Source organism: Lissotriton helveticus, chromosome 4_1 (assembly GCF_964261635.1).
Source record: "Lissotriton helveticus chromosome 4_1, aLisHel1.1, whole genome shotgun sequence".
NCBI classification, from domain to species: domain Eukaryota; kingdom Metazoa; phylum Chordata; class Amphibia; order Caudata; family Salamandridae; genus Lissotriton; species Lissotriton helveticus.
The window spans coordinates 952257446-952329534 of record NC_136063.1 but is presented as its reverse complement, the minus strand read 5'-3'; positions in this window follow the sequence as shown (position 1 = coordinate 952329534).

Here is a 72089-nt window from a genome sequence, read left to right as displayed (position 1 = left end):
GTTCCATTTCCCTGGAAATTGTTTTGGGGACCTTTAGAGAACTCTCGCTTTTTATCTCCCCCCTCCTTCTTCTGGGGGGCGCCCTGTCCGGCCTTTTGGGAATCCCCTCCAGTCCCCTTTGAGGACACCCGGGTACTTGCCCAGATGTCCGCCTCCTCTGCAAGCTTCCGGGGATTGGTCAGCTTGCTGTCCACCAGGTGTTGGCGCAGCTCGGGAAAGCATTTCTCGAGGAGGTGCTCTTTCAAAAATAGATCATACAACCCCTCATAATCCTTCACCTCACTGCCCTTTACCCAGCCCTCTAATGCCTTTCTTGCATAATCAAGGAAGTCCACCCAGTTCTGGGTGCTTAACTTGTGGCTCCCCCTGAACTTCTGGCGATACCTTTCTGGGGTAAGCCCAAACTTCCTTACCAAGGCTAACTTCATGGTGGGGTAGTTGGTTTGCTCCTCTGATTCCAAGGCCAGCAAGGTGTCCCGACCAGTAGGAGGCATGTACTTATACAACCCACCCCCCCAGTGCTTCTCCTGGATCCCATGGGCTCTTAAGGAGACCTCATAGGCTGCCAGCCACTTGGCTATGTCATCCCCCTGACTATAGCTGGCAATTATATCCTTAGGCAGGTAGGGTCTGGACTCCCTGGTTGGTTCTCTGGTTTCGCTGCCACCATTTGGAATTGGAAAGGGTCCCCGTTGCAGGGCCTGGAGTTCTAACTCTTTTAGTTTGAATTCATGAGCCATTCTCCGCTCTTCCTTCTCCTGTTCTAACCTCCTCCCCTCCCTCTTTTCTTCCAACTCCATTTTTGCTATTTCCCACCTTAACAGTCCATCCTCTCTCCTGTCAGCCAACTCGGTTTCTGACAACCCTCTCGATGACACACTGCTGCCCTCCCGTGAGGTTGCCTTGGGGCTGATTGACATCTCACCCACCCCCGGGGAACATTCCGCAGTCCTATCAATGACAGTACCTCTGTGCGATTCCTCCTCTTCCACCGTTCCCTCCTCATTGCGCGCTTCCACCCAAGCCCTCAAACTGGTCTGGAGTTCCCCCTTCTTGGCACCACGCTTAAAGAACACTCCCAATTGTTGACAGAAATCTTTTAGCTGGGCCAATGAATAAGTGTCCAGTTTTTCCAGTACAAATTCCATTTTGCAAAAGGGCAACACAAGGTTGAGCACACAAAAAGAATAGAGTGGCAAGGGCAACCTGAAGCTACCTCCACCCCACCACCAGGAACAAATTTGGAAAAACAAAAGTAAAAATTAGGAGGGCCGCTAGGAGAAAACTCCAGGTGTAGGCTAGTGGATTACACTAAATTACTACAGACTAGTTGCAACCACAGTCAAGATCCCACCGCTGGACACCAACTTGTTGGAACCTAAATATGTCAGGTCACCTAGGGTAGCCTGGCCTAGGGTAAGGCAATATCAACAGAGGCACATGTGTAAAGGTTGCAAACCACCCAGCAGTAATCTAATGCAATATCACTCAAAAATGACACTACACCAATGTTTGTGTAAAAATACGAGCTTGTTTTATAAAAATATTTTATCTACTCTTCAGTCATTTTACATCTCAATATACTGTACAAATTGGTCAGAAGATTCCAGTTGACATATAACCTCAGTAGAATTCAGTTCAAAAGAAGTTGGTCTTCTACAGTGTTAGGTTTCTCACCCCAGTGGAGGCTCTCTAATTATATCACCAGAACGTCCACAACGTTGGCACTTCCTCCACTTCAGTTTAACACATTAGAAATGTCCAGGTCTTAGAACCCTGGAAGGTTACCTTCCCTTGACAGAGCAACACCCTCCTCGCAAGAGATCAGTAACCCCAAGATGACAGTTTCAAGTTTCAAATGGAATGTTTCTATAGCTCAATTATCACTTGCACATAGGTAAATAAAATGAGGTCACCGTTTCTTCTTCCCCTCCCCCTCTGTAAAAGAATCTCACACTTCAGCATTCAAGTTTATAACTTTCCGCAATTGCAGGACACTCCCCCAGTACTGTGGAGATTTTTCATAAATGCCTCCCTCTGAGCTTGTTAAACGTAGGCTTGTCTCCGGCTCTCCCGGGCCCTTCCTGACTCAACACAGAGATCCCCAGGAAATAGCGGGTAATGAGGGAGGGCTCTGTCAGGTGATTCCAATAAAGGGCTCAAGAGAACTCCTCCTCCGCTTCTCGTGTGATCCCCTCAGTCAAGCTGTTCTCCTCCCTTAAACCTCCACCTTACTTGATAATGGAGCGGAGGGTGGCGCTGACTCGGTTCCCCTCAGCTCTCCCGCCTCCGCTGCTACTCCGCTCACGAAGCACGCCCTAGACGCCTGGGCTCGCAGGGGGCGGCGTCTGGGCTGAGGCAATCGGGGTTTCCGGCTCCCGGGCAAGACGCACTACTCACTGTCAGGATGCGAGGCAGCGCAGGCGCGGGTGATTAGTGTTCCTGCTTGGCGCCGCCTCACTTGCTTGCTCGCCTGCCCTGACACCGCTTCTGGGCCTGCGCTCTCTCTCCTCACCCTGCCGCACTATTGGAACTGCACAGAGTCGAACGCTCACTTCCTCCTGTGCTCAATGCCGCACAAGCTCCGCTGTCACTCGCCTCTCTACTGCAGCTTCCTGGAGGCGCAGGGCGCCGCACCTCGCTCCAATCCGCTTCCACCAAAACGCTGGTAGGTGAAGTTTACCTGGGGAATGTAGGGAGAAGGTCCCCAGCAGGAGCTAGGACAACGGGGGAAAGAGGGGCCAAGGGCTCAAGGGGGGTCTTCTGCCACAGCCGGGCTAATTTCACAGAAGAAGAAGGCGGATGGGAGGGTTTGGTCAGGGGCCAGAGGGGGAACGTCTCCCTGAAGTGGTTGTCTATCACACGGACAAACTAACTGCTTCCAGTGCGTCCTCCTCCTCACACCACTGCCTCTCTCCTCCAACTCCCTGTACTACACAAAATGGCTCCCTGACCCTTGCCCTTTTATAGCCAAACCACACAGGGTCCAGTAGGGTCCAGAAAGTTCTGGAAGGCCTAATGTTAACCTATGGGGCAGTCTAGGATGTGGCAGTTGGGGACAGTTGGTGGCCACCATTTTGTGAAACTCAGTAAATCCCTGACAGGAAAGGCACCTAAACTGAGGTGACTGTTTATGAGGGAAAAAGAGCACCTATCCCCCCAGGCCAACACCATAAAAATCTAGTGGACACAATAATAAATAAAGGCATGAGGGGCAAAATGGGGACAAAATAAATAATAAATTGGAGGGACTACGCAAAAAGTCAGACAGGTCTAACACCCATTAACTAAGATAACCAGAGGTTCCTCTTCCACTTTCTCTACTCCAATTGTATTAATGTTTTTCTTGAAATCTAGTGGCAAATAAACAACTCTTCCCTTTAATCCTCTCTGTAAATCTGATGGAGGCAATTTCCCTGTCTTTGGCTCCATTCGTACAATAGCCTGAAAGGGATGGACACTTCGAATCAAAATAGATTCATAAGTATTTAAATCCTTCAATTCAGAAGGAATCTCAACCAATTCCAGATTATTATGAACCGCTCTAGCAGGCATCTGGTTTTGATTTAATTTGTTACAACAATAAGTACACACACGTTGATCCGATCACAAATCAAAACAATTTTCTACCATCAAGTATGTTGCGAAATCCTTCCATTCACTATTATTTTCCCTTTCACTTTTTGCATATAAATCCACTAACTTAGTCTGATTCTTATAATAAGTGCGTCGACAACACACACACGTGAAATTAGGCCTCTCACTTGATTTCACCTGAAACGTGGCAATTTCCTTCTGAAAATTATCTGTACTGGAAACCTGTACACTCTCTTCCACATTACCTTCTTCTTCTGGGTCAATTTCAACATTCTTCTCTTTACTTGCAAAGTAACAAAACTCAATTTCTTCACAAATATTCTTCACATCTACTTCAGAACCATGCAAAAGAGCAGTGCATAATTGTTTAAGCATAATTGCTGGACTCTTAGCATAATACAACATTCTAACTAATTTCCTCACTTTATTATGATGCACTGCTAGCATCCTGAAATGATGAAAAACACTCTGGCATACTCTCCTGGAAAGACAAGCCAGTGAATGACCATGCAAACCTGTCACTTCTCTCACTCTGCAAGGATCTAATTCTTGCAACAACTTCATTTTCTGTTTTAAAGTTTTCTTATTAAATGTCCGTACAAAATCACAAAGCAAATTGATGGAATCCTGTCACACACTGCAAATACTACTACACTTCCAGGTGTACACTGGTCCCTTAGGACGTCTTCCTAAAACCTCATTACCTAACACATCTTCTGCCTCTGTTGACACAAGTTTTTTTTTTTCAACCGGACAACCATCTTTCACCTCATATGCTCGACCACTGGTGTCAACTGCATGCACCAAATCATTATCCTGGAAATAACTCTCCTCATTAAAAAATGCCTCACAACTTGAACTATGCATCCATTCTCCTGAAAAAACTTCACAAAAATGACTACGATTAACTGTTCTCTTCCATCTACTATTTGTTTTGAAATCATAAATTACCTTGTTTAGTTTCCTAATTCTATTGATTATCAAAATAAATAACTTTCGCTTAATTGCGAATGCCTGATCAATAATTTTCTCAATGTTTCTCTTTCTCTTATAAAAAGCCACTTTCTGTTGACGTTTCTTAACATTTTTTAACAAATTGCCAATTATCCTGTTGCGAAACATTCGTCTACGAATGTCCCTAAACTGATTTTTCCTTCTACTACCATGCACAGAGTTATCTCCTGCTCTAGCAGTAACATTTTTGATTGGCCTTTCCTTTCCGTTTCAATTGGCTCTCTCTTTCTGGACTAAAACATGTTCTGTACTGATATTTTTTTTCTGCAAATGTTTCTTAGGAATGATTTCGTTGTCTTACCCGGAGGTTTCTTGGTGACTTGACGAGTTTTTATTGTAGAGGACTGCTGCAAGCATGTAGTAAGCTGCTGTCTTTGACGTTTTGTAGCCTTTCGGCTTCTTTGCTTCGATGGCATACTGTAGTTTTAAAATGATCTGCAGTTGAATCTGTGGTAAAATATAATAAAAAATTTTATTAACCACTATTACTAAACAGTAAATCAATAACAGTCGTCAAAAAATTAACACACTACTTGTCAATTCTACATACAATCATTTTTAGTGCTTGGGCAAATTTAGAACTCACAAATAGTAGCAAAGAAATAGAATGCTTCTACATTTGACCTTTGCTCTTTTATATGTGAATCTGAACTAATTTTATTAGCATTTTTCACTATTTTATTAAAGACACTTCACACAAGCTGTTTTTGAAGTTGTGTTTAATTTTAAATGAAACGGTTAACATGGTTACTTTTCATTTCCAGTAACTTTTAAAAATAACTTTTTATAGTTCCATAGGCTCGAGCAGGTCAGCTTCCCACCCTATGTCATACAATTCTGACAAATCGGCATCCTCATCATGTTCTTCATCATCCTCAGGATTTAAATCATCCAAGGGATCTACTTCCACTGATGTTTCAATGACAATTTCAATGATAATATCGAGATCAACAGTTTGCTCATTATCACTCATGCTTGATGTTGTCGTTATCTTTAAAAAAAGAGAACAACAATGAGATGTTGCAGAGTAAGAGACAAATCTCAGAGACTATAATAGTAAAATTGTTTAACAAGAGTAACATTTTGCAGATATTATTTAGCCATGTCCAGCGATGCTGAGGAGGTGAGGCATATGTCCAAGTTTTCAGTGACTAGGACTCATCTCTTCTTAACCTTGGATAAGCCTCACCAACTCTGTGTCCCCTGCTCATACTTAAATGTAAAGGGGCAGATTTATGTTAACTGGCGTATCCGCAGGGATGCAACAGTTAACGTGCGCTGCTGCTCTGCCACCCATGATGTGCCGTATTTACAATGTGGAGCACCATTGAACAAAAACAGCACAGATGCGTCACGCATCTGTGCCGCAAAAGCGGCACATTGCAGGAATCACGTCATAAGCACGACATGTCTACTACAATGCACAGGGGAAGCCACACATTGCATGGTGCGTCACTCCTTATGGCTGTTTCAAACAGGCGTAAGGATTTGATTCAGCAATGCCATAAAGCTGATTCAGTGAAATGTCCTAAATTTCACCGTGTTAGTTTAACAGGGCTTTCATGCAAACGAATGCCCACCCTGCAACAAAACGCCCACATGAAACCTGATGCAGGTTTCATGTGGCACAGGACTTTACACCGTGACACATCTGCCTAGATGCATCAAGTTGTAAATATGTCTCAACATAGCGCATCTTTTGCGCCGCCGCTGCGTCACAAAAATGACGCAACAGCAGCGCAAAAGAGGCACACAGCCATCATAAATCTGCCCCTAACATTTTAAATGATTGGTTCAGGATGCCGATAAGGTGTGGCGTATCCAGTGGTTTGTTTGACGTGAGGCCTACTCAGGGTTACAGATGAAATTTATGTTTGTTGAAGAGTACAGACGAGATAATACATGTGCATGCCTACCAATGAAGTGAGTCATGTCCACTGCATTCTTTAACAAAGGCCAGACCTCCTCTGTCTCCCTGGACAGGCCTAAACCTGATCTCCACAATGTGATTCATAATGTTAGGAAACAAAGGATGATGTAATTGAAAAACGTGCAATTTTTTTTGCTCATTTCACAATCACATCACTTGTGTTTCCTTTGCTTAGGAATCTCATTGTGCAGATGTAGTCTAGCATATCAAAGAGTACGCAGAAGGTGAGCACTGTATGCAACAATTTTGACACTTACAGAAGAATCAGCTTCTCCATGCCCCCTACACAGTCCTAAATGTATACAGTTTAAAGTGACGGTATCTTGTTGCAGATGAAGTGAGGCCTATCTTGCAACATGGTGCATCTTTTGCACCACTGCTGCGTCACAAAAGTGACGCAACAGCGTCGCAAAAGAGGCGCATGGCCATCATAAATTTGCCCCTAACATTTTAAATGATTGATTCAGGATGACGATAAGGTGTGGCCTATCCAGAGGTTTGTTTGAGGTGAGGCCTACTCAGGGTTGCAGATGAAATTTAGGCTTGTTGAAGAGTACAGTGGAGATAATACACGTGCAGGCCTTCCAATGAAGTGAGTCATGTCCACTGCACTCTTGAACAAAGGCCAGACCTCCTCTGTCTCCCTGGACAGACCTAAACCTCATCTGCACAATGTGATTCGTAATGTTAGAAAACACAGGTGATGTAATTGAAAAACGTGCAAATATTTATGCTCAATTCACAATCACATCACCTGTGTTTCCTCAGCTTAGGTATCTCATTGTGCAGATGTAGTCTAGCATATCCAAGAGTACGCAGAAGATGAGGACTGTATGCAACAGACCAATGTACATTACTCACAATAAAGCATTTTTTTTTCAAAAAACGATTTTCTGCTCATAATTTGAAAACACAACACAGCTCCTATGTAGAAGCACACCCTGTCAGTACCTAAATTTGCCAAGCACACATGGGTGCGTATTTACAAGGACCTTGCACCACGGGGAAATGACTTAAATTAAAATGGGGAAAATAACATCAAAGTGACTCAAAGGCCTTGTAAATATGCCCCAAGCAGCCTATGAAACTCTAGCAGTACATATCAAGAAACCTAATTGACTTCAAGAAGTGTACACGGCCATCATAAATCTGCCCCTAACATTTTAAATGATTGGTTCAGGATGCCGATAAGGTGAGGCCTATCCAGGTGTTTGTTTGACGTGAGGCCTACTCAGGGTTACAGATGAAATTTAGGCTTGTTGAAGAGTACAGAGGAGATAATACATGTGCATGCCTACCAAAGAAGTGACTAATGTCCACTGCACTCTTTAACAAAGGCCAGACCTCCTCTGTCTCCCTGGACAGGCCTAAACCTGATCTGCACAATGTGATTCGTAATGTTAGGAAACACAGGTGATGTAATTGAAAAACTTGCAATTTTTTTTGCTAATTTCACAATCACATCACTTGTGTTTCCTTTGCTTAGGTATCTCATTGTGCAGATGTCGTCTAGCATATCAAAGAGGACGCAGAAGGTGAGCACTGTATGCAACAATTTTGACACTTACAGAAGATTCAGCTTCTCCATGCCCCCTACACAGTCCTAAATGTATACAGTTTAAAGTGACGGTATCTTGTTGCAGATGAAGTGAGGCCTATCTTGCAACATGGTGCATCTTTTGCACCACTGCTGCGTCACAAAGGTGACGCAACAGCGGCGCAAAAGAGGCGCACGGCCATCTTAAATTTGCCCCTAACATTTTAAATGATTGATTCAAGATGACGATAAGGTGTGGCCTATCCAGAGGTTTGTTTGAGGTGAGGCCTACTCAGGGTTGCAGATGAAATTTAGGCTTGTTGAAGAGTACAGAGGAGATAATACATGTGCAGGCCTACCAATGAAGTGAGTCATGTCCACTGCACTCTTGAACAAAGGCCAGACCTCCTCTGTCTCCCTGCACAGACCTAAACCTCATCTGCACAATGTGATTCGTAATGTTGGAAAACAAAGGTGATGTAATTGAAAAACGTGCAAATATTTATGCTCAATTCACAATCACATCACCTGTGTTTCCTCAGCTTAGGTATCTCATTCTGCAGATGTAGTCTAGCATATCCAAGAGTACGCAGAAGATGAGGACTGTATGCAACAGAGCAATGTACATTACTCACAATAAAGCATTTCTTTTTTTTTAAAAACGATTTTCTGGTCATAATTTGAAAACACAACACAGCTCCTATGTAGAAGCACACCCTGTCAGTACTTAAATTTGCCAAGCACACATGGGGGCGTATTTACAAGGACCTTGCACCACGGGGAAATGACTTAAATTAAAATGGGGAAAATAACGTCAAAGTGACTCAAAGGCCTTGTAAATATACCCCAAGCAGCCTATGAAACTCTAGCAGTACATTTCAAGAAACCTAATTGACTTCAAGAAACGTTTTTAAACACATGAAGTAAACTATTTATTCACCCACATTCATGGGGAAGTGACTTAAAATGCCCTAACACACATGAAAGCGTATTTTTAAGGCCCTTGCACCATTTTTGCGTCACTTTTAACATGGCTATGTAACTCAAAGAAACAAAGTCTAAATTTGCCAAGCACACATGGGGCGTATTTACAAGGACTTTGCACCACGGGGAAATGTCTTAAATTAAAATGTGGAAAATAACATCAAAGTGACTCAAAGGCCTTGTAAATATGCGTCAAGCAGCCTATGAAACTCTAGCAGTACATATCAAGAAACCTAATTGATTTCAAAAAATATTTTAAAACACATCAAATAAACAAATTATTTTCCCACATTCATGAGGAAGTGACTTAAAATGCCCTAACACACATGAAAGCATATTTTTAAGGCCCTTCCACCACTTTTGCGTCACTTTTAACATGGCTATGTAACTCAAAGAAACAAAGTCTAAATTTGCCAAGCACACATGGCGGCGTATTTACAAAGACTTTGCAGCACGGGGAAATGTCTTAAATTAAAATGGGGAAAATAACATCAAAGTGACTCAAAGGCCTTGGAAATATGCCTCAAGCAGCCTATGAAACTCTAGCAATACATATCAAGAAACCTAATTGATTTCAAAAAACGTTTTTAAACACATCAAGTAAATCACTTATTTACCCACATTCATGGGGAAGTGACTTAAAATGCCCTAACACACATGAAAGCGTATTTTTAAAGCCCTTCCACCACTTTTGCGTCACTTTTAACATGGGTATGAAACTCAAAGAAAATAAATCTATTTGTAAAACACTTGACACAAAGCAACATTTTAAATACACAACTTTCTTCATAAATTTATCCCTAAAGCATAATATTCTCTATCTAAATTAAATGAATCTTTTCTCACCTTAGCAAATACTTTTTGAGTTTCAAAACAGTCTCAGACACACACCAATTTTTCTTTAGCAGAGCAAAAGTTATGCACTCCAGAGGCTGCAACCATCAATGGCACAGAAATGCTGTAATTCATAACACATATCTCTCATGTCACCCAATCAAAACTCTTCCCTCACTTTTTTCAAATCAACACCCTTCCCCCTTCTGCCCTTTCTGCCTTTTTTCCATAGCAACCACCTCCTGAAAGACCTGTCATGTTTACAAGTTCACACAACAATGTTTCAATTGAACTCTGAACTTTCAGTACACCTGCGTATCCAGTGCAATCTTTCATAAAATGATTTTTTCTTGACCATTCAAATTACATCTTTCAAAGAACTCATCCATGCACCCTAACTTTCTGTTTTCAGCAATCAAAATCCACCAATCACTGCTACTGAATCATTAGCACAGAAACTCCACACTTTTTTTCATTACATACTCCTACTATTTCAACTGCCATTTCATTCCCACACTTCATCTGACTGCAGCAGAACCTCCTCTCACCATGTTTTCTGTCTGGATTGTTGGACATAGTTACATCCACTGGGCTCAAAGGTATGCTGATAACAGAAATTTACACAACCTCAATTTACAAAATGTGGAAATCAACTGGATTGGTCACAGAGGATTAAGATGTCACCAATTGATACCATTGGTGAAAACCTTTTTGCATTTGCCAAACCCTGACCTGTTAATTGTGCACTGTGGAGGAAATGATTTGGGTACTTTGACTGGGGTAGGTCTGGAAATGCTTTTAAAGGACACCTTTGAGCAATTGATGGCACTTTTTCCTCAAACTGCCTTGGTATATTCAAATATATGCCAAAGACAGAAATGGAAGTGGTCCAACCAATTTTGTCCACAAATTGAGAAATCGAGGAAGCATGTAAATAAGTCTGTTTCAGCTTACATGAGAGACCATGGAATGGGCTCCATCTACAACAATAACTTGCATTACTACATGCAAGATATCTACAGAGGAGATGGAGTTCACTTCTCAGATGAGGGGAACAGAGTTTTCATCCTGAATTTAAGACTATGTATTGGTACCTACTTATAAGTACCTAAATCTACCACATACCCAAAAGCTCTTCTCAGAGCTACCCTAACTATGATCACTCTAAACAAATTTTAAATGTAACTTTTTTTTTACTAATTTTCACGATTTACGCTTTCCGGAGCGCTACCCGGTACACGCACCGGACGCTAACCGCGCTAAAATTTGAAAAAAAAATGGTTTTTTTCCGCACATATGGGCCTCCTCAGCCACCCTCAGAAAACCTAGGGGGTCAGGATACGTCTACCGTGCCCCCTTCTACCCATTCTGAACATTATTTGCCCTCCATCTTGTATCTCAATTCTACCGAAACACAAAATGGAGGACTCCCTTAACGCTGCCGGTTTGCGTACCGGGGCGCGCACCGGGAAGCGCTCGCTTAAAAAAGGTGGGAAAGTAATTCACAGAAAAATCACTGGAGGCACTTTCACTAAATATAGATTAGCTCATACTACATACCAATCCCTACCATTTTCACAAATTTGATTGGAATTCCATTTAGCCATTTAGCCTGTAGACCTCTCTAAATACCCTGAGGTAAATTACTTCACAAAACACATCTGAAGTGTTGGAATTGACAACCAATTAAAATGTTACTTTCATTTTCTACTTTTTTTATCTGACATTTGATTGGTTATGTACCTGAATATATATAAAGAAAGAGAGAGAAACACAGCCATTTTGACTACTACTTCCTGAAGTACATTGCAAGAGCATTTTCACTGACAACTTAAACTTGTTTTTAAAAGGTAAGATGTTATTTTGAAAACTGAAGTATATTGTGCACTTTAAGTTAATATGGAAAACTTTTTCTGATAGTTATATACTATCCCTCTGTAATAGTTATAGATTTAGATAGACTTCTCTGTTATAGTTATGGATGGATTTAGGCTTGTCTTGTATAATTATGAATTTACTAAGGTTTCATCAACTACACATTTTTATATTTCTACTACCAGTCTGATACCATACACTGCCCAAAGATAAATTCACTGTTAAATTAATCCCAACAGTGCCCTATCTCTACTGATATATATATATATTTTTATGCAAATTTCAGGCAAAATGGAAGGAGAACAAAAAGTGTCAATTGAAATTGTCCTTGAAGAGACCAATCAAGAAAACATTGAACCAAATGACATTGAATTCATGGATGAATCACAAGACCATGAACTACTACAATGTGTACAATCTGTAGATTTCCTCCTTCAAAATGAGGACATTTCAGACACTCAAATGTTGCAAGTTATGTTCACTGAAAATGACGACATTTCGGACAGTCAAATGTTAGACGTTCTATTAAATTTTGAAAAACAATCACAAAAAAAAAAACTAAAAAAAAAAAACAACAAAACGAACAATCAATAAACATACAATATTTGAAAAGTCTATCATTATTTTTTCCTCATAGTACGCTCCCCGGACCGCTTCCCGGTGCGCGTACCGGGCGCTCCCCACGCAAAAAAACCGAAAAAATATATATATTTTTTTTTGCCCCGCGGGGCCCTTTTAAAGCCTCCACATCAAACCTAGGGGGTCAGGGAGGATCTACTATGCTCCCTTATGGTCATTTCCCCCTTTGTTTTGGCCTCCTCTTGTCTCTCGATCCTACCGAGAGACAAGATGGCGGCCGCTCCGGACTGTTTGAATGTTGACAGACACCGGAGAGCCAATCAGCTTCGCTTCACGAAGTTCCGTTATGTGTCAAGTACGCGAACCGGGGCGCTAACCGGGGCGCGCTTACAGATATATATATTTTTTTGAACGTTAATTTCTCAAAATCCACTGGAGCACATATATTGAGACCTAGCAAAGGCACATCGGGCAAACAATATCTACAATTTTGCCAAGTTTCATGTAAATCCATTCAGCCGTTCAAGCTAAAAGTGAGTCCAACCGCCCTATGGAAAATTGCATGGTAAAAACGCGTTTTGGGACCCCCCTTTTTTCTCGGCCCCCCCTTGACGAAACCCGCCAAAATTTCAGGGGCTGCTCAGAAACAAAATGTTCCATTTTCCTGAAAATTTCAGCCAATTCCGTCCTCAAACGTTAAAGTTATTCGACATAGAATTTTCAAAAATCCCATAGACAAAAAAATCCTAACTATATATACCTACTGGCGACCGCCAGTAGGTAATATATATATATATATACTTATATATATTTATATACACACAAATATATAGTTAGGATTGCTTTTCCATAGAAATGGAATTTTTTGGTTTGCTAATAACTTTGGCGCTGTTTGACGAATCTTCACAAAACTATCCCCCAAAAAAGCAAATGCGCTTCAGCTCCTACCTGGAAAGTTTCGGAGTGATCTGTCATGCAGGAGCAAAGAAAAAAGAAGGGTACCTAAGGGAAATTTCCCCATGCATTTTACATAGACTTCTTTAAGCAGGGCAACAGCAAAAAACGCTGAACAGAATGATGAAATAAATATTAATACCAGCATTTGTAAAGCGCACATCTACCTACGGAGAGGTGTCCCAGCGCCGGGGGTCGTCGGGAAGGTTAAGCGAGCTGTTGCCCAGAGTCACAAGGTGCTGGGCAAACCTGCTGGGGATCAAACCGTGAGCACCCCTGTTCTGGAGTCAGTACCCTTGCCGCTGCACCACACCTCTTACACTAAATTTGGTAGAAAGCTAGATCTTGGTCTGCAGATTGTGCTTTGTCTGATTTGATGTAAATCTGTTCAGTATTTTCTGAGAAATTAAGGTTTAAAAATATTTGGATATCTTGACGGTTGACTCCATCAGAGGCTCACAAGAGTCTTGTGAGAGCACCGATTTTACAATAGAGTGTTCTCATTGGCCCAGGGACTTTTTTTTCTCTAGGGCCATCTTGCTCTTGCGATAGTCAGACTCCCGCAGGTGCGAGCGCTCTGACCGCATTCCTGCAACATGAGAAAAATTTTGCTGGTACCCATTCAAGGACTGATGGACTTACAGCTAGATGCATCAAACAAAAATCCGCTCGCAAAGGGGCAGATTCTCAGAATCTGCCCCTTTGCGTCCGGTATTTTTGCATCATCCCAAATGCAAAAATCGCAAATTGAGAAATCGCTAAATTGCGATTATTTCCATTTAAGGAATCTTAAATTGAGATTCCTTAAATGCAATGCATGAAAGTTTTAAAAATAGCGAATTCGCTAATAGGGCACGTAAATTACCATGAAAAACATCAATTGGAGGAGAGCATCTATTTAAGAACCATGAAATATTCATGAGGGTATGAGTATAAATAGTGAGAGTCGTCAAAACATCAGACTGATTTTTTATGAAATTGAGAAGAATAGTTTTTAGATCTTTTCACAGGGTGAAAGGGAAAAACACATAAATTGGGGTTTTTTAATTCACTTTTCTTACATTTTTGACTCCTAGTAACGTGCGACAGGAACTGAACCACTATGTAAGGGCAGTATAGAGGTAGATATCCTGAACACCGATTTAGCCCACTTGGGCACTATCACAATTTGCTCCCCACCCACCACCCTTTCTATATCCCCCCCAAAAAACATTGTTTTTTTACGCAAATCTCGATGCAAATTTTGCACATATCTTGCTTATTTGCCCAAATGGTAATTTATTTACTGTATATGTATTACCAGAACATGATTTGTTTACAATTATTGTATGATAAAAAATGCTGGTTTTATTCGACATTTATTTATTTATTTATTTGCGAGATTTGCACATCAGGAGATATTTTGCACTGAAAATTATAATGCTGTATGTTATAACCGCATTTTAATGTTAGGGTGCCAAAGGGTGAGAAAAAATGGAGATAATGTTGTACATTTGTATTTATTGAAAACTGTTCATATTGTATAAGAAAACATCATGTAGTTGATGTGATACAGGATTAGGCTGAAGTCTGTTGTTTATCTCTACAGGCCCAGTGGTCAGATGACACCTGTATGCACGTTAAATACACAAGGATTGGCTGACCGTGTCATGTGATCAAGGGCTTCAGGGCCCGAAACAATGGCGGATGGAGTGATGCACTTAATCAAATAAAGCAAGCAAATGTACCTGACTGGGTCCGGTTCGTTATTTTTCAGCAAGCTGACAGAAAAACGAAGTTCCTGTAATATATATATATATATATATATAGGATTCCACAATCCTGCAGAGCGAGCGACCCGCCGGCAGCACGAACACGAACACAGGTACAGACCACAACAAGGGTTTAGCAGATAGATGTAGTGCTTTATTCCATCGATGGGAACGGCAACATGACGCGTTTCGTCCGGGAAACCCGGACTTGATCACATGACAGTCCCAGAGATACATGTGGTTAAATACTGTCGGTCATTCCCTTTAGTTCCTCCCATTGCTAAGCAAGGACATAGTAAAAATACGATTTCATAAAGATCTGCTGGCTGTCATATATACTTTTAACATCCACAAATGTATATTCATAACATCATTGTATAAATAGAATTTATTATAAAGGAAAATATATAAAAATATAATAATTCCTTGATTATCTCCACATAGTGTAAGTAGAGATTAATCCTAATCAGTCCAAAGCACAAATTTGGTACAAAAGGACACAATATATATATATATATATATATATATATATATATATATATATATATATATATATATATATGCGTAAATAAATAATACATGTATATACATATGAAAAATACAATGATAAAATCAATGAAAGTGGCAAAAATACAGGGCAAGTGCCCAATGCTACAGCCAGCAAATACAACAATAGAAAAATATGAACCTATAATTATTGTCCAAGGAGGTCAGAGGGGACACGGTTCAGTAAAAGGCGAAAAAACCACATAATATAATGAAAGTGCAAAAAATAGTGCAATTATATTAGCCCATAAAATGGACTAGAGCATGATAACTTCTAAAAATTACAAATTATCAGCAGCAAGAAATTTTCTTAAAGTGAAAAGTGCAAAGTGCAATAAAGTGCAAAAAACCGGCTAATATATCATACTCAGCAGAAAAGTACATATAGATTGAGAACCTATAGTACTGTCACAAGATTAAAAAAAATTATAATGAGAAAGAAAATTAGGTTACACCTAATATGTGTTTCAGAAATGGATAAACATTGCATCAAGTTAACTAACATGATAAAAATGCCTAAAATGCCTATGCTCTTTACAAATCACCAAAACATCAAATCATCCTCAGCACAATATAAAAATAGGTAAAACCATAAATATAGGTAAAACCATTAAAACACTGTGCTTATAATGAAAAAAGCTAAAATATTCACAAAAAGTTATGAAGATCTTCCCCCTATTGAGGCCATTGGGAATTTTACTATTGAGGAGGACTATGTAATGACTTTCCAATTGTCTCAATTTCTTTTCTCTGTCTCCACCTCTTTTGGACAGAGGAACAGCGTCAATTACAAAATACTGTAAGTCATTTAAATTGTTATTATGAACTAATTTGAAATGACGCGCCACTGGGTAACTAGGGTCAGAATTAACTATGGCCCGAAGATGTTGTAAAATGCAGTTAAACACTTGCAATTTGGTGCTACCAACATATAGCAACTCACAAGTGCATTTTAAAACATAAACCGCATGATCAGTTTTGCAGGTATAAAGATTATTTATCTTGATGGCAGTCTTAGTGAGTCCTTCATGATACTCAGTAGTGTTGGTTCCAAATCTACAAGCCCTGAAAGAACTACATTTGCGAAACCCAGTTCTATTGGATAGCCAGTTGGGTTTAATACTAATCTCTGGACTAGTTTTAACCAGAGCATCCCTCATAGAGGGTGCTCTACGAAAAGTGATTCCCGGCATGTCCTCCAACAGGGGAGCTAATGTAATATCTGTTTTTAGGATAGGCCAATTAGATTTCAATATCTGTCTGATTTTCCTTTCTTGATTATTAAAAGTGGTAATTAAACGAATAGGTGTTTTCTCAGTCTTAGTGGGCACCAGCTCTAGTGTGTCGTTAGTGGTAATCCCAGAGTTGACTGTAGAATCAGTCTGATTAAACATCACTTTTGTAAGAGAACTAGTGAGGGCATCTTTATTGTATCCCCTGCATAAAAATCTTTGAAAGGAATCATCAAGACATGCTTTAAGGTCTATCTCATTGTTACATATACGCCTAATTCTTAAAAATTCCCCATAAGGGATACTTTTGATAATATGGCGAGGATGATTACTTTGGGCATGTAAAATCAAATTTCCCGCAGTGGATTTTCTATGCATCCTAGTCATGATGTTGTTATCCAAAATATAAACCTCTACATCCAAAAAGTCAACACTCACATTGCTAATATTAGCTGTAAATTCAAGATTCAATGAGTTTATGTTGATGTTTTTCACAAATTCTTTAGCGGAAGCTTTGCAACCTTGCCATATTATAAACACATCGTCTATAAAACGCCACATGTTAACAATACCAGTCTCAGAGTCTCCCAAACAATCACGGAGCCCACCAAGAACATGCCTCTCCCACCAGCCCACGTGTAAACACGCGTAACTGGGGGAGAAGCATGCTCCCATCGCCACACCCCGCAGTTGTTGGTAGACTTCATTGTTAAACAAAAAATAATTGTTTTGAGACATAAATCAATCATAGTGATAACCATTTTGCTGTGTTCAAAATACTTAATGTCCCTTTTAGACAGAAAATGTTCAATAGCCTTTAAACCATCACTATGATTGATCGAGGTATAAAGAGAGGTTATATCCATTACCAGAAACATATAATCAGACTTCCAACTAACATCTTTCAATTTAGTTAAAAATATCTCCAGTATCTCTTAAGTAAGTTGGGAGGGCCTCCATACATTCATGAAGAAAATAGTCCACATATTTCGATAGTGGTTCTAATAGCCCATTTTGGGCCGAAATAATGGAACGCCCAGGTATAGGTGAAGTACCTTTATGGACTTTTGGCAATAAGTACAAGGTTGGAGTAATAGGAAAATCCTTCTTTAAAAATTCAAACTCCTTTTTACTTATTAAACCATCTCTTTTCCATTGTGCTAAGTTCGTGTGCACAAGTAGTTTTACTTTATTCAATTCATTAAAGGAGGCTTTTCTGTAACAGGCAGGATCACTCAATTGTCTCTCTGCTTCCTTAACATACATATCCCGTGGCCATAAAACGACGTTGCCACCTTTGTCTGCTTTATTGACATTGATGTTACCATGAGAGTTGATCTTACGGATAAGGGTAGAATATTGTTTGTCTCTGTAACTTCTATGTTTATCTTTCCTAGCAACAGTTTGATTCAGGTTTTTTAGGTCATCAATCACACTATCATTAAAATGTCAATAGCATCCCTAGGCATGACGGGGACAAATGTGCTCCTTATTCCCATAGATTTCAAAACTTCCTGAGTATTGGCAATGGATTCTGTATCATCATTTGCAGGGGAGTGAACCATTTTCAGAGCCGTGGTATCTGATATGGTAAAAGTCTTACTCGCTTGAGATTCTTTCAAAATGGCAGTGGCTAACTCACTCTTTTTGTTGAGAGTATGATATTTCAAAAGTTTTAATTTTCGGATAAACTTAAAGGTATCAATTCTAATTTGTACATATTTGAACCCATTCTTCGGACAGAAAGAAAGCCCTAAAGCAAGAAGCTGGGTCTCGGCAGTGTTTAAATCCAATTCCGTTAGGTTAATCACCGTCTTTTTTAGAGGTTTTGAGTCATTATTTTCATTTTTTTTTTCTTTTTCTTCAGTTTTGTCTTTATCTTGTTCATCTTCTGCTTGTGTAATAACATCATGTAAAGTGATTTTGGAGGGGAAATTTTCATGTTCTACTTCGCTTGTGGGTTCCCCTTTCTTCTTTTCTTCTTCGTGAAACCGCCGGCGTTTCCTCCTCTCTTTACGAGATTTGTTTCGCCTCCTTTGCCTCTCACCTGCGTTGTGCCCCTCGACCTTAAGGTGTTTCGCCGGTCTTCCACCATAAACCCCAATTCCTCAGATGGGGTAAAGCTGCTGACAACTCTCTGTTGGTCGTTATTTTCATCTTCAGAGCCTACGCTGCTATAGATGGAGCTCTGGTCAGTATCTGATTGTACAAGGGCAGGTGATTGCTGGATCGACGGAGTTTGAGCGACCGATGTTGATGCAGATGTGGTCAAAGCTTGTCTCTTAGCTGACTCAAATTTCTTCGAGAAAGTAAATATTCTCCCATTCTCGTAGTCAGACTTATCCCTTGCAAATTTGAAGCTTTACGTATTTTAATGGTTTCCTCATATTTCTCCAAGCGCTTTTTTATCTCATCACGCCCCTTAGTAATGACATCCTGTTGCTCCATATTGTTAAGCACAAGGTTTAATGTTTCAATTTGGGACAATAATTCGATTCTATCGATTTCGTCGTATTTCACCAAGATACACACCATCCCCATGGATGCATCTAGATTATGGTGGGCCCACTCCTTAAGCATGAGGGGATTTGGATTTTCGAACTATGGTGCTATTAATACCGTCAAACCGCGGGGCACCCTTCCCGCCTCTTTGTACTTTTCCAAACTTTTTTTCTCCCACCACTTGGTCAGCTCCGTCCGGAGCAGTTTTTCCAATTCCTTTAATTTCGACTTTACATCATCACATTCATTAGTTTTTTCTTTAGGTTTTCCTCCAGTAGTTATAGCCGGTAAGTTTAAAAAAAGAGCATCAGCTGCTTGCTCTCGATCTCTGAAAATGTCAGCTGCCATCGCCATCTTGATGTAGGAATATTAAGTGTATAGCACTTGTCCGTAAACCACACGTGTAATAATTAACACGTAACTGGTAATCAAAAATATATATTGTCCCTCTATCTCACAAGACCCGCAAATGACCGTAGGGCAGCAATAAGCGGCAACAAGCTCACCTCCGATGCCGTCAAGAAGAATTACTTGGGTCCTCCGACGCCTCGTAGAACTCCACAAATGGCAATCCTCCTGCAAGCCGTGCCGCGTTGCAATCCCAATGTACTTCCGGTCGCGGGGGGCTGGATTCAAAGATACTCCTTCCGGGTTCAGGAAACAAATCGTAAAAACGATGTCGGCCAAAATGCTCTCCAGCCACAAGAACAGCGAGAGGGTCTGTAAAGGACGGAATCGGCCTATCCGTCCAATTAAATAGGATTCCACAATCCTGCAGTGCGAGCGACCCGCCGGCAGCACCAACACGAACACAGGTACAGACCACAACAAGGGTTTAGTAGATAGATGTAGTGCTTTATTCCATCGATGGGAACGGCAACATGACGCGTTTCGTCCGGGAATCCCGGACTTGATCACATGACAGTCCCAGAGATACATGTGGTTAAATACTGTCGGTCATTCCCTTTAGTTCCTCCCATTGCTAAGCAAGGACATAGTAAAAATACTATTTCATAAAGATCTTCTGGCTGTCATATATACTTTTAACTTCCACAAGTGTATATTCATAACATCATTGTATAAATAGAATTCATTATAAAGGAAAATATATAAAAATATAATAATTCCTTGATTATCTCCACATAGTGTAAGTAGAGATTAATCCTAATCAGTCCAAAGCACACATTTGGTACAAAAGGACACAATATATATATATATTTATGCATAAATAAAAAATACATGTATATACATATGAAAAATACAATGATAAAATCAATGAAAGTGGCAATATATATATATATATATATATATGTATGTATTCACACACACATACACATATATATACACATATATATTCACTGAAAAAACCAAAGGTTACAGGGACGTTATAGTTAAGCTATATATTTTCAACACATAAACTTTTAGAAAACACTCTCAATCACTGGATAATGTCATCAATGATGTCATTTTCGATGTCATGAGTGATGTCACTGACCATGTCATGAGTGTTGTAATATGTGAGGTCATACGCAATGCATTGCGGGGGTGTAAGTTATAGTTAGCTCAGGTAACTATACCTGCTGAATTTCTATGGTTTTGTATGAGTGGGATATGAGCTAAACTATAACGTTCCTGTAACCTTTGTTTTTTAATTCCATTTCCTAACTATAACATCCATGTAGCCTCTGTTTTTCCAGTGAATTTCTAACGTTTTTTTAAAACTTGTTTTTCATAACTGTAACATGTAACCTTTGATAGTAGGTGTATGAGCACCTGTCTGGGTCTGTGAGTGGGTGTGTGAGTGTCTGTGTGGCTTTGTAAGGACAGCTATTAGTCTGTGGGTGGGTGTATAAGTGGCTGTGTGGGTCCATGAGTAGGTGTGTGAGTGGTGCAATGGGTTTTGGGAATTTACACACACAGGGAATTTAAACTGGAATACTATGTACTCTGTTTTCATGAAGAAACAACAACAAAAGAAACCACTTGTCACAGTGACCCAACCTCAGATTGCAGTGCAAGAGATAAACAATGTATTCACTTCTATTAAGGAATTCAGATCATTTTTCAACATGAAATACAACAGGAAACATATTTGCTGCCCATTTGCAAGCCCAAGAAGTTAGGATCGTTTGCACTGTAGTCAAGTGGAGTTTCTGCTGGGGCACCTGGTATGTGTATGTTTGTAAGTGGCTGCTGTTGAGGTTTAACGTATGTGAAATGAGCATCAGGGCAAGAAGGGACCACATTTTAGCCTATTTTCAGAGTCCACACTTTTGCCAAAAATGTCTACCCAACTGCAGTTCTTTCTACTCACGAATTGGTAAGCGCTATCTCATTGGGTAAATGTCTACTGCACATCGTACAGTAGGGCTATGTAAAGGACCATATATTTAGGTATTTCTCTGTTTCTCTGATTGGTATTTGGTTTAGTGGCTTAATCACTCTATATTAATTTTTTCAATTAATTTTGTTATTATCGTATTCATCGTGAACTATCGTGCTATGCATTTTCCGTTGTCATGGATATTCACGAAGTTAGCGTGTTTTTGAAAAAGTGTAAAACACATATATACCCATATTGTGAATAATGTAAGAGGACTTTCGTTTACTTATGCAGTGTTCAAACATGTATTTCTGGAATCATTTTTAATGTAAAGCACTTTTAAATTGTATTTCCCATCTTCGCGACGAACGCCGGTATTTGTGATGACGTCGGTGTTTGCGAAGATCATGTGAATATGTAAAAAAGAGATTTGATTAGAGAAGGCAATTTTCATTAATCTTTAAAAGAAGTGAGGGGTGGAGCTTGCCTGCACTGAAGATGGCCGCCTAAGCATTGTGCTCCATCTTGCCATCACACACTCCGACAAGTATCCTGAGCAAAAGTTGCGCAACTTGCTGAAATTACACGTCCCTGTGTGTCGGACAAACTTACCCACACTTTTGCTGCCACGTCTGCCAGAATTGGTGCCCGGAATCTCGAATTATTGGCCACGGACCATGGGACGGGGATCTGCGTAGGGAGGACTGCAGTGGCTCTGAGAGTGAGGCTTCGCCCGGGGGCGCTGATCTGAGGCGGCTGGGGAATGCGCAGTCAGCGGAGCACTGCTGGAGACGCTGCTGCACATCGCAGGCTTGAACGGCTTGACATCGGGAGATTTGCAGCGGAAGGTGCGCACTGCCCGGTCGAGCTTTGAAGGCGCCACCGGCTCTATCCTGGATACCTGGTCTTGAGGAGCTGTGCGGAACTGCTCTGACTGCTGAGCCCTCGGTGGGTGGTGAAGGTGGTTGGTGCTACCCTGTCCCCTGCTGTCCCGGGGTGCCCCCTACAACCTACCAACAACACCGGCGGCCTATTGACGGTGGTTCCTGTCGAGGGATGCGGGGGGTTCGGCTCTACGAGACCCAACGCCGCCCATGACGGCGCTGCAGTGAGCTCTTGGTCCATTCTTCCTATTGGCACTCAACGAGGGCAATTGAAGAGGATCCTGCCCACCTCTGACTCGGTGCACCGCAGGGGGTGAATTCGTGGGAACGAGGTGTCTGTTGTTTCCCCCCTCCTGCTGGGACAGAACTTACTGCTACATTCTAGGGTCCCCGGAGCACCAGAAGGGCTTGATAAGGCTTATGTTGAAAGGTTACATTCCAAGAGAGAAGCCCACACTCCCATTTATAAACTACAGTGGGGTCTACATTTCAGTGAGACATACAACGAAGTGCAACTGGGGTGCACCTCTGGTTGTGGGTGCATAGCGATTTGCGCTACTCCAGGTGCTGCATGGGCTTGGGCGCTGTGGTGCCCTGCCTTGGGGTGCATAGTGACGCTGCGGCTGCTGCGCCCTGCAGGACGGTGACAACCGGACATACTTTCCTCTCAGGTCCAACGCAGGGGCACACAGCTATCTAGAATTTGTCTGGAGGTGGAGTGTGCTGCGGTTGCGCTCCCTGCACTCCCATAATGGGGAAAGATGACAAAACTCAAAAAGTCTCGGACCAGAGAAAATACCCCGGAGGGAAGCCGTAACGCGCCTGAGGAAAGCCCAGAGGAGGTGGATGGAGATATTCAGACTATGATTGCAGCCATGCAGAAAAGCTTACAGGTCAGTCTGTCTGCCATAGACGCTAAGTTGGACTCCCTGTCATACTGGATGGACAGGATGATGGAACGCATAGACAAACAAGTAGAGGGATTAGATATGACGGAGCATAGAGTAGCTGACCTTGAAGAGACACAGACAGAGCTAGAAATAACTCAGAAGCAGATGAACAAGGCGCTGCAAACGCTTCAGCATAAAGCAGAAGACCTCGAAGCCCAGTCCCGGAGATGCAACATACACATAACGGGCCTGCCAGAATCCACGCTGGTGGGAAATATGGAGCTCTTCGTGGAAAAACTCCTTCATACTTTACTGGGCGGCGACAAATTTTCGTCCATGTTCATGGTGGAGAGAGCTCATCATTTGCTAGGCCTGCGACCTGCTCCAGGCGCTCCACAGCGGCCTATCATCACAAAGCTCCTGAACTTCAGGGATCGGGATTGCGGATAGCGAGAGAGAAGAATACCTTGCAGCATGAGGGTTCTGCGCTCTCGCTTTACCCGGACTTTACAGCTCGGGTACAGGAAGCTCGCAAACAATTTTCTCCCCTCAAGAAGCAACGGTGGGAACAGAATGTCGACTACGCCATTCTTTACCCGGCGAGGTTACGTGTTAACAGGCAAGGCCACTCCAGGATCATTACCGACTCCAAGGTGTTGCAGAAAGCACTGAAAGACTGGACGAGGGAGAGGCGGAGAAGTCCCGAGCACGCTGTGGAGCGAGAAGTGACTGGTGGTAGTCTTGATGAGCAGGACTTATGTGTCTCCCCAACATTCTGCCAGATAAGACGTGGACATTTGAAGTGGGGGGCTCGCTAGTGATGGGGTTGGTGAATGGTCTGCTGCGGGATAGTGTCTTGTGCTGTGTTACTGCCTATTTGGGGACTGGGGACCTTTCAGGTTGCCTTTATTTTGCGCCTGGGTTGTGCGATTGGGGTTTGTTCAAACGATGCATTGTTTATATAGTAAGCGGGACTGGCTGAGTCATAGGATCCTCTGTCTTAAGCAACTAGAATTTAAGATGGCGCACGGCAATGTGTAGTTAATCTACCGTAACCACATCCCTACACAGGCAGGCGACATCCGCCCACATGTGTGCGCCGCATCTGGAGTCTAATTTCTTTAATTGTAATAACTGAGCTGTTTGATGTGATTGTGTTATGATAATTTGGGGTTCTGTGGGGGGGATTTCGCCAACACACAGTTGGGTATAGCTTGGCGTGGGTGGGGGAGGGGGAATTGAGACAGACACATTGCAGAGTTTTTTGCAGCACTAGGTTTGGACGACCAAAGTTTCCTTTCACTATAGCCATGTGTACCAGCATCTATTGCATACTATTTATTTCCTACATGCATGATGAGTTTTAGCTAGCAGGATCTGGGTACACAAAAAGTGTTGAGGGCCATGACCTGGAATGTTAGAGGCCTAAATGACCACAGAAATCTGAGGAAGGTCGTAGCCTACTTGACAAGACACAGTATAGACATTGCCCTGTTACAAGAATCTCACTTACGCCTAAATAGCACCATGTTTCACAGCTGTAGTTTACTTGTTTACCCCCTTTGCGCTTTACCACCTATGTGCAGGGAGTGATTACCTTGGTGAATCCTAAATAGCACCTCAAGCTACAACACCTAAAATGCACCAGCGCTTATGCTGCTGGCGCATTTTAGATTACTTATTTTGCACTTTGCACTTTACAGAATCCCCTACCTCATCCACGCTAAGTCGGACCCCTGCACAGCCGATTCAGGGCTGGTTCCAGAGAGGGGCGGACGCCATCTTGGGGGTACGGAGGGGTAGCGCTCTAGCTGCTGGCTGCCTCCTGCCCCTGCTGCTTATTTAATTCGCTCTGAAACGCGAGCGCTCAGACTAGAGTGTTTGTTATTCCCCTGAGGCGGAAGCCAGGGGCTATATAGACTAAAATTACCTTGAGAAACTGTGCTTTTTTAAATTAGCGGTGCATCACGCTTTTTTATTGTAAACTTTTTAAACTATGCGCTTATGCTGCTGGTGCATTTTAGATGACTTATTTTGCACTTTGCACTTTACAAAATCCCCTACCTCATCCACGCTAAGTCGGACCCCTGCACAGCCGATTCAGGGCTGGTGCCAGAGAGGGGCGGACGCCATCTTGGGGGAACGGAGGGGTAGCGCTCTAGCTGCTGGCTGCCTCACACATCTCCCTCCCTTTTTACCTATATGATGACTACCACTCCCCGACGGCGCAGCAGGCGCGCCGGCAGCGCGCCAAAGGCACGCCAAAGGCAAGCCCGTCTGCACCCGTCCGCGAACGTACGGGGCTAGGGTCCACAACCCCTGCTCCCCGCACAGGGCAACCTATAAACTAGAGCCCTAACGATCTGCGCAGGATTGGAACACAAGCCTTGGAACCTTGTCTCCATCCCTATCACCCGTTGGACATGCCTACTAAGTGCCTGCAGTGTAATATTCAAATTAAACCTTCACCCCCTACTAAGAGCCAGCATGCTTTTAAAATGTACCTTCTTAATTGTAGGTCCCTATCTAGACATCATACTGAAATATCTTTACTGCTTGACGAGCTGAACCCTGACGTAGTATTTCTCACCGAAACGTGGCTTACCCCGTACTCGGACCCTGAGGTGATTCAAACCCTGTCGCAGGGCTACCAAATAACTAGGCTAGATCGCCCCCATGGAAAGTGTGGCGGTTTGGCTATTATATTTAAAGACCACTACACTTGCCGCTGTTCCCCTAATCCTTTCCTAGACTGCGAAAGTATGTCTTTTTGCCTAGAATTCTCGCCAAACATCAGCTTCTCTGGAGCATTAATATATCGCCCCCAAGACCTCTAAAACAATTTCACACATCTCTGCCATCAGCTGTTGCGATTTTAGCTACCTCCCCCTCCAACTTTACATTGTTAGGTGATCTGAACATCCATTTTGATGACACCACAGATCACATTGCTCAAGAGCTAATTACGGATCTATCAGCATTACAGATGGCTCAGCTTGTCTTATTACCCACTCATGTCAAAGGCCATCTACTAGACCCAGTGTTTAGCAACTGCCTCAATCTGAAGGCTGAATCCCCGATTGCGCTCCCTTGGACGGACCATTGGTTAGTCCCCCTTATCTGGAATACCTACATACCCCCTGCACTGACACCAGGATTACGGGAAGCACAGAACTGGTCAAAACTCCCACTGGATAAGTGGGTTGACGAGTTGGAAACTACAAAACCATTAATTAATGATGATCCTTTGGTAGCCAATGGCAAGTTTAACACTTGGATAACTAAATCATTGAACATAATATTGCCTATAAAAAGAACTACCCTAAAAAGATTCAGAACCTCTGCTCCCTGGTACTTGGCTGAGCTCCGGGAGAAAAAACGCTAGTGCAAAAGGCTAGAAAGAAAATGGCGCCTGGAGTACGCCGAGCTGGATAAAACTATTTACAGAGAAGCTATCAGAGAATATAAAAAGGAGATAAAGAGGGTACAATCAACATATTATACACAAAAAAATCTCGGAAGCTAGGTCCAACTCTAAAGAGATCTACCAGATCATGAAAAGCCTCACTAAACTTCCCCAGCCTCCTTTGAATCATGATAATTCACAAGCTCACTGCGACGATCTTGCGGATTTCTTTTTCCAAAAAATTGATCTCATCTACTCCTCATTTCCGAATACTGACTTAAACATCCCTGTGGGCAGTATGTCAACTTCTAAGCAGGATGTCATGGTCACTCTATCACCCTCGCTCAAGGAGTTTCCTTTGCTAAAATCAGATTCACTCGCTATTTTGATGACGCAAGTGAAATCAGGATCCCCTAGGGATCCTGCGCCCCCAGGCACCATGGTTGCTGTCACTCGAACCATCCTTCCCACTATGCTGGAGGTACTCAATGATTCAATCTCCACCAGCATAGTTCCTCCTGAGTGGAAACAGGCTATGGTGCGAGCACTGGTGAAAAAATCCAATTTGGACATCAGTCAGTCAGTCAAAACAAGCTTTATTCGATTGTTAAAATCATAAAAGCAGGATCAATACAATAAAAATGTCACATTTCATCGGTTTAAAATGTCGTGTATTTCTATAGGTTCTGAATCAGTCCCCCTATTCCTGACCCTATTCTGGTTAAACTAACTATCAAGTTAACTAACAGTCAGCCCATGAGGCAAGAAAACCCCCATGATGCAGATACCGTTATCTGACGCCGTCACACTACGGCACAGGAACGTGTTATCTGATTAGGTCATAACGCTTGAGATCTAATTAGACAAGCGACATTCCTCCAGCCCCTGATAAGGCATACGACGTTCTCATAACAAATCAAACCTATGACAACCTGGATAATCCGTGCGGCCATTGTTTTGATTTCACAGAGAACTTTAGTAAAGAATGTGCTAACGAGCAAGTCGTATGACATCTTTATTGACGTACCTATGTCCATCCTTACGTCAATCTCGGCACCTTTAAGGTATAAATATTGCCGACCTTGCCCTATGCAAACACACGCGTGGTGACAAGACGGAGCAGCCATACTTGCCGAAGCCAAGAGCAGAAGCAGACCCCGCAGGCAGCAGCCCCGCCTTCCTGACGCGCTGAGAGACGCGCTGCTATCTCAAGCCGAGAGACCCAGCACCGGCGCTTCCGGGTAGCCCTCGCAGGCAGCCTGGAATATCGAGAGCAGAGAAAGAGATACCATTCCTCATTTCATCCTAACTTCCAGGTACAGAACTGAATAACCCCTCCTAGAGAATTCTTTAGTTATTCACTTGGCAAAAACAAACTTAACTTAAACTGTAACTTTCTATTCCCGCCCACGCATTAGACTTAGGTCAGGTACACGGGGTAGGCGTATTTAGAAACACCAGTTGAGTGCGTTTAGTCAAATGTATATGTGTATGTAAATATATTTTAATCATTTTAAACATCATATGGCTCAGAAACCATATCAATGTTTTTACAATATTATTTTGTACTATTGCTTTTAACGTATGCACTTTACTTAACTATAAGTATTGCAATAATATCGATCCATTTCTCTTGTACGAGAAAAGAGACTGATCAATAAATAACATCTTTTATTGAACACGCCCGTCTCTTCCTTTTCTCTACATTCTGATGAGACTAAGAATGCACGTACTGACTGAGTAAAATAATTGCCTTGTGCTCACACGACTCTTGAGATTGACTCTTGATTAGGGGAGAGCAAAGTTGTCATGTTCTATGGTTGTCAGAAACTAAATCCCTTCTTGTCTAATCAGGGGAGTTAATCCTTCCTTGAACATTCGAGAAAGTTTCTAGCGAACTCTGAGCTTAGCTGGCAAACCCAAAAATTAAGTCTAGTATCGACAGTAGTAGACCTAGTTAACGTCTGGTCTAGGCCTTTACTGCTGTAGGTACTATTCCAATGCGCAGAGCCTATTGGGAAAATAGGAGCTACACTACATGGCGCCCAACGCGTTTGGAAAGGGCGATAAAACTAACGTAAGACATTTAGAGTAACTCAGTCGTGCTTTCTCACTCAGACCCCTTTTCCCAAATACTCCAAAGACGTCTGGAGTGGGTGAAAGGTTATAATATCCTCCAAAACCTCGCAGGAGGGAACTCCTATGTATGGTTCTTGGTCTAGTCAACGTTGAAGGATAAAACAGTTCCAAAATATTGTGCATCTAATCTCTGTTTCCATAAAGAAACCTGATCTGCAAATAAACATAATACCATCCTGTCAGCAAAATGGACAGCGATGAAGAACGAGAGGTTACTAGATTAGCTACTGAAATAGCAGATGCTGATGCTACCATGCAAGCAGCAGACGCGGATATAATACTCATTCCGGTCGCCAAAAGGAGATCTATAACCTTAAAACTTATAGAAAATGGACTGACACCTAGAGGTGGCACAGTCATATTCGTAATCGAGGCACACGAATATCGGCAGACAGAGGTATACTATACATGGATACATTTTCCAGCAGCTAATACTATAACAAAGTACTTCCACTATTACAAAGTAGAGGAACCTCCTAATGAGTACACTCCTTTCGAGGAAGTGGAAGTACCACTCAAATTCCAAGAGCATTTGCTCTTATTTGATGGCGCCCTAAAACATAATAATCACATTACAAGGCTCGGTCCTTTAGGAAGACCAGGAGCAACGTGGCCGGTCCTAGCCGGATACACACCATATCCAGACATCGAAAGAATGCCTGCAGCAGAGCTGTTAATACAGCTAAAACAACTACTAAAAATTCACAGACAATTAGTTCAGTATGTAATGCGGACTTCAACAATTCAGCCAGCGATTAAACTTCCACAGCTGACCCCTCACCAGGGGAACACAAATAAAATTACACCACAGAACATCCAATCCTGCCTAGGTAAAGTTCCAGCTAAACGGGAACAGATACCATTCTGGTTGGCACAGAAAATTACCCAAATAGAGGCGGTGTTTCCTGACACCACCCCATTAGAAAAACACAGAATTCTGACTATATGTCTCCCAATGGGAATCGCACCACACATTGAGGACTGTGACACTTGGGGTACAGTCTTTGCTTCCATCTACACAAAAATGCACGGTGTTCCATCCATTTCGGTAATACCAGATGTGCTAAAACAAATTCAAGATGAATACGGTCCAGAACCTGCTTTAACTCTTGGTATGAAATTACTAAAAGACTTCAAGCAGGTCTCGGCTATATTACTAGCCAACATAAAGGGTGAAGCAGCAAACGTGGCGATCCGCCAGAGGTTAAAAGAGACAGATATAGCAGATCAACCAGCTGAAATTGCCAGAATCATAGAAAAATCCTATGAAGAACTAGGCAGAGATAGTCTAGGTGGAATACCAGTAAAACCGCAACTGACTACAAGTCCAGAAAAAATATTTTTTAATAATAATAATTCACCAAAAAAGGACTGGGATGGAAACAAACAATCCAATCCTAAAGAAAAGAAATTCCAGTCCAGAGGAAGGTCTCCTAGGCGAAGAGAGAAATCTCCAAACCCGAGACAAAGGTCACCTCAGAGTGAACCCTCTGGGAATAGATATAACCTTAGAAATAGGGATAATATTAAAAAACCTGATAGATATCAAGACATTGATACACGTCCCTCTCAATCTTTTCAGACTTCCTCGCAGAAATCGGAAAGAAGAGGACGATCAGAAGAGCACGCCAAGTCCAAAGACAAGGAACCTGCTCAACTGAAAAAGAAATCACAATTTCCAAAAAAGAAGGTAGCCAGTATCAAGGTAGTTAACAATGCCGAGAATACTGAGGACACAACTGAAAAACGGAGAATGGGCTCAGACAATGCTAGACAGCGCAGCAGAGGTGAGCATAGCTCGCAAAGTCCTGATGGATCATCTGGAGACAGTGGACACGAATGAATATCTTCAAGTGGAAACTGCAGATACCAGAGTTAGCAAGCCCCACAAAATATACGAGATAACATTACGTATAGAGGGAGATAAGACTAGGAAAATAAGGGGACTATTTTGGGATAACCTCTCAAAGGGTTATGACATACTTCTAGCTGAAAAAGACTGGCCACCAGAGTTTGTCAGGGAGTGCCCTCATGGCGAAGAAGTAATTATGCCTGCCTTCTCGAATCAAATACCGATTCATAAAAAATATACACTTGCTAGAAAGTGGGCAGTGGCCTTAGCACCTGCTTTATATAAAAATCATGTAGGATGGGATGAGGATTCTCCTCCTCACAAAATCCAGTTAAAATCACAACCTACTGCACAAAGGCAGTACCCAATTAAGCAAGAAGCTAAAAAACAAGTAAATGAAATACTAGATCAGCTAGAATACCAGGGGGTGATTGAAACTTGCACCTCACAAATGAACAATCCTTTGTTTCCGGTCTCCAAACCAGACAATTCGTACCGTCTAGTTTTGGATTACCGACACCTTAACACATGTTGCAAAACTTTTGCAGTGCAAAACTCACACAGTGCTGCACTAATGAATAACATAGTGCGCAAAAAATACAAAACAACCTTGGACATCTCCAACGGATTCTTTTGTCAAAACATAGCACCAGAGAGCAGATATTTAAATGCATTCTCAGTAAATGGCACTCAAAAACAATTCTGTCGGTTAGCCCAGGGGTACAAGAACAGCCCGGGGGTATTCTCAGCAAGAGTAACAGAATTACTACAACTATATGATGATGAAGCATTATCTTATGTCGATGACATTTACTTAACAGATGATAACTTGGAGACTCACTTGAAAAGAGTGAACACCATAATACTTGGTTTCGCTGCAGAGGGTTACAAATTCAACTTCAAAAAGTCCAGAATTGCCCATCTGACGGTCCTATTCTTAGGATATGAGTTATCAAGTGAAGGCAAAAGCCTGGCAGACAATTTCCTAGAGAAATGTGCCGTAATCCAAGCTCCTAAAACACTAAAAAACCTACAGTCAATTCTAGGCTTCCTAAATTTCGGAAGAACATATATTGCAAATTACGCAGAAAGGGTCAAACCCCTTTATGATCTAATTAAACCAGACTTTAAAAGATCCAGTTGGACTCAAGCACATACAGAAATTTTGAGATCCTTACAAACAGACATGCTAATTAAAACAAAATTAGAAACCCGTGATAATACACGCAACCTTGTGATCCGAGTCATCCCAGGGAGATGCGGATTCACATACCTAACCTCTAATGAGGGAGATAAGGTACCAATTGCATTCAAATCACATTTGTACACAAAAGCTGAACAGAGATTCAACAACAAAGGAAAAATTGTTCAAGCAGTTCAAACCGCAATAGCTAGAGAAAAAGACATAGCTGACGGTAGACATATCACAGTCAGAACAGCTGAATCAGCCTTTGAGGCATTAACAACACCGTGTAATTTACCAACAACAACATTGGATCCAGAATGGTTACAATGGGTAAATTCAATCACAACGGACAAAGTATATTACTTCTTTGATCCAGAACTAGAAGAATTGAAAAATCTAAAATATGAAAAGACGTATCCTCTGCCAATCGACATTCTGCCTCTACGACATTACGCCTGTGTAATATATACAGACGGACATGCTCAACCCTCAGTTTGGGGAGAACATGCATACAATCCCACATGTGAGATTACAAAAGAAGTGTGGCACGGAGGTAAACTAAGACCTCTATTAACAAAATCACACTCAGTAGAAACTAATTCAGAACTACAAACTGAAATATTAGCTTTGAAAATGGCGCTAGATAATGCGGATCGCGAATTCCCGACACTTATAGTGTCAGATTCATATTTCTGCGTCAAAGCATATAACAAGGATTTGCAGACCTGGATTCAGAACGGTTACAAAGATGAGACGGATGCACCAATAAAGCAGAGACTGCTCTGGGAACAGGTAGCTCTTTTGAAAAAAGAACTACCAAAGACTCACGTGACACACTCACTGAGTCACCAGCGTGATGGCGTTCACGTTGTAGGGAATTCATTGGCTGAAACAGCCGCAGCGGCAGCCAGTAAACCGGCTCCCGTAGATCGAAAAAAGCGTACATTAAAATACATTGACGGCGAAACATTGCTGGCGGTGAAAACGTCATCAAAAGGCGACTGCTCAGCGTTACCGATCAACTATCCACTCAATTACACATACATCATAGATGCAAACTCCATTCCTTTTGCTCGAATCCCTGGAGTGGGGGATAGAGTGATTCCAAACATGGACAGGAGAAACTTGTTAATCGCAGACGCACACATGGGCGAGGGTCTCAGACACCTTAAATTAAAAGATTCTCTGGAAGAATTACAATCACGGTACTGGTGGCCAGGCATGAGCCTGCACTACACCATGTTTGTAAAAAACTGCCCAAACTGCAACAGAGATCGCAGTGGGGAGAGAAGCAGTTTAATACCTCGTCGTATCAAGGCAGATAATATTACCAACAAAAAGAATGGCTTGCGATTAACATACACAGGTTAGTTCCACTTATAATGTAGATCCACAGCACTCGGCTGACGTCCGGACTGTTATACAAGATTTGCGAGTCTAAATGGCATATACGCTAAGAGCATGCTACGTTCGACCATTTTTTTCTTTTTCTCAGGCAATCCAGCCTGGGGGGGGGAAAGAATGGCCAAATGAGCACAGCCCAGCGGGAATCTTCTCACTTCCTTCCTGAGGGTATGGGATGGTGTAAAGAAAAAACCAAGGCAGAAAGCAATCTATAATAGAAAGGATATTAGGTTCGGGAGCTGGGTGGGTCAAACATCTAATAAGTGTCCAACGTAGTCTAAATAACTTGCCAAGAAATTCTCTGAAGGGATTCAGTCCGTACGAATTATTATTCGGAACTAGGATGTTGATCTCTGACCTTGATAGTCAGACTTCAGTGGTAACAGAAAAAAGCTTTGATGTCAAAGACCGTTTGGCTATTTTGCAGGACTTAAACAAAACAAGAAAAGACCTGAGCAACATACAGTTGAAACAACAGCCAACGACCACTGAAGATTCACCACCTGTCCCAGCAAGACCTGTCTGGATTCCAAAAGTCGGGGATCTAGTCAGGGAGAAGATCGCGGTAAAGAAGGAATTTGGGCCTTCTTACAGAAAAGCAGTTCCTGTATTGTCTGTCAACGGGACAAGATCAGTTGTACTACCGCCACTTGCTGGAAAAAAGGAGAACCGAGTTGTATCCATCGACCTGGTAAAACCACAACATGTGGCCGATAACCAACGGTAGGCCAAGTGGACTCCCAATAAGTAGCAGAACACCAAGGTTTGCTACCAGTACAGAGGTCCTATCAAAGAGGCTCATCACATTCGAAACGCCAACAGAAGAACAACAAGGACTATGCAACAATGCAATAGAACTAAGACCTCTGAAAACCCAAATAAAGACATTTAGCAGAGACACACCAATCTATACAGAAGTACCAAGTGAAAATGCAAGAAACAAAAATCCTGAACCAATTGGAACAATTGATAGAACTGCATCTGGTTACTTCATCAACTTCGATGATTCCTCTGACGGCTTCAGCGAACAAAAGACACAGCCATCACCAAAATCCTTTAAAGACAAAGCAAAGGAACTTTTGAAACAACTAAAAGAAACATATCTGATTTCTCCATGGATTGAATTTTGGGTGGGTTTTGGTGCATTTATCCTCATACTTTGGCTCATCATGGTATTTACCTTGGGACGCTTCATTGAGGGAAAATATGCTAAAATGGACACAGCAAGTCAGAACATCAACTTGGTCCTCAAACCACACACATCTTCACACGTCGAGAAACGAGAACTTTCTTCAGAACTTTCTTCAGCCAATTTTACAGCAAATCCAATACCTGGTGGGGTAGCCTGGGACAACACTGACTATGAAATTTATGGTCCGGTCGAGATCCTGAAATATCCACACCAAATTAAGATCTCTTTGAGTGACTTTGCAAAACCAAACTCATTTGCTGATGATTGGGACTTTGAAAGTATTAACAATATGATGTCTGACTTAGTAATGTCTGCTAAATTTACAAAACATGATTATTTGCAGGGTTCTACAAATTATGACAGCATGTACTGCTATAACCATTATGGTAACCATTTCTTGCATAAATCTGCACAACCTAGAAATGTTTTAAATTTTAATCAATGGGAACATTGTGCTACACCTCCAAAAGGGAGCTTAAGAACCGTGTATGGCAAATATTCATATTTTTCAGGTTTTAACACAAGTAATGCGGAAACATTTTATTTTAAATTGTCAAACAAGACAGGGACCAAAACCATGATAACCAACACAAAATTGATTTATTCTGACTTATTCTTTGAACAAATGAATACTTTTGGATTTAATTATTGGGACAAAAATGTTGATTTGAAAAGAGTTTGGGGTACAAAAGAATGGCAAGTACAGGGTATAGAAGCTTTGTTTAGAGCCTGCATGATCCCAGAACAAATGATATTTTTAAATGACACTGTTCAACAAACCACCTGTCTTGGCTTAGCCAAAATCAAAGATTTAAATAACCTGTCTATTCCAAAGCCAACAATGTTTAGCAATAACTCTGATACAGATGAAGAAATAGACATAAACCATATACTTAACCAAAACAGAACACATCCTGATTGGAAACAATGGTTGATCTGGCCCACAGATGCAAATAACTGTCAAGATAGATTCCTGAATAAAACACAGGGTTTCAAAATGACCAGGCCAGACCCTAGATATCCCCAAAGACATCACCCAGGGATAATAACAACCTACAGTGTGGGCAAATTATGCCTTCAATGGCTACAAACTTCCACACTGCCTGAAATTAAGCAACACCTAACTTTACTTACTGATGGTGCTGACTTGCGTGATTTCATAATGGGACCACGCAAACAGCGTCAAAAGCGTTTCATAGCAGCCTCTGTATATGCAGCATACAATGAGGCCTGGAAGGTTACTCAAATTGAGACAGCAGAAAGAATACGGGAAATTGACCGTATTAATTTGGAAAAATCACTTTCTGTAGTGGACAATGGGTTAATGACTCTGTCCTCCAGAATTTTTTCATTGGACAGCATTGTGTCTTCAGCAATCGATATATTATCGCAAGACTTACTGTTATTACAACATGGTCAGTCACAATTGCGTTCTATTGTACAGCTTGGCTGGACGTTACAAAATCTGCGTTCAGGCTACGTGCCTTGGCGTTTAATCAACACAACGTCACTATTCCAAATCTTTAACCTTACTGATAGACAAATCGGTATGGCGCAGAAGGGTGCTGATTATACAATCTTGAGCATTGAAAAACTAGAAAGATTACCAATGACAATGTCAGAACGACCTGTCAGTGAATGGATAATCCACGGAATCATAAATATTCCAATCTCAACCTTCAGGTTTCAATACTGCCAAAAATATATACAGGCTGGCATGTACGAGAAATTGGGAAAGGGGTACCTTAAAACAACATGGAACCTGCCCTATTCACATGCATGTGTCAGTAATAAAGGACAGAAAGTGTTTCTTAGTGGCAACAATTGTGCTATGTCACTAAGCGGCACGCTTCTATGTAACGGTATTAGTTTGCACGGAGCCTGTGAAGGGAATTCATACAACCTTTCATGTCACCAGCAAGGCGCACCTGCAACTGAAATAGAACCATTCTTTCAAAGACTCTATAATGGGAGTTACATTCTTATTGTAGACCGCAGATGTTGCAGTCTTATGCCCGGGACTCCTTATCTAGTAACTACAACAGCGAAGGTCAAGTGCTGTGGACGTTCTTTGTTCCCCAGCTCCTTTCCAGACAGGGAGGCGAGGGCATGGCCCAGTTTGAAAATTACTTCTATTCGAATAGACACTTTAAGCAGAATGAAAACAGTGCTTCTTCAGACGCCTACAAGGCTCACGTCATCAAAAGAAACGTATGATCTACAAGTCGCAAGGACGACTGCAGAGATACATACATTATTATCAACCAATTCCCCCGTACATTTCGCGGAAATCCTGAGCGAAATCTTAAATATTTCTGATACCACTGGGGTCTCAAAGGTATTTAAGACAGTATTTTCGATGGCATTAACACCATTCAAAGCCATACTGGGTATTTTTCCAGATTTCGTCCATTCGATTTTTGGCGGACTTCCCCTGATCCTGGGACTAATTGCAGGAATCCTATTCCTAGTCCTTATTTTTCGTTATGGCAACCCATGTCACAGACCAAACTCTGACGACAATGGAAGAAACGATCCTAGCCATTGGATACCGGGACCGGATATCAAAAATCCTGGGACTCTCCCGGCTTAGAGACCTGAACATGACTTGGTTTCTATCATTTCGACCAATGTGGCAAAGGTGTGTTTTACCTGTACTAAGGTGTCTGCTATGCGGAGAAGAATGCGTGTTAGACACCTGTCTGACGCTACAATCGGATGCGCCGGTGGATGCAGATACACTGTTGGTTCCTACCAAGGTTCACGCACTGTGCTGCCCTCAAAGGCTGCCAATTCTGATGACGGCATTCCTGGAATCTTCACCACTGCGATTGAAGAGTAGTGAAGTTCAAGATGAAAGCAGCATCGAACAGGTACGACCTTCTGTCAGCAATGCAAATCAGAATGTCAATGGAGACAATCATGCGCATGAATGCATGGTTACCCCTATTTCCGACTTAGAGGAACTTTCCCATGAAGCTGTTGACAGTTTTTTCGAAAGCCGGAATGATATGATGTTCTCTCCGGAACAGAAATAGAGACTTTTGAGTAAACTCGCACACGGCGTTCCCTGAATTCGGCCTTCAACTTTAACAATAAAGTCACATGAACAATTACAATCCAGTTCACGGACAGCAACTTTTTTCAGCAAGCCCCTAAAATATTTTTCTATATATTTTTTCCCGGGACACTGATCTTCTGCTTAAAGTAAGAAACTATTCCTAGAGAACTAAGATTTCTATTTTTTTAGATACTTTATAGACTTTATATAGACTTTAGCTGCCCGCTGGTATGTTCACAATATATTTTATGTGATGAAATGGTTTCGACTTTTTTTCTGTATAGCCATATTAAGAGCCATTTCATGTGTATTTCTCATATACCAACAAGCAATAATGCATAAAATGCGTGTTTACTTTTGCATTTAATTCATAGCTTAAGTGCATACAATATATATGACTGCAATTTTTCAGTATATTTGAAAATTTCGAAATGCATTTATGTATTTTGGGGTGGTAAGGTATACACTATACTCTATAGTATGTTGTACTATGTTATACTATGCATAGTTTAGTAGATATGACCATAGTTAGCGTGGAGTGGGTGTCGTGTATTTCTATAGGTTCTGAATCAGTCCCCCTATTCCTGACCCTATTCTGGTTAAACTAACTATCAAGTTAACTAACAGTCAGCCCATGAGGCAAGAAAACCCCCATGATGCAGATACCGTTATCTGACGCAGTCACACTACGGCACAGGAACGTGTTATCTGATTAGGTCATAACGCTTGAGATCTAATTAGACAAGCGACATTCCTCCAGCCCCTGATAAGGCATACGACGTTCTCATAACAAATCAAACCTATGACAACCTGGATAATCCGTGCGGCCATTGTTTTGATTTCACAGAGAACTTTAGTAAAGAATGTGCTAACGAGCAAGTCGTATGACATCTTTATTGACGTACCTATGTCCATCCTTACGTCAATCTCGGCACCTTTAAGGTATAAATATTGCCGACCTTGCCCTATGCAAACACACGCGTGGTGACAAGACGGAGCAGCCATACTTGCCGAAGCCAAGAGCAGAAGCAGACCCCGCAGGCAGCAGCCCCGCCTTCCTGACGCGCTGAGAGACGCGCTGCTATCTCAAGCCGAGAGACCCAGCACCGGCGCTTCCGGGTAGCCCTCGCAGGCAGCCTGGAATATCGAGAGCAGAGAAAGAGATACCATTCCTCATTTCATCCTAACTTCCAGGTACAGAACTGAATAACCCCTCCTAGAGAATTCTTTAGTTATTCACTTGGCAAAAACAAACTTAACTTAAACTGTAACTTTCTATTCCCGCCCACGCATTAGACTTAGGTCAGGTACACGGGGTAGGCGTATTTAGAAACACCAGTTGAGTGCGTTTAGTCAAATGTATATGTGTATGTAAATATATTTTAATCATTTTAAACATCATATGGCTCAGAAACCATATCAATGTTTTTACAATATTATTTTGTACTATTGCTTTTAACGTATGCACTTTACTTAACTATAAGTATTGCAATAATATCGATCCATTTCTCTTGTACGAGAAAAGAGACTGATCAATAAATAACATCTTTTATTGAACACGCCCGTCTCTTCCTTTTCTCTACATTCTGATGAGACTAAGAATGCACGTACTGACTGAGTAAAATAATTGCCTTGTGCTCACACGACTCTTGAGATTGACTCTTGATTAGGGGAGAGCAAAGTTGTCATGTTCTATGGTTGTCAGAAACTAAATCCCTTCTTGTCTAATCAGGGGAGTTAATCCTTCCTTGAACATTCGAGAAAGTTTCTAGCGAACTCTGAGCTTAGCTGGCAAACCCAAAAATTAAGTCTAGTATCGACAGTAGTAGACCTAGTTAACGTCTGGTCTAGGCCTTTACTGCTGTAGGTACTATTCCAATGCGCAGAGCCTATTGGGAAAATAGGAGCTACACTACAAAAAGACATACAACAATCATAATAATAAAAGTACATTCAATAGTTATTAAAAGTGGGCATACTAAAAATGGTAAAAACAGTAAAAACAAGCACTGTGTCTTTAATCACTCCACCTGAATACTCGGGGATAGCTTCCTGGTCTTGATACGCATAGCAGCTACCAGGAAGCTAGCAACCCCGAAAATTACTTTTGTAGTTCCTAATAGTTGTAAATACAACAAGGCTGGGCGTACTTGTAGGAAGCCTGCTTCTCTCAGGATAGGAATTAAGAACCGCCTTCTACCCTCCTTGAAGTGCTCACAGAACATGACAAAATGCATCAGAGTCTGCTCTGAAAAATTGTCACAACTGCAAGGACTTGATGAATCAGGTACCCCCCAAACTGGGAAGTCCCCCAGGGAGTATTGGATAATGTTGAACCTGAATCTAATGAGGAGGTGGCGGTGAAATGGTTTGCTTACAATTTTTAGGTAGGGTTCTAGAGAAGGAGTGGTTAAGAGCAGAATGTTTGCTCTAACTTTTGGCTTAGTTAGTTCCTCCTCCTCCCTGACCTGGTACGCACTTAGCAAGAAGTTTTCCTTGATCCATTTTATGTCCCCTTTAACTATGTTGGTTGGGTGTTTGTAGAGATCTGGCCTGCCCATTTTATTCACCGTATTCTTAATATATGCTAGCCAGGGAATTTTTGACACTTTGTCTAGCGCCAAACAATCCTTAAGAATGCAATGGTTCAAGGGGATCTCGTTGTTTAGCCAGGTTTTTGCCCAATAGACTAGGGGGGCCAGTTGTAACTCATCAGTGACATAGCCTATGCCTAACTCGGTGTGCAAGGAAAAAACTGGTGTTGATTGAGGAACTCCAAGCAGTGTTCTGAGGAAAGTATTTTCTGCGATTTGTATTTTACCTTGTGGCGAAAAACCCCACAAGGGAGCACCATATTTAGCTATGGACAGACATTTTGTTTTATACACTTTCAAAAGGGCATCCATTGGGCGAGAGCCCAATCTCCTTGCAAAGCTCAATAAAGCTGAGGTTGATCTCTTGACTGCTAGACTTTTGGCATTTAGTTGGGCCGTCCAAGACCCCCCCTCTTCAAAGATAACACCCAAGTAGGTAAAAACTGGTACCCTAGTCACCCCCTCGCCAGTGCAGGTAAACGTCTTCACCTTTTGTCTTTTCCGGTGCCTCCCTGCCACCATAATATGGGATTTTTTGTTATTAATCACCAGATCAAGTGAGCCCATAAACTCTCCAAAAGCATCAAGGAGTTTCTGTAACCCGATCCCTGTTCGGGCTAGGAGCACCGCGTCATCCGCGTAAAGTAATGTGGGCACCAGGGAATCCCCTACGCGAGGAATATCGGGTGTTGATTGCTCCAGCTCTCTACCTAGTGAATTAATATAGAGAGTGAATAGGAGGGGGGCCAATATACAGCCCTGTCTAACACCCCTTTTAGAGCGAAATGGCCGAGTACAGTTGCCCTCCCGATCGGTTCTGATGGAGGCTGTCAGATCTGAATGGAGTGCCGCTAGGAAGTTTACCAATGATGGATCAATGCCCAGGCTAACAAGCATGGGCCATAACTTGGTTCGATTGACCAAGTCGAATGCCGAGGAGAGGTCCATAAACGCCATATATAGGTTACCCTCCTTGGCCTTAGTGTATTTACCAACCAGCATGAGTAGATTCAAGCACTGGTCCATGGTTCCTCTCCTAGCCCTAAACCCATACTGCAAATCTGAAAGGACCCCCTTCTCCTTGATAAAATCCCCCAGTCTCTGTAGTATGACTCTGCCTAGAATTTTAACGGCTGAGTCAATAAGTGATATTGGCCTGTAACAGGCCGGGTCTGATCGGGGACCTTTCTTGTAGATGGGAATAATGGTTGAGGAGGACCATGATTTAGGGAACCCAGCTGTTATAGAGGAATTAAAAACGTTAGTAAATATTCTTGCCCACGTGATCAAGGGTGACCTATAAAGATCTGCGGGGACCCCGTCTGGGCCCGGGGCCTTACATTTTGTCATCTCCAGGATGGCCCGGCTAACCTCATGCTCGCTAAACTGCAGGGGAACAGCAGGGGCCGTGGGCTGATAGAGACTGTCTGGGGCTAGTGGCTTTTCGCTGTTATATATTTTGCTGAAGTGGACAACCCAATCTTCCTCTGGGATTACACAGTCCATGATGGAGTTTTCCTCCTCAGCAAAATAGGGGTGATTGATAACAGCTCAAAATTTGGAACTATCTCTAAGGATGTTAATTGATATGAGATTGTCCCAAGCCTCGTTTTTTATAGACTTTTTTCGGTTACTGATGGTCAATCTATACAGCTTTCTGCACTGGGTCCCCTTCTCCCGATTTCTCGGCTGCTGTTTAAGAGCCTCCATGAGCCCCTTGTGTGCCTTTGAGCATTCCCTATCAAACCACCTAAGGCGGTCAGTTTCAGGTCGCTTATTCTTTAGGGTTAGGTCATGGCATACCTGTGTACAAATGTTAGAAAAAGATTTAATAATTTCGGTGTCAACTGCCGTACAATTTGGACATCAATAACTTCAACAACTATCGTCCTATCTCCCTGCTTCCCTGGGCTAGTAAAATTCTAGAGAAATATTTAAATGGTCTCCTAACAAGTTTTCTGGAGAGCAATCAGCTGCTTGATCCCTCGCAGACGGGCTTCCGTCCCAAACATGGAACGGAATCCGCTCTGTTGGCAGTCACGGAGGAAATAAGAGCAATCTTGGATCGGGGAGGATCGGTGGCAGTCATCCTCCTTGATCTTAGCGCTGCTTTTGATACGGTAAACCATAAAATCTTAGTGCAGCGTCTCCGTGACATCAGAATAATGGGCAGAGCGCTGGAATGGCTCAAATCCTTCCTGAGCGACAGAATCTTTCAGGTTTTTAAGGGAAACACCATATCTTCTAGCATACCCCTGGGCTGTTGAGTGCCACAGGGCTCCTCCCTGAGCCCGACGTTATTTAACGTCTATATGAGACCGCTGGCTGAGATCGTCCGTCCATATGGTATTAAGATCGTTACCTATGCTGACGATACTCAGCTGGTGGTCTCTTTGGCACAGGAAGATGGTTCCGCACTCAGGGTGGACCTAGCGGGATGTCTGGAGAAGGTAAAAGGCTGGATGACCCAATCTTGTCTCAAACTTAATGTGGACAAGACGGAGCTCATGCTGCTGGGCCGATCGGCTCCAGCCTCAATTGACTCAATCTGGCCTTCCTGTCTAGGCTCGCCTCCAGTACCCAAGGATACCATCAAAAGTCTGGGTATTTGGCTTGACAGGTCCCTGAAATTTGATTATCAGGTAACCAAGCTATCGGCTAGCTGTTTCGGCCTTCTCAGAATCATCAGGAAGATCCTCCCTTTGCTACCATTTGAAGCCAGGCAAATGGTGATACAGGGCCTGATCCAATCTCGTTTGGATTTTGGTAACGCTCTGTATTTGGGAGCCCCCGACTCAACTTTGCGAAAGTTACAAGTCATTCAAAACTGTGCGGCCCGCACCTTACTGCAAATTCCACGCAGAAAGTCTGCTTAACCCGGACTAATAAGCCTGCACTGGCTTCCTGTTAAGGACAGAATTAGTTTTAAGTCCCTATGCATTGCACACCAGGCATTTTGGGAAACTGGCCCGGCAATCAATGCCCCCCTAATCACTCAGTACCAGCCTAGCAGACAACTGCGCTCGGCCAATGCCTTTTTGGCCTTGGTGCCCAAGTTCAGAAGAACAAGAATAGGAGGCCGTTCCTTTTCCCTTAACGTGGCTAAGTTATGGAACACCCTCCCTTTTCTCCTGAGGTCCAATAAGCAATTGACTTCCTTCCGAAAGCAATTGAAAACGTTTTTGTTTAATAAGTAGACCCCTCCTCGGCCCAATGTTTAAAGCAACTGATATAATTTGTCCCACACTAGCTCCCCCCCCCCGGCCCTATGCCCTGTTAGACAACCACTCCAGTCTTAGCGCTTGGACGCCTACGGGCAGCTACGTGCGCTTTATAAAACCCATTTTCATTTCATTTCATTTCATTTCACCCTGGGGGCAGATATGTGGTTTCTCGCTGCACAGGGAAGGGGTTAGACTTGATAGTGGTCAATATATATGGCCCTAACCATGATCATCAGGGGTTCTTCACCTCTCTTACAGATAAGATGCGGGTCTACGCCGGGAGACCTCAACTCTGGGGGGAGACTTCAACTGTATTTTGAACCCGACTCTAGATAGATCAGGTGGGCTAGAGGGGCGGGGTTCAGCGGCAGCTCATGCCATTGCGGCTGCGATGACGCAATTAGATCTTATTGATGTTTGGCGGCAACGCCATCCGAACCGGGTGGGTAAACACGGATGTATGTCATTACATAGCATACCAATACCACACGTGCCATTACAACGCGGGTATTACTATGACAACGACATGCCATTACATCTCAAAATTTGACCACAACTATGCTTTTACCACGAATGCAATACAACGCAAAGGCATGCATGGTAAAGCTATAGTCGTGATAAAAGTTTGCAAGGTAAGTGACTCTACTCTACCCTACCCTACACACTGAGATAGTACCCCTGCATAACCCTCCCCGACCCCAGTCCAATACCTACAATAACACTACACTACCCTGCACGACCCCCCAACACTTCCCTAAAACACTACACTACACAAACTTACCCTAAAACACTACACTACACAACCACTACAACACTACCCTAAACCCTAAAACACTACACAAACACTACAACACTACCCCAAACCCAAAAACACTACACTACACAAACACTACCACACTACCCTAAACCCTAAAACACTACACTACACAAACACTACAACACTACCCTAAAACCTAAAACACTACACAAACACTACAACACTACCCTAAACCCTAAAACACTACACTACACAAACACTACAACACTACCCTAAACCCTAAAACACTACACTACACAAACACTACAACACTACCCTGAACCCTAAACAATACACTACACAAACACTACTACACTATCCTAAACCCTAAAACACTACACTACACAAACACTACAACACTACTCTAAAACCTAAAACACTACTCAAACACTACAACACTACCCTAACCCCTAAAACACTACACTACACAAACACTACAACACTACCCTAAAACCTAAAGCACTACACAAACACTACACTACCCTAAAACCACAAACACTACAACACTAGCCTAAACCCTAAAACATTACACTGCACAAACACTACAACACTACCCTAAAACCTAAAACACTACACAAGCACCACAACACTAGCCTAAACCCTAAAACCCTACATGAGACAAACACTACAACACTACCCTAAACCCTAAAACACTACAACACTACCCTAAACCACTACCCACACTTCTCCCACCCCTACACTACCCTAAACCCTAAAACGCTATGACACTACAACACTACCCTAAACCACCACCCACAATACTCCCACCCCTACACTACCCTAAACCCTAAGACACTACAACACTACCGTAACCCACTACCCACACAACTCACACCCCATGCACAATCACCCTAACCTCTCTTTCCTCGTGGTTCCTTTCCAGCATCGCTGATTTTGCTCCCAGTTCCTGCTTCCTGCTTCACGTCAAGAGGCGGTGCACGTCATTGTGAGGAAACGGAAGAGCCTCTGTTTCCTCACAATGAGGTGGATCGGCATTACATCGCATGTGTTGTAACAGCGCATGCGTTATAATGGTATGCTTAGTAATGGCTACGCGTAGTTACATCGCATGCGTTGTAACACATGCAATGTAATGGCACAGCGTGGTAAAAACCGCATTGTGATTGCTGTCACTGCTTGTGCATTTGCAGAATGAGTCAGGCATTCACACTAGAGCGCAGTAGTGAAATAGGTAGAATGTGTGCAGTCAGCTTACCCCTTCCAGACTAGTGAGTGTATTTTGCTAAAGTCCAAGGAATAGTGTTGCTTGTCTGGAATCACACTCTGAGTCTGTCTACATTTGGGCAACCATTGTGAGAGAAGCGTCTGGTTACTTCATGTATTTGCTGGCACATAACTGCTTAAAAACCTATCCTGTTGTCAAGTTTTAGTAGTATTAGAAGCCAGTCATTGCTTATGCATTTGCAGAATGAGCAAGGCATTCACAGTAGAGTCTACCATTACAGTATAGCATCTCATATCAAATCATTTACAGCTGCTGCATTTAATCATTACTTTGTAATCACTTTCCAAAACATATAAGTTCTTACAGTATGTTTACCTTCAAAATAAAACTAAATATACTGTGACCTTGTGGATGGAAGAACATAAGGGCTATTTATTTTGTGCTTCCAGGAACCATCTGGGGTTCACATGACCATGTAGGCAAGCGTAGACATGAAAAGTCTTAATCGAGATGCTGCCTCTGCGAATGTGGTATGGGCCTTCTTTTTCAATTCCGTGATGCGGAGGCCTTTATCATGATGGCAAAGGTTCCCTTTCTATTTATTGATGTTTTTGCGCACAGACTCGATGCCATATCCTTCCGCCAGGGAGAGGCCTCACAATTCACGTTAGGTGCAATAAAGAAAATACACAAGGCTGTGAACATGTGCAGCGTGTTATCATAGCCCATATGTCTAATTTTTGTAAAAACAGGCATACACAGAGCATGGAAAGTTGTGCACATACGGCGCACAGTCTTGACGCCGAAAACCCTTGAAATACAGACGGTCAAAGAGACACACGTATATTCATTCGCCAGATAATCAAAGACGTAGATTAAAAAAAAGGCAACTGCATGACGGGCAACGTGCAGACAGGCTTGTTAGTTTATGTAGGCTATAGGCAGAGTCAACTGGAAAATTTTGATCAGTTTAATTTACTATATCCAGCGCGCCTGCTGTACTCGCCCAGCACTTTTATCAAGCCCGGCGAGGCGGTATTGATTTTTTTATTTTCTATGTAGGATACGAAGACAGAGAGTTAGGAGCAAGAGTGAATGAAGAACTTTCCTCAGATTACTGCTATTCTCTAGCTTATTGCATCCTGTCGTTTGTGGTTTCAGGTGATGTCCAGTATGTCAGGGTTGCTTGAAGCAATAAACAGGGTGAATAACAATGGAAAAGGCTAGATGGGAAAGATTGAAAAAAGGAGAAAGAGGCAGTTTTCTTGAGTAAGAAAGTGGGTGCGAGAAATGAAAAAAATACGTGAGAGGAGTAAAAAAAAGTGCAAATGTATCGGTTATTTTTATACATTCCATTTTATTCGGACTGGGGTTGCCTTTGAAATGATAAACCCATCGGTGTGTTGCCTTCCAAGGCAATATCTTTAGCAGTGTTTTTGTATCCATTTTGATGTAAAACATGGCCTTCTTGTGAAGAAAGATGAAAAACTGCTTCATATTTTATGTGATCTTCATTTTGTTTCATTATTGGTCTACACCTAAGGAACTGCAAATAGGGCCACAATGAAAACAGTGCGCATGAGACATGCGAGTGAACTATACACATTCAGGGGCATCATTCAAAGGCAGTGAGGTCTGATAGCGACTCTTGCTAGCAACCCATGTAAACAGTTTTGCAAGCCTTAAAGCACAGTTGGAGTGGTGCACTACTTCGAAGAAATAATCTCAATAAGTCATGTGGGCTTGTTTTGTTGTATCAATAAATCCTTTATTTTCAATGTCATCCGACAGTAAAAAGTTGCAGCCAACGCATTTCGTTCATTTGAAAATGAACTTCTACAGGGCAAAGAGTGGTGTGTGATCGTTGGGGGGAGATAGTCCTTGGATCCCCCAAGTTTGTCTCATTAGCGAAGAGCGAGCTTGTTCGTGTATGCTCGGGACGTAAGCTGCAAAGAAATGTTTAGAATCCGCAAACTAATGCGATAGTGAAGGCCTCCCTGATAAGGGCCAGCACTGGGTGGTTCTGGGGTGCAGGATGCTTCCGTCGGTCCTGCTCGAAGCATCGGAGTAGTGCACCACTCCAACTGTGCTTTAGTTCTTTCTCTGCCAAGCAACTGTCACCCAATGACGGCAGGTGCAGGAGTTGCTTGTGCGCACTGATTTGGACTAACCGTGGATATAATTACAAAGGGAATCTAGCAGGGAAGTGTGGTTACCTTGTCCGCCGTTGTTCGCCATTGTTTTCAGTTTTGCAAGCCTTGTCATTAAGCCAACTGGACTTCAGGACATGAGCTATATAATAGCACGCTTACTCTTGCCAGATTGCAGGCAGGAGTAGGACTTCTGTTGGGCAGAAGGTACCACTATGGTGATCCCTAGTGGTACCAATAGGGTGGCCATTTTAGACACTGCTTCCTGTCCTGAACCTTTCACCTACAAATCATGGATTTTAGGTGTGTTAGTCTAATCAGTTCAATGTATCCATGTACCAGAACCTAAATCTTAAAAAAAGGGCACATAACTGTCCTGAGACCTATGTTCTATTGGATAAGACTATGAGTCATGTAGGAACTCGCGCACTATAATGAGGGCCTAAGGAAACTTCGGGACCTTGATAAACTCATAACTTTTTCCTGATTTCGCCATGTGCAGACATGGTTTGAATGGATATTTGTCGTTTTGGTCTCATTTTAGTTATTGAATTTGGCTCTGTTTTTCTAAATTGGTGTGTGATTTTTCTTGTGTTATGTTTTTACTTTATTACTGTTTGAGCACTGCATAAATACATTACACTTTGCCTCTAAATTAAGCCTGTATGCTTTTATGCTAAGCTAGGAGACAGTTAAGCACATCTTGTTGATTTAGTCACTCTTTGTGGTTCACCCTGACATGGATTGTGCTTGTTGCTTGAGAAGGGTCCTCCTCTCCTCAGTAAAAAGCCAGTTTCCTACACAAACTGTTTTACTATAGTTGCCCCTTCACAGCCTTTATGAACTCTTTGGCCTCCTCAGGACGAGGGTAAAGGAACAGTAGTCATCAAATCCTCTAGAGGTCATATATATATACTGATGATGACCCAGAGCTACGCCTGGAAAGCGTCTAAATGGCCTCTACAATTGACCGGCAGGCAGTGGCTGACACCAGCTGAATATTTCACAGTGGTATATTGACCTTTCGACTGAGAGAAGGGCCGTGACATTGAATACAGGTGCCATTTAGGCGCTTTCCAGGCGTAACTCTGGGTCATCCTCAGTATATATATGACCTCTAGAGCAGTGGTTCCCAAACTTTTGACTCCTGAGGACCCCCATTGAGTCACCACTAGAAGCCGGGGACCCCCAAGCAATTTTCATGATTTAGATTTCAAACATTAAAACAGTAATTCCCAAAAAATAAACACATGTGTACACTTTTTGCGACGTTAGTATTCTTTACAAGGCAACGTTAAGCCACATAACATGGCTTAATGTTGCCAATTTAAATAAGCGCCCTGTCACTCAATGCTTAGCATGAAAGGGGTGGGCATTGGGTGTTGGAGTGGGCTTTTCACCGCAACACCCATTGATTTTGACATTGCCCCCTATTTACAAGGGCAGCATAAATAGGAGGCAGCACCAAAATTAAGACCAGGGAAAGTCAGGTCTTAACTTGGCAAATGAGGAGAAATCCTTTATTTCTCCTCATTTTTCTTTTTCCATGTGGCTTGCCTTGTACAGCACACATGGAAAAAGCAAAACGCCTTGGATTGTTTATGCTCAGGATGGTGACCCTTCCTGCACATAAACAATATTTGTTTTAAATGCCATTTTGTAACTTCAATGTGTGCTGCATTAAGCAGCCTAAATGGAAGTGACAAAACAGCATTTCAAGATTGTTTATGTGCAGAAAGGGGGACCTTCCTGTACATAAAGAATCTTCCCCTGCATGCACACACCCTTGCACCATGGTGCAATGGTCCCTGAGTTGGAGCTACACTGCTAAGTGTAGCGCCAGCACTGGGGGAAATGCAGGGCTGCACCATATTCTTGTAAATATGGTGTAGCCCTGCGTTTTTAAGTGACGGAGCCTATCGTTACGCCAAGGAGTCTAACTACACGCTCCGCCACTTCTGTTGTAAATATCCCCCTTAGTATTTTATATTCAAAGAATTAGCAAAAAACAAAACAATTTAATGGGAATGTTGGTCCTGGAACTCTGTGACTAACTTTTAATTGGTTGGTTTTATTTCGCAGTAAAAGGATCCTGCTCCTGCCAGGGCCAGACTGGAAACCCAAGGCAGCCCTGGCAAATATTTTCAAACCAGTCGCCATACGGTGCGCACCAAGTGCAGTGAGTGAGCCTGACCACTACAAAGGGGCTTTGGGAGGCTCTCCCCCCAAGAAATGTAGGAAACAGTGGTGCATTCTAAAACACATTTATCATTATATATTACATTGTATTCACTTAATAAATAGTAAATGAAGACCTTACTATGCACTAGGATACCACAATCTTTGTTGGGGTTCTTCAATGATTCCCTTATTCACCCAACAGTGCCTCTCATCTCTCCATAGCCTCTCCGTCACATGTATTTCATTTGTTTTATAGCATCGCTCATACCACTGTAGGATGTCAGAGCATTTTACATCACACACATTGAGGGACAATGAATCATACGTGTAAATCAGTGTATAGAAAATGTTAGATAAGACAAAGGGTTCCACAAGGTGTAGGATTCACATGTCATTCATACTGGTAGGCATTTTTAAAGAGTGCTTGGTCTGGAGAAGCACAAACTAGGGATTCAGAGCATCACCCAGTGGTTAGCATTGACTTTAACAATAACAAATTATTTCCAGCCAAATACACCTTTTTAGCAGCATCAGGATAATGAAAGACTGCTAAAAGCATAAGTTAGTAACTTGAACCATGCAGTTTGGAAGCAGCTCTTTGATGACAGTTTATATGTCACTGTGCTAGATAACGGTTGTCACTTATGAACTGCACAGTAACAAAATAATCTCTGTGACAAAAGCAGTGTAACACACTCCCCTATGCACACAAAAATACTGTTTTTAAAAATGCTTGGTACACGTTCTTTGCAGTAGGCATATTAACCCTCTGTGCTACATTAGAAAACTCAAACCTGCCACTGGACAAAACTCTCATCTCTCGAGCAGGTGCATTATTCACTGGCTTTATTTTGACACTTTAATTGCTGCTCGAAAACTGCTAATTAGACAAGGAACCTTGCAGTGCTTTTAAAACTTCCTCCTACGGACCCCCTGGGAATGTGTCACGGACCCCTGGGGGTCCGCGAACCACAGTTTGGGAAACACTGCTCTAGAGGATTTGATGACTAGTGTTCCTTTGTACTCGTCCTGAGGAGGCAAAAGAGTTCATAATTGATATTAGCCCAATGATTCAACTTTGATGTCTTTATCTCCACAGTGAACCTGGTCTCCTGATTGTTCTCAAAAAGATCCTAACTTTTGGCATTTACAGTTTGGACAGGTAGAATATGCTCCAACACCAGCCAAGCATCCAGGACCTGGGCCAGGCACCACTTGGGAGTTAGAACTTGCACAAAAGTGGCCAGCAGTAGGGTGCAGGGCAGGCTCAGTTGGAACTTATCAGCTGCGTAGTAGCAAGGCGAGAGGTCTCTGGAAGCATTTTGTGTTCCTGAAGATCAAACAGGAAGTCAACCAACTGACCCTTAGTGGTCCAGGATTCAAGGCAAGCAGCTCCATTTAATTTAATTTCCAGTCTTCCTTCATACAGCAGGGCAATTCCTCTTCTGATATTCACGGTCCCAGGAGTGTTCTGAGGATGGTACTGGGGATGCCACATTTATGCACAGCGCCCAAGTGGGTGGAGGAAACTCATTGGCCCTCCCAAATCAATGGGGTAAAAGGTTCTAGGCATTACCTACCCACTTTGACAGCAATCTCTGTGTGTTTTACTGCAAGCTGTCCCACAGTACCTCTCTTTCCCTAAAACCAATATGGCAGAACTCTTCTTCCCCTGGTCAAAGCTCCCTGTACATACCCAGAAATGTGACAATGGAAATTGGCAAGACCTCCCTTGTAGCCACTGTAAGCCAGTTCTAGGACAGATCCCCTATCCCAGTGGGTTAGGAACCAGGCTGACCAGGAAGATAAAGGAGGCATCTGCCAGTGACAGAGTAGACATCCCTTAAAGTGAAGGAAGGGGCTGGGCACAGAAAGACATCTCTCTAGACCCAAGCCCTTTTTTCACTATCTAGGAGCAACCCCCATTTCTACACTGGGAAGCCAATCAGGAGTAAGGTGAGACTGGAGACTGATAGAAAGTCCCTTTTAGCTTAGGCAGAGAAATAACTACTTTCTAAAAGTATAATTACTTAAATAGCAATATGTTGTACAACTTGACTATTCAGTTGGATTTTAAAGTACTATTAAAACGAGTACTTGAATAATTTTTCTGCTGCTTCCAAACCGAAATGAAGCATTTTTAGTTGTTACAATGTAACTCTATGCTGTTTTTTCCTATGGAAAAGCCATCCCAGGGAAAACAACTTTGGGGGATGTTCTCAGCCTGGACCTAAAAAACACATGTCCTTCTTTTTAGATACCGTATGCTTTGTCCTATAGGCAACTGGGGCCTATCTATCTTATAAGTATTAAAAAGTGGGGTTTAGGCCAGGCAAATGGCTTATTTTTCCAGTTAGAAATGGCAGTTTAAAACTGCATACCCAGGCTGTAGGGACAGACCTAGAGACATGTTTTATAGTGCTACTTTAGTGGGTGGAACGGAGAGTGCTGTATCCCAGTAGTATCAGGTAACAGTGCCTTCAAGGGATTTCATTTAAAAAGAATCCAACTTAGTTAATCAAAAACAAGTTGTGAGAGCCCAGATTAGGGGCCTGAGACATATGAATTGTTGAAATCAGTTGAAGAAATCATAAAAGAATATATCAAAAAGAACAGCCATCGGTGTATACTTATTTTGGTACAACGTTATGTAGTTAAGTAATTTAGAAAAAGGGTACAAAACAACATTTTAAATAACAAAGCGAGAGAGTAAGGGATTTTACACTTTATCAATGTGAGTTTGAGAACTCCTGGTCCCCAGAAATACTTACAAAAACAATAAAGGAGTATCCACTCAAAAATAGAGAGAACGTAAAAATGTGTTCCTCTGGATAGGGGCTAGGGTGCTCAGTTCAGCACCATGTGCCTCAGCCTGTTTTTGGATAATACATATCCTTTTAGAAGACCCCTCACTCACCAACCTAGTTGGTGACATGCTTCATCATTGGGGTCCCACCCCATAGGCCGAGTGCCTATAGGGTGTGCTGCGACACCTGATTACAGTGGAGCTGGTTCGTTTTTGGCAATATTTGAGGCTCCGTAGGAACTGCAGTGAACTGGCTGATTATAAGAACCAGGCAGAGGATCTCACAAAAAAACTGCAGAACCGGGGGTACCCAAAAAAGATTCTCCAGAAGAGCCAAAAACGTGCGCGGAACCAACCACGCTCTGGTCTCTTAGAACATACAAACAAAGCAGCTGGAGAAATACCCCTGACATGTGTTACTACCTATAACACCATTTCCAATGATGTCTCCCGAATAATAAGGAAACACTGGAATATCTTAAATACTGGCAACCTGGAATGGGAAAAACCCTTGTTCAGCTTCAAAAGGGCGCAGAGTATAAAGGACAGGGTGGTCAACACAAGACCAATAAAGACAAACCCCGAAAGGGAGACACAAACAACGCTATGGGATTTACCAAGAGTGACAGGCCACTTCAGATGTGGTACCTGTAGTGTCTGCCCCTTCACGAAGAACACAAAAACGTTGCAATTGGAACCAAATAAGACCTGGACTATCAGGAGTCATACAAATTGCAACAGTGAGAATGTTGTCTATATGCTGACATGCCCGTGTAATCTAAGATACGTGGGTATGACGAGCCGAAAAATAAAACTCCGGATAGGAGAACATAGAAGCACTATCAGGTGCCAAAAAACTAACACAAGACTAACTGAGCATTTTCTTGCAAAAGGCCATACACCAGATGACTTAGAATGGACCATCATTGAGCAAGTCAAGCCAGGTACGAATCTGACTAAAAGACTATTTGAAAAAGAGCAAAGATGGGTGTACAGACTGTCTACCCACAAGTCGGGTTTGAATGATAATATCCCGTGGAATAGTGTATTGGCATGATTCACTATTCACAAGAAATATCATGATGTACCGAAATTTGCACAGAACATCGCATAAAATGAAGACTTCATAAATATACTGTTAATATAATCGAATTCCTGACTCTGTTCGCAGGTCCGTTACGAGTTGCCCCTCTCTTTTGCACTGGCTATGAAGCTACCCCCATTTAAGCCCTAATAATGTAGGAATTTCCTTCGAAAACTACAACGAAACGATCGATCATGTAAACGATTGGTTTCTATGGCAACATAAACAAGAGACACCCTCTGACTACGTCTGCCAGATACAGATGACACCAACTGAAAGCGCCGCCCCCGGAGCTCCCTGGTTGGCCAAGGCGGAGTCACGTGACTACCCCACGTGATACGGCCACGCCCAACCAGGAAGCGCTCCAAACGATACTTTACCGGTAAGCACAGTGAGAACCGGTTACTCCTCGGGGCACCACCAGCCGGAACCAAGTAGGTTTACCGCCTGATGAACAGAAGCAGCAAGTAAGTGATGCGCAACCGTTTTAATGCGGGAACAAGAGGTTCCTCGTATTTTTGATTTGGTAAAGCCGACGGGCAAGGCTACAAATTCAATTGATCACAACAACTATAACCGGGCATACTTTTCCCTTTCCCTTTCTTCCTCCTTTCTACATAACGATTTGAAGGAGACGGACTCTTGCCGTCTTGGAAGTGCAGGTGCCCATGAAGCGGCAATACCGCAAAGAAGCGTAAGCTAAAAACAATACCAGTCGCAATCCACCAAAAGCGACGTCACGACTGCCCACATATTCCAGCAGCCGTTCACTTCGTGATCACAAGTAGAGATCACTCACTCATAGCACGCCGATTATTATTATTTGTTCACGAGCTATTCACAAAAATGCCAGAACTAGGTCGACACCACTTCTTTGGCATTATCCGAGTAGCGACCAGCCACAGTCCTGTTATAGCACTGTAGCAATGTAAATAAAATAGATGAATCCCTCTGTTCCATCCCAGGATTAACATCTACTATTGACTTGGTATGGCTATATATGTTAAATGTGATGTATATGTATTGTCTACCCTAGTATGTGACCCCGTCCTGTTTGTCTTTTGCTTCCCTGTTTTTACAGGTTTTTTATTTGAACAAAAGAATAAGCACTTATTTTACACGAGTCCACAATTTGTGCACTCTAATCTGGACTAGGGCAGGACGCACCTTAGCGTGTGTGGACCACCCAGTTCAGTCACATGGTCCTGACGAAAACCAATTAATGATATGATGGTTGAAACATGTAGACCCTTTTACATTTTATTATTTACCACACTTCACATAGCACACTTAGCTATTTTTATCAAACACTAATTATATCACCGAAGCCTACCTAATTAGGCATAGGTGCAACACGTTTTTAATTAAGGGTTCAAGCACTCAAGAATAAATTACTTGCAGTGAGTAGTGTTGGCCCTTTTTAAACCACTTGTTTGATCGTCTTGTACATATAAAAGGAAAAAACGAACCAGCTCCACTGTAATCAGGTGTCGCAGCACACCCTATAGGCACTCGGCCTATGGGGTGGGACCCCAATGATGAAGCATGTCACCAACTAGGTTGGTGAGTGAGGGGTCTTCTAAAAGGATATGTATTATCCAAAAACAGGCTGAGGCACATGGTGCTGAACTGAGCACCCTAGCCCCTATCCAGAGGAACACATTTTTACGTTCTCTCTATTTTTGAGTGGATACTCCTTTATTGTTTTTGTAAGTATTTCTGGGGACCAGGAGTTCTCAAACTCACATTGATAAAGTGTAAAATCCCTTACTCTCTCGCTTTGTTATTTAGGATTTAGGCAGCGCACAGCTGCGAGAGTGCTTAACACAATAGATACCATATCACTACACAAGCAATTTCTATTGTAAACATGGCCGAGAACCAGGGCCTGTCATATACTTCGGCTGAAATTGATGAAATTGTGAGTGATCTATCAGTGTTCGCGGATGTGAACATAGCACAAAGCATTTCCACGACAAAAGATTGGGATAACCTGACGGAACTGAAGAAAAACAGAATCAGAACCATCCTACATGGAACCATACTCAAACAATATTTAACTAATAACATGGCACCCAAGGGGCTATTGGTTTCTAATGCACCACGTATTTTTCTTGAGGATGAAGCATTTCGGAAAGACTGGGCAGCCATAGCGTGGCACTGCACGCACGATTGGATAGTCTTAATCCTAAAGACAGCCATAAGACTCTCTGAAAAAATTCAGGTGGATATCCAACTGGCGGAAGGAACTATGAAGACCACCATCACAGGTTTTAAGAAAAAGCTGGACGAACTAAACAAGGAGATGACAGAGTATAAAGATAACCTGTCACAACAGAAAGTACAAAAATTTCAGAAAGACTTAAAAAGATTCTCCATGACAAAGGCTTACCCATACTCGGATCCTGAATATGTACCGCCGTCAAAAGGAGATGATAATTCTGACGCCTCCAGCAATGCTTCCAGTAATACCTCCAACACCAGTACTAACTCGAGTGGCGGAGGCACTAAACAACAACGAGGGCGAGGACGGGGTAGAGGACAAGGCAACTGGCCACCCATGAACCCAGTACCGATGCAAGGGTATATTGATCCCTACTACAACCCACAAAATATGGGAATGTATGGCTGGCAACCTCCGTTCCAGCAACCTTTCTTCCAACCGAATGCCTATAGACCGCCTTTTTTGTACCGGGGCGGGAGAGGACGGGGAAGAAGAAAAACCCAGAATCAAGGGGGCCAAGTACATTGGGCACCGGAAGATCCGAATGCGAGCAAGAACAGGAACAACCCACAACAAGCAGGCCCAAGCAGTCGGAAAACTTGATAACAAACCTGTCAAGCAGACAATTGAGTATGGCTGAAAACTCAGTACTGAACAAAGGCTTGGGGTATGTACCCACTGCTAACCTTGATAAATTCAAGTTGCACTGTGAACTGTCGTCTTTCTTCCGTAAACTACGATTGAAAGCCTTTTTTGAGAAAAAAACTAACAATGAAGAAAACCTGGACATGAACGAAACTGGACTTAGGAATAAGTCCACGTTCTTACCACCACCACACTTGATTCCAGTGGAAATTTCCACATTTGAGCAGGCCGTCTTTAATGAGATTGAGACAACTACGCCAAAAAAACCCTTTATGAACTTAACCAGGGAAGAAAGGAGTGCCCTTGATAACCTGAGAGACTGTGACACGATTGTGATAAAGCCTGCAGACAAGGGCGGAGGTATTGTAGTGCAAGATCGCACAGCCTATCAAAAAGAATGTCTTCGACTATTAGCAGACCAAACCAGCTACCGCAGACTACCGGTGGATCCAACAGAAGATCTGGAAAGCGAGATAAAATCGCTAGTGGAACATGGCGAGTCGGAAGGCTTTATATCCAAACAAGAGGCTGATTTCTTGTGCGGGAGTGAAAAAAAGATTCCATATTTTTACACCCTCCCCAAGATACACAAGAACAAGACACCACCACCTGGCAGACCCATTGTATCTGGCATAGGGTCGGTGTTGGAACCCCTTTCACAATTCTGTGATGTATTTTTCAAAAAAATGGTACAAAAAACAAGCACCTACCTCCAAGATACAAAAAGTTTACTTCAAATTTTGGATCAACTCACTGTTGCGAATGACACTATATTGGTGAGTTTCGATATAGAAAGCCTGTACACCAGTATTCCCCAAGACGCAACACTGGATGTACTAGGTCGAGCCCTTGCAAAAGAAGAGTGGACGTCAAGAACCCCTAGAGAGTTTGTTCTAGAATGTGCCAGATTGGCTCTCAAAAGAAATTATTTTGAGTTTGAAGGCCAGATTTTCCTACAAACGGGTGGGACATCCATGGGCAGTTCTTTTGCTCCAAGCATAGCGGGATTGTATGTTTACGATTTCGAGGAGAAGTACATCCTTGGTCAAACAAACCCCTATAGCTCAAACATCTTAATATGGCGCAGGTACATTGACGATGTGCTGACCATTTGGAAAGGCACCGAGGACTCTTTGAACTCCTTTTTTAATTGGATAAATACTTGTGATGAACATCTACGCTTCACTTTTGAAAAAAGTCCAGATACACTTGTGTTTCTTGATATAACAATCACAAAAACAGATGGTAAACTAACAACTGTGACCCATCATAAGCCAACTGCGAAAAATAACTTGCTACGCTTCGACAGCTTCCACCCGAGACCTTTGCGTGAAAACCTACCCTATGGGCAATATTTGAGGCTCCGTAGGAACTGCAGTGAACTGGCTGATTATAAGAACCAGGCAGAGGATCTCACAAAAAAACTGCAGAACCGGGGGTACCCAAAAAAGATTCTCCAGAAGAGCCAAAAACGTGCGCGGAACCAACCACGCTCTGGTCTCTTAGAACATACAAACAAAGCAGCTGGAGAAATACCCCTGACATGTGTTACTACCTATAACACCATTTCCAATGATGTCTCCCGAATAATAAGGAAACACTGGAATATCTTAAATACTGGCAACCTGGAATGGGAAAAACCCTTGTTCAGCTTCAAAAGGGCGCAGAGTATAAAGGACAGGGTGGTCAACACAAGACCAATAAAGACAAACCCCGAAAGGGAGACACAAACAACGCTATGGGATTTACCAAGAGTGACAGGCCACTTCAGATGTGGTACCTGTAGTGTCTGCCCCTTCACGAAGAACACAAAAACGTTGCAATTGGAACCAAATAAGACCTGGACTATCAGGAGTCATACAAATTGCAACAGTGAGAATGTTGTCTATATGCTGACATGCCCGTGTAATCTAAGATACGTGGGTATGACGAGCCGAAAAATAAAACTCCGGATAGGAGAACATAGAAGCACTATCAGGTGCCAAAAAACTAACACAAGACTAACTGAGCATTTTCTTGCAAAAGGCCATACACCAGATGACTTAGAATGGACCATCATTGAGCAAGTCAAGCCAGGTACGAATCTGACTAAAAGACTATTTGAAAAAGAGCAAAGATGGGTGTACAGACTGTCTACCCACAAGTCGGGTTTGAATGATAATATCCCGTGGAATAGTGTATTGGCATGATTCACTATTCACAAGAAATATCATGATGTACCGAAATTTGCACAGAACATCGCATAAAATGAAGACTTCATAAATATACTGTTAATATAATCGAATTCCTGACTCTGTTCGCAGGTCCGTTACGAGTTGCCCCTCTCTTTTGCACTGGCTATGAAGCTACCCCCATTTAAGCCCTAATAATGTAGGAATTTCCTTCGAAAACTACAACGAAACGATCGATCATGTAAACGATTGGTTTCTATGGCAACATAAACAAGAGACACCCTCTGACTACGTCTGCCAGATACAGATGACACCAACTGAAAGCGCCGCCCCCGGAGCTCCCTGGTTGGCCAAGGCGGAGTCACGTGACTACCCCACGTGATATGGCCACGCCCAACCAGGAAGCGCTCCAAACGATACTTTACCGGTAAGCACAGTGAGAACCGGTTACTCCTCGGGGCACCACCAGCCGGAACCAAGTAGGTTTACCGCCTGATGAACAGAAGCAGCAAGTAAGTGATGCGCAACCGTTTTAATGCGGGAACAAGAGGTTCCTCGTATTTTTGATTTGGTAAAGCCGACGGGCAAGGCTACAAATTCAATTGATCACAACAACTATAACCGGGCATACTTTTCCCTTTCCCTTTCTTCCTCCTTTCTACATAACGATTTGAAGGAGACGGACTCTTGCCGTCTTGGAAGTGCAGGTGCCCATGAAGCGGCAATACCGCAAAGAAGCGTAAGCTAAAAACAATACCAGTCGCAATCCACCAAAAGCGACGTCACGACTGCCCACATATTCCAGCAGCCGTTCACTTCGTGATCACAAGTAGAGATCACTCACTCATAGCACGCCGATTATTATTATTTGTTCACGAGCTATTCACAAAAATGCCAGAACTAGGTCGACACCATTTCTTTGGCATTATCCGAGTAGCGACCAGCCACAGTCCTGTTATAGCACTGTAGCAATGTAAATAAAATAGATGAATCCCTCTGTTCCATCCCAGGATTAACATCTACTATTGACTTGGTATGGCTATATATGTTAAATGTGATGTATATGTATTGTCTACCCTAGTATGTGACCCCGTCCTGTTTGTCTTTTGCTTCCCTGTTTTTACAGGTTTTTTCTTTGAACAAAAGAATAAGCACTTATTTTACACGAGTCCACAATTTGTGCACTCTAATCTGGACTAGGGCAGGACGCACCTTAGCGTGTGTGGACCACCCAGTTCAGTCACATGGTCCTGACGAAAACCAATTAATGATATGATGGTTGAAACATGTAGACCCTTTTAAATTTTATTATTTACCACACTTCACATAGCACACTTAGCTATTTTTATCAAACACTAATTATATCACCGAAGCCTACCTAATTAGGCATAGGTGCAACACGTTTTTAATTAAGGGTTCAAGCACTCAAGAATAAATTACTTACAGTGAGTAGTGTTGGCCCTTTTTAAACCACTTGTTTGATCGTCTTGTACATATAAAAGGAAAAAACGAACCAGCTCCACTGTAATCAGGTGTCGCAGCACACCCTATAGGCACTCGGCCTATGGGGTGGGACCCCAATGATGAAGCATGTCACCAACTAGGTTGGTGAGTGAGGGGTCTTCTAAAAGGATATGTATTATCCAAAAACAGGCTGAGGCACATGGTGCTGAACTGAGCACCCTAGCCCCTATCCAGAGGAACACATTTTTACGTTCTCTCTATTTTTGAGTGGATACTCCTTTATTGTTTTTGTACAAAACAACATTCACATAAACAAAAATGACTGAGCTTGATTATCTTTTTAACTGACATGTCTCATAATCACTTTTGTGAATAACCCATTTCTTGCGCCTATTTACAAATAGAAATTATCAATAAACATACCGTGATTAATTCCTGTATAACAATTTTTAGGAAATTGGGTTAGCTATGTCAGCCCAGTAGTAGCATTTAATATACAGGCCTCATGTACATGTACCACCACATACTAGGAATGTATATGTAAATTCAATAACCCAGTTAGACATATGCCTATTTTAACATGTTTAAAGGGAGAGCACAGTCACTGCTGCAGGTAAGGGCGGTGGGGCGGTCGGCCAGGTGAGGGGGGATTTTGAGAGACGACAACTAATTAATGATTTATTTAATTTTCCGTTGTGGTTGTCTCTCATAATCCCCCCTTCACATGGCCCCACCACTCTTACCTGCAGCGGCCACGACTGCAGTCACTTTACTGCTGATTGGCAGAAGTAAAGCATGCAGAGTCCTATGGCCAACATAAAAAGGCAAAGGTCTGGGTAAATAGCACGCAGAAAATGGTCCTTTATAACATGGGCCTCCCTCAGTAGAAAGTAGGGAGTGGTACCTGCCTTCAAGGAAGTTCTAATCGCTAAGGCAGATGAACCTAGGACAACCATCAGCATTTGCGTGGTCAATCCCAGTGCAATGTTCCAACATAAAATACATTCCTTGCAGGGAGCTGGACCACCCCAACAGTTTTGGATTCTCACCCCTCATCTGCATCAGCTATCTGAGGGCTCTGTGGTCTGCCTGAGCCCGGATGTGAGTCCCAAAAATGTATAGTTTCAACTTCTTCAGTGCCAAGACCACTGCAAATGTTTCCCTCTCAATTGCACTCCACCTCTGTTCCTTGTGAATTAGTCTCCTGCTGATGAAGGTTACAGGTTGGTCCAAGCCTTCATCGTTCAGCTGTGACAAGACAGCCCTAATGTTATGCTACGAAGCATCTGTTTGGCTAGACATTTCTTGGAGAATTCGGGTAGCTTGCCTACTGGTGCTGTGCACATGGTCTTCTTCAGGGTATCAAAACCCTTCTGTCATATCTCCATCCAGATCACCTTCTTGGGCTGCTTCTTGGAGGTCAGTTCAGTTAAGGGGCAACAATGACACCATGTTCCTTAAATAATTCAGTGTAGTACCCAGTGAGGTATAGGAAGGCTCTCACTTTGGTCTGGGGCTTGGGAGGCTCCCAACTCACAATTGTCTATATCTTGGGCTGGAGATGCTAAACTTGCCTCCACCGAGTTGGTGGCCCAAATATACTACTGATCCTCGCCCTATCTGAAACATAGTAACCTTGATAGTCAGGTCTCCAAGAGATGCAGGGGGTCATCCCAGCTGGAGCTAAAAACAGCAATGTCAGCCATGTAGGGAACACTGAAGTTTTGTAGCTTAACCATGATCTAGTAGACCAATCTCTGGAAGGTTGCAGGAGCATTCTGTGGTCCACCGGGCATCACTCTGATTTGAAGGTGTCCCTCTGGGGTGGAGAATGCCAATCTGTTCTTGGCACCATCAGTCAGGGCAATCTGCCAATACCTAACATCAAGTCAAAGTTACTGAGGAACTTGGAGGGCTGACCGAACAGTAAGCCCATCAGCTCTGGGGATACGGTGAGTATCAGGCTTGGTGACTGAATTGAGGCCCCTATAATCCACACATTACCTAAGTTCTAGTGTGGCGCCCATTGTGGCAGCCTTGGGTTCCAGTACCACCAAACTGGGCCGGGGACTACTGGAGGGCTCATTCACCCCAGTTCCAACATCTTAGAATCTTTATCATTGATGCTCACCCTCACCTTGGCAGACAGCCTATGGAGTTCATTCTTGACAGGCATGCTATTCCCCCGCCTGTGTTTATGTTGTGGATACATCAATCAGTGAGCCCTAAGCAGACTCTCCAGGATTTCGCGATTTCCTGCGAAATCTGCACTTTTGTAAAAATGCCGCAATTTTTAAAAAAGTGCCTGTGAAATTGAAGGCAGGCAGCAGGCAGCTTCTCAGGTGAGTTAGGCCCCTGTGAGTCAAACTGAGCCCCCAGGAAAGGCCTCAGCCAGGCGTGAATGACTTCTTTCTTGCTTGGATGCTTGTGATAAGGTGATTGGGGCTCTCATCTCATGGCTGACAAACAAGTCACCATAGTAAAAAAAAGAGGGAGCCAATTGCTATGACATTAATTTAATATTATTTTGCCAGAGCACTAATCAGGAAACTGCACCATGCACAATACACTATGGAAAGGTTAACAGAGGCTCTTCACAGCCTCAGAGGGCTTGAATGAGCCAAGAGGTCCTCACATAATGATTCTTTTGTAAATCTCCAGGCCCTTTAATCTGATTTCTTCTAGGTTGCAGCCTCACTGTAGCCATTCCTTTAACATTGCCTTCACACTCTTGTACTGATTCTCCCCAAAAAATGTTGCCTTGCACAAATGCGATTTCCATTTCTGAATGCGCAATATTAAAAACATTCTCAAACTAATAGGTCTCGCCTGTGACACCGAGCGCAGACCTGCTGGCTTTGCCAGTGTTTTCTTTTTCCCCAGATGGGAATAGTCCTCACGGCCCCAGCCCCACCTCACATAGGCTTCTGCTGTTCCTTTGGGCCACTCCCTGCAGCCAGTTCTCATATGCCCAGTGTCCCACGGTACAGCCTCAGCGGTACGCAGTGGCTGCTGGGTGCAGGGCATGGCCTTCGGCCACATCCTATATCAGGTCTTCACAACCTGGAACCCACTGGGCTTGGCTTTGTCTGTGTGCAGTGGCCACTGGGCACACACCAACAGGCCTAAGCGTCCGTCTTTGTGCCACGGAGCTCATTGGCCGCCGGGTGTAGGGCTTGGCCTTTGGAGTCCATCCTTGGGACACTGAACTCACTGTGAGTAACCTTAGGCAGGGTGCCTTGGTTACTGGGCCCAGAGCCTGACTGAATGCCCTGTCCCAAGTCCATATTCCAGAGAACCCACTATGCACAGGCTTTGGCTTTACACAGCACCACTGGGCACAAGACACAATCAGTGGGTACATTCTGCAAAGCGTCCTGCATAGCGCTTTGACCATGCACAGAGGACTCTAAGTGCTGCCCAATGTCACTGGCTCTGAACTGTGCCTAGTATTCCTGCCCACAACCTTGAGCTGTACTCAGTGGAAAAGGGTGAAGGCTGAGCCATTCTGCTGCACCCTGCAGCACCCACGCCTTTTTACCACTGTGTGATGTGCTGTGTTTTGAAGTCACAATTCCAATCTCAAATAACAATGTGCTTTGGGAGATGCTGCTATTTTAGTGATTGTGAGTGCCTTGAAGCAGAGGCAGTCCTTGAACCACTACAAATGCAAGTTCTACCTGTTCAGCTGCTGTCTAGTAAAAATGAAATGGGTACTGCACCTGCAGCTGGTGCACTGTTCACCTCAATCAATCTCTGGAAACTCTGGAAATGTAAGTACAAAGGAAACAAGAAACTTTCAGAAATGCAAATACTAATTTACTCTAACCAGTATACATTTACCCCAAAAAGGCCTCTGCATTCAGGAGTTTGAAACCCAAACAGACCATCAAATATACTTCAAAGTAACAAATCTAAGTGTACAGTCACCAATGCACATACAACATCCCCTTCCCTGCATCCAGCTAAACATGAAAGGGCCAAAAAGAAGCCATATGTATCCAGGAAAATACAGTGGCGCCGCACATGGATTCCACTAAATATAACAAAGTAAGATATACTGCATACCTCAGTCATTCAGTTTTCAGTTACTGAAAAAACAAAGGTTAATTTAATGTAGCTTGTGTTGAAAAATTCTAAAAAGTCACTTGGAAAACCAAAGGTCATAGGCCGTCCAGTACTACAGCGATACTGAAAACAACAGAATCCACAGTTCTGTCTGACCACATCGGTCGGGGTGTTGGCAGACTTGTGAACAGTACGTTTTGCATTGTGGCCAACACGTTAGTGCGAGCCAGTCATGGCAACCGTCACAGTTGCGATGTGAAGTGAAGCGGTGCCCTGAAGGTGCGGTGCAGGCAGTGGCTCAGTGGCGGTCATCCAGCGGCATAAGTGGGACCAGGGCTACAATGCAGAGTGAGGGGGTGCTTGTTGTGGTGTTGGCAGGTCATGGTGCAAGCGATGCAGTCGGTTAGCGGTAGCCCAGACTGCAGTGTTGGATGAGGCGGTGCGTATTGAGACTTACGAGCAGTGCCCCCAACCAAGCTGCGGTCACAGGTGTTGAAGTCAGCAGGCAGTGATGGCGTCGGTGACACCTGGGCGATGAAGTGAAATGAGGTGGTATGGAGTGCGGTGTGCACAGGTCAGAGAGAAATACAGCTCCCTCCCACAAGGTTAGGACTGGATCTGTGCTTCCGTAGAGCAGCAGACACTTTAAACATGCCTATTTCAAAGTGTAATACTCTAAAACAGTTTCCATTGATTTCAGGCTGAAAATGAATGATTATGAGTAAAATAAAGTGCAGCAAAAATGCCACTAAATTCCCATATTTGTAGCGCTAAATTTCCATTTTTGTGCCGCTACATTTCCATATTTGTGCCGCTAAATTTGCTAATCTATCCTGCAATATCCTGGGGGGTCTGAAGTAAGTGAGAAGAATGAGGTGAACTGCCCCAGCAAGAGCTGATAGTTCTTCTGTTGTTCTGGGGTCAGGGTAGGGGAGAGGACATCTACTTCCACTCATTCACCGTGCTCTTTGAAAGACGTGAGGTCTGGGAGGTGTTTACTCCCCTCCTCCTCACAATCATCCTTCAAAAAAAGTTTTGTCACTTCGGACCGCTCAAAGTGGGGCTAGGGGTGGTTCACATGAAGGCCACTTAAGGGATTCCTGTATGTTTTGAGGCCCACCAGTTAGGCAACCTCCCTTTTCCGTTCCTTCACCTCATAGGGCAGCATTGCAGGTTAGACACTGCTGTAATAATCATTTTGAAATTTGGCCTTAGTTTACCCGAGGCGAGCTTTATGTTTTAGACGCCGAACCCAATTTTAAGCACAGTTTTAAAATATTTGAATTTAAGCACAGCTTTTCATTGTACTTACTCTCTCGCCCTGTGACTGTTCTCTGCCTTGCGCTCGCTCCCTGTTCCACGAGGAATTTTCTGTTTGCGTGGAGGGAGCCAGTAAGAGTAGGCGGAGCAACTGCCGGGTGCTGGAGGTCACAGGAGAGAACACTCCCTCGCCTACTACTTAAGCCACATTTCAGCGGGATGCACAGGTTAGACTCTGCTATAATTATAATTTTGTGTTTGGCTTTAGTTTACTCAAGACGAGCTTTATGTTTTAGACGCCAAATCTAATTGTAAGCACAATTATTAAATGGTAAACAGACAAAATATCGATTTCAAAATATCGAATGGACAAAATATCGAATGGGCTGAATATAGTCATCAAAAATATCGTTTTTAAGGTAAGTAATGTAATATCGAATTTTAAAAATATAGAAAGTCAAAATATCGAAGTATATAATATAGGTTATTAAAATTATCGAATTTTTAATAATATCACATTTTATATAGAGTTTTTTATGTTATTATATGTGTGAAAAGTGTGTATTTATGTTATAATTTATTTTAATTAATTAATTTTATGTTATTTAATGTTTGCGTAATTTAATTCTGTAGCGGGTTGTGGGTTTATAGGGGAATAGGGTGGGAAGTAATTTAATTATAATTAATTAAATATGTAACTTTATTTATTGGTATTTATTTTGAATTAATTGTTAATTAATTTTTATTTGGTAATTAATACAATTTTAATTGCCAATTAATTTAATTTAATTGATTAATTGATAATTATGTTCATTTTACTAATTTATTTTCTGTAGCAGGTTGTGGGTTTATAGGGGAATAGGGTGGGAAGTAATTTAATTATTATTAATTAAATATGTACATTTATTTAGTGGTATTTATTTTGTATTAATTGTTAATTAATTTTTAATTGCTAATTAATTAATTATTAATTTGTAATTAATTTGTATTAATAGGTAACTAATTGTAATAATTTATTTTAATTTGCATGTTTAATTGATTAATTATTATATTATATTAAATTGGTAATTATTTTTAATAAATTTTTCATATATATTAATATATCAATTTTTTAAAATAATATATGAAGTATTTACTTTCCCTACTGTTGCACTCACTGGAGTGGGAATAGTCATTCTTACCCCTACGCTATCCAACACTTTCCCTACTGTTGCACTCTCTGGAGTGGGAATAGTAATTTTTTCCCCTACGCTATCCAACGCTTACCCTACTGTTGCACTCTCTGGAGTGGGAATAGTAATTTTTACCCCTATGCTATTCAACGCTTTCCCTACTGTTGCACTCACTGGAGTGGGAATAGTCATTTTTATCCCTACGCTATCCAACGTTTTCCCTACTGTTGCACTCTCTGGAGTGGGAATAGTAATTTTTACCCCTACGCTATTCAACACTTTCCCTACTGTGGCACTCTCTGGAGTGGGAATAGTAATTTTTACCCCTGCGCTATCCAACGCTTTCCCTACTGTTGCACTCTCTGGAGTGGGAATAGTAATTTTTACCCCTACGCTATCCAACGCTTTCCCAACTGTTGCACTCATTGGAGTGGGAATAGTAATCTTTACCCCTACGCTATCCAAGGCTTTCCCTACTGTTGTACTCTTTGGAGTGGGAATATTAGTTTTTACCCCTACGCTATCCAACGCTTTCCCTACTGTTGCACTCTCTGGAGTGGGAATAGTCATTTTACAATTCCGCTATCCTACGGTAATAATATTGCATATTTTTTATTTATATTATCTTACTATATATATATATATTTGGAAAGAAAGGGAGAGGTGAGAGGTGATTCCTCTCTCCTGCAACTCCGCAGCGCTAGCACAAATTCGAGACACTGCTGCCTGGTGAGACATTTGCCAAATTAATATATTTTACGCATCAAGCTGATGGCAGAATGTATTGTTTTATGGACAAAATTACGCTATTTGAAAGACATGCAACAAATTCCTATTTACAAGCAAGATTACCTAGCTGGTGCATTCTGGGTCCCGTGGTCACCCTGCTACGGGCCAAAGTCCACTTGGAATTAAATGTAACACACCCACCTGTGAACAAGGCGGAGTCACGCTGAAACGCGTCAGGACCAATTAAGTGTGTTTAAAAAGCTGCAGTGTTTTGGACGAAATAAAAGTCTGCTTTCTGCATCAGACGGAGTTGGGCTCTGTTGTCCTTTGTTGTTTGCAAGATATTGCCTCCCAGCAGGATTTCCATTCCTGCCTTAGGAGCCCGCCCTGCAGGTTCGGAGCCCCCGGAAAAATGGAACCCTTGTGATAAATATATATATATATATATATATATATATATATGTTTTAATAAATATGATTGTATTTTTTTTATAACTTTAATTAAGTTTAATGTAATTTAAGTATTTTTAAGTGTATTTTAGTTATTAAGTTTTAATATTTTTTAATTTAACATTGGTTTTAAGAAATTCGATATTTTTTTTAACTATATATTTTTTAACTATATTTTTGACTGGATATTTTAGTACTTACCTGTTTGTAGATAGAAACTCGATATTTTGTCTGTCGATATTTTGTCACCGATATTTTTGGTAGTCGATATTATGTCCGTCGATATTATGTCAGTGATCCTTATTAAATATTTTAATTTAAGCACAGCTTGCCATTGTACTCACTCTCTTGCTCTGTGACTGTTCTCTGCCTTGCGCATGCTCCCCGCTCCACCGTTGACTTTCTGTTTGCGTGGAGGGAGCTGGCACGAGTGGGCGGAGAGACTTCCGGGTGGTGGAGGTCACGGGAGATACACTCTCTCGCCTACTACTTAAGCTGCATGGGAGTGCCGATACGCACAGCACGCGTGCCAGAGGCAAGCCTGTCTGCACCTATCCGTGTTTGTCCATGGCCAGGGGTCAGAACCCCTGGCCCTGTTTCTGCAAGTAAAATATATACTCCTACAGCCAACTCCTAAGGCTACGGAGCTCATGTAAAGATAAATACCTTCATTCTTTCTGCCTAACTAATGACTATTCCCTTTGCACTCACTGCTCTTTTAGTCTGGATTCCGTCCCAAGGACCTGGCCAGAACCACAGACCCTTCATATCTATAAAATGTTTTTACTAAATTGCAGATCCCTATCAAAACACTGCTCTGAATATTATATATTTTTTGAAGAGAAACAACCCAACCCAGTATTTTTCGAAACTTGGCTTCATAAGGAATCTGAACCTGATCTTGTGCAAACCCTCCCTCCTGGTTACTATATCCAGCAGAAAGACCGTTAAAAGAGGAAAGGTTGAGGCATCGCTATAATTCTTTAGGATTCTTTGAAATGTCGCGTTGAGCCTAATCTTATACCAGACTGCTAAAATGTCTCTTTCGCAATCACATTCTCCGCTACCCACACCTTTTCAGGAATCCTAATCTACCGTCCCCCAGATACTTGTGGACAGTTCCTTAAATCTCTCCCAGAAACTGCCGCCATTCTAGCTAGTTCCTCTCCTAACTTTACCCTTCTAGGGGATTTCAATCTGCAGTTAGATGACCCATCAAAATCCAAAGCCTCAGAATTTGACCAAGACCTACTAGCTATTCAGCTAATACAAAATGACAGTGGCCCTACTCATAGTAAAGGCCACATTTTAGACCAAGTTTTTTCCAATAATAGCAAGCTTTTAGTGGGTGACCCTATCCCTCTGCCCATGTCGGATCACTTTTTGATCCCAATTTCCGAAATATATCATCACCATCTGCAGCTGTTAAAACCATCAGTAGCTGGGAACTTCCATGGTCTAAACTACAAGTAGAACCTTGGATCTCGGCCCCTCAAAAATACCAAGCCTACGCTAGACTCCAACCCTATTTTAGCCACTGAAAAATTCGCTCAGTGGATAGAGTCTTCCTTGAATGCAGTCATCCCCATTAAATGTAGCTATAAAAGGGCTAGAGAGAAAGTGTCACCATGCTATTCACTTAAGCTTCGGGAATATAAACAAACCTGCAAAAGAATGGAAAGGAAATGGAGGAAAGACTACAATAAATCAAGTAAACAGAAATACAGAGACTCTATAAAACTCTACCAAACTGAAATAAAAAAGCACAAGCCCTCTATTACGAAGACAAAATCAATTTGGCAGCTAATGCTCCTCGGGAAACTTTTTGAATTGCGAAGAATCTTCTGGAGCTTCCCCTTCCAGATATAGCACCTGATGTCACCCCAGTCTGTTGCAATGAACTCGCCAAATTTTTTCACCCAAAAAACTAAGATATATATATAATATATTTCCTCGCACCCTTTTCCCCGTGACCTTCTTGCGAGAGACAATCCCCCTCCTCACATTGATCATCTACTAGAGGAACTGCCAACAATGAACTTGGACACTCTATCGGAAATCTTTTCCCAAGTAAAACCTGGTTTTCCTCATGATACTGGATCTACCCACTCTCTACTTAAGTCAGAGGAAGTAGTATTCCCAGTCATACTTGAAGTGATACATTTATCTATCTCCACCGGCCACTTCCCATCATGTTGGAAACATGTCATGGTGAGGGCACTGCTTAAAAACCAAGCTTAAATCCTGACGTTATGGGTATTTATCGTCCCATCTCTCTTCTCCCTGGTATAAGTAAGATTTTAGAAAAATATGTCAACATGATTCTTTCTGAGTTTTTAGAAACTCATAACCGATTGCACTGCTCCCAAACTGCATTCCGGCCATAACATGATACTGAAACTGCCTTTCTTGCTGAAGTCGAATCGTCCAACAACAAAATCCTCGACCAAGAAGGATCATTTGGCCCAATCCTCCTTGATCTGACCTCCACATTTGATACTGTCAATGATGACATCCTTCTGAACAGACTTAGAAATGTCGGAGTCTCAGGTGGCATCATCACCTGGCCTCAGTCTTTCGTAGATGGCAGAACGTTCCAGATGTTTGAAGGAGGTAACACTTCCAAGAGCCTGTGGCTCAGCTGCAGAGTACCTCAGGGCTCGTCACTGATCCCTACATTGTTTAATGTGTATATGAGAACTCTCGCAGAGATTGTGAAGCCATACAGGATTAGTATCTTCACATATGCTGACGGCACACAGCTGGTGGATGCCCTTAACCACTCCCAGAACTTCCCATCTGTCCTGGAATCCTGTCTAGAGAAAGTGGCAAATTGGATGGATTACTCTTGTCTTAATATTCCCAAAACTCAGTCTGCCAAGCCGGCTTTGAAGACCTTACACTGGCTGCCAATTAATGAAAAAATAACATTCAAATCTGTGTACATAGCCCAAAAGACCCTCTGGGGGAAGGGCCCCCAATTAATCGCTCCCGCATAACTTTCTATCGACCCAGGAAATGCTTATGGTTAGCTAATGTATTCCTAGCCACAGTCCCTAAAACGAGAAGGGTAAGATGCTAGACTGTGGAATTCCCTTCCTCCACATCTTTGCTCGGTGATCCACCGTCTCTCCTTCCGGAAGCTCCTGGTTGTTTCAAAACGCTGCCCCATAAACCTCCTAGCCTGCTATTCTGCCTGATGCTGCTAGCGCTGGGATGCCTCTGGGTAGTTATGTGCTCAGCAAATGCTGAATGATAATAATAATAGTGCCCAACCAACCTGTCCTCAATGCCTGGAGCTCCACCAGCTCCATCAGTCTCTCTTTCTGGCCTGGCTGATACTCCAACAGAGTGGCTTTCTGGTGATACTAGTATTTCATGATTTCCAGGCTGGCCTTCCGGTTCTCCTTCCAGAAGGGCTTCATCTCACACTGGAGGGTCAACATATAGCTCACTACATCTTGAGGTGGTTTCTGTGAGCATATTCCCACCCATCCTTCACCAGATGGATAGATCTGTGAATAGGATAGCCAAAGAGAAGTGCAAAGGGACTGGATGCTCCCTCCTTCAGTGGCAATTCCCTGTTTGCAAATATTAGGAATTGGAAAAGGACCTCCCACTTATATTTCAAGGGCCCTGATACACCCATAATCATGCCATTTAGGGTCTTGTTGAAACTTTCAACTAACCCATTGGTCTGGGGGTGGTCTGTAGTGGAGAACGTGTAGGGTATCCCGCATTCTTCCCACATGGACTTCATGCCAAAAACAAATCAATAAAAATAGATAATTAAATTAGCTTATGTACAGCAACACTTTAGAGCCTGAGTTTCTAAATATTTATCCATACATGTACATACTGGACTTTATGTAACAAACTTTATATATTTTTATTATTTTCCATATACATGTTTCTTTGTATGTAGTTATGTATCTATATATGTATTACTTTTCTCTCATAGTAGGGAAAAAACCTTCAACTCTCTCCATTCACTCCTCTATGTCTCATCCTATACCTCTTTCAATATATCCTCTACCTCCATTTTCTGAATCATCCGAAAAACCTCAGTTTACTACTATGATCGCTCAACCCTTTCTAGACTCTTCCCTCCTCTATCCATCTTGGTACTCATTCTAGACCTCATTTTACTACTATGATCTCCCAAATAGCACTTTCTGGACTCTTTTCCTCCCTGATCCCTCCTTTATACTAT